We start from the raw sequence: 72,089 nt of genomic DNA on the forward strand, positions 1-72,089 counted from the left end.
TCTGAAAAACAGGAATATTATAAATCAGAAATACGTTTAACAAAAGTTACAAAAACTATAATTATTTTCAGTTCATTCAGTACCATAATCAATTTTTGTTTCTCCTGATTTTTCTTGCCAGTGCTTCTATAAATCCAGATATTTATAGAATAGAGTTCCAATAATTTTTATCCAGTTCGAAGGGGATGATTTGAAAATTTATTTTCGGAGTCAGAGTCCTTTCCATGGATCCCTCAGAAGATGTAACATTTTTGCAAATGCAATACAACAAAACAGTGACTGTCTCTATATAACAAGAAGAAATTTAAAATGACATGGTTATAGATTATATTATAATGTAACTGACAAGGAATCCTGTCCTTTCTGCAAAACACAATATTCCAGAAAAACAATTAGAGTTTTGTAAATGAAAGTATATCAGAATTTATAGACTCCTGGAGATTTTACATCTATTTTAATAATATGTATATATAAATAGAATATAGTTATTACTCCTTTACTTGACAAAGCTTCCCATGTTCCTTAAGTATAAGCTTTTCCCTCATAAGGACAGAAGCCAAAATCCTTGACCTAAAGCTAATTCTAGGTCAAGAAAAAGTTTCTTAAAATTCAAACCCTGGGAAGGTTGTCAAACTTATATGACCAAAAGATCATATATCATCATCATCATCATCATGAAGAAATAGAATTAGAGTGTTTATTTTTTCAAAGTGACAACAAGAGATATTAAACACAAACATAGGCTAACAAAACTTCAGTTCACATGATTAAGAAGATGGCTTTTTTTTTTTTAGTAATCAAGTACCTGATTAATATAACATAATGTATAACCATTTCAACAATTTATAAAACGTTGGCATCCTAGGCAAACGCAGGAAAGACTTTTTCCCTTTTAACAGACTGGAAAAGACTAAACAAATCCTGTACTAGCTCACTTTAGATTCACTAGTCTAATAAAATTTGTTATTCAGATCACCTAGAATTTCCTTTTAAGATTTCTCTTCAAATTCCCTCTTTAACTTTCACAAGCCTTTCTACAACTTCCACAAATTTTCTTCCCATTCAGAAATAACTAGCTTTAGAGCAACTCACTTTTTTCCTTCAAAATGCATCTGCATGCCTCATGCCATCTTTTACCAAAACCATACAATTTCTTTCCAGTTAGTTAGAATTCTTAACTCTTAGAAACCTTAGATTTTAGGTGGCAAGTAAGTAATTAACATTCCACAGGTTAGCAGTACATTCACATTTTTTAAGATATATTTAAAATAAAATGCAAGATATATTCATTAACAGATTCAAATCCATCCTCTAGATTCTCTGTAATAAGAAGCCAAAAGTAGGCAACTCAGATTTCAGTATCCTGTTATTTCAAAATACCTAGATATTTAATAATTTTTACTATTTAACCCAGCAAAACTCCAGTCTTAAGTTACCAAAGATTTTGGAAAAACTATTTAGATATATGTAATTTTACTGAAAGGCCTTACAAAAACCCTCCATTTTAGGTATATCTATTCATTATGTCTTAACAACTTTATAAGATTTTAAAGCTAATTATTATCTGCAAGGCATTTTCTTGGCAAATTTTTCTTTACAGAGTGGGTGTGGCTCCTCTCTGCCTGAGGGCATTTCTGCAGCTCCATTCCTTCTGGGAGAAAAACTTGAGGGGGGGGGTTAAAAGAGTTATTTCCCATATTTTTCTTTCTGAATAGAATGTAACAACATGAAATTTTACATATAAAAGATCTTATCCTATTTTAAAACAGAAACTGAAACAACCCCTAAAGTGATGAGTACTCTCAAAAGGAGGGATTGGGACATTAGTCTTATAATCTTTTCTCACTCTATCCACTACCACAACACAGCAAATGACCTTAGGTCTGAGCAGGGCAAAGTCCAAGCTGCAAAGAGCAGAGACAGGATTCCCTGTGTTCATTAAATGGTGAAAAGCTAAGTCTCCAAAAGAGAAAAAAATGAAGCAAAGAACATCTGTATTTAAACAAATTAAACTAACCAACAAAGAGACACAAAACAATCAACAGAGATACTCATATACAATATTTACAAGTGTGCACAACAGACAGACAACTGTTTGTGGCTTACTGTGCACAGCCAGACAGAATACCAGTGTCCTGTCCCACACAGGGCCATGTCTCAATCCTAAACTAATCAGGCTTGGGTGTGGAGACAAGGCAAGGACTGTGAGAGGCCACTTGGGTAACCAGGCTGGTGTGGCTCAGCAGTTGAGCACTGACCTATGATGCAGGAGACTGAGGGTCAATTCCTGGTCAGGGCACATGCCCTGACTGCAGGCTCAATCCCCAGCAGGGGGCATGCACGAGGTAGCTGGTTAATGACTCATCATTGATGTTTCTATTTCTCTCTCTCCCTTCCTCTCTCTGAAATCAATAAAAAAATTTTTTTTAAAGGCATAGGGTAGATGAATGGATAAGAAAACATGATCCATATATATGCTGTCTACAAGAGATCCACCTCAGAACAAAAGAATCATGCAGGATGAAAGTGAAGGGATGGGGAAAAATTTTCCATGAAAATGGAAATGAAACAAAAGCTGGGGTAGTCTGACAAAATAGACTTCAAAATGAAGGCCATAACAAGAGATGATGTAGGACACTTCATAATACTAAAGGGATGGATACAAAAAGAGAATATAGCCCTGGTAAACATATATACACCCAAAATAGGAGCACCCTGATATATAAAAATACCTCTGGTGGACTTTAAGGAACAGATGGACAGCAATACCATCATAGTAGGGGACTTGAATATCCCACTGACATCAATGGATAGAACTTCTAGACAAAATCCACAAGGGAAGAATAACCCTAAATGACACACTAAATCAAATGGCTTTAATTGATATTTACAGAACATTTTATCTCAAAGCTTCAGAGTATACATTCTTCTCAAGTACACACGGGATGGTCTCAAACATAAACCACATGTTAGGACACAAATTAACTCTCTACAAATTCAAGTTGATTGAAATCATATTAAGCATCTTCTTAGATCACAATGGCATGAAACCAGAGATCAAACACAGTAAAAACACTCAAAAACATCCAAACACACGGAGGCTAAATAGCATGTTATCAAACAATTAATGGGTTACAAAGAGATCAAGGAAGAAATATCTTCCTCGAAACAAATGAAAATGATTACACAAAAAACAAAATCTATGGGACACAATGAAAGCAACTGAGAGGGAAGTTCTTAACACTAGAGGACTAACTCAAGAAAAAAGCCTGGCCAGTGTAGCTCAGTGGTTGAGTGTTGACACATGAACTAGGAGATCACAGTTCAATTCCAGGTCAGGGCACATGCCTGGATTGTGGAATTGATCCCCAACAAGGGGAGTGCAAGAGGCAGCCAATTGATGATTCTCTCTCATCATTGATGTTTTTATCTCTCCCCTTCCCCCTTCCTCTCTGAAATCAATTTTTAAAAAACATATTTTGAAAAAAGAAAAACAAGAAAAATTTCTAATTATCTAACTCTACAACTTAAAGTATTAGAAAGAGAACAATAAGAAAAGTCCAGAGTAAGTAGAAGGAAGGGAATAATAAATATCACAGCAGAAGTAAATGATACAGAAACTAAAAAAACAATACAAAAGATCAATGAAACCAAGAGCTGGTTCTCTGAAAAGATTGATGAGCCATTAGCCATTTTTATCAAGAAACAAAGAGAGAAGACACAAGTAAATAAAATCAGAAGTGAAAGAGGTGAAGCAACAACTGACATTACAGAAATATGAAGGATTGAAAGAAAATATTATGAACAACTATACACCAACAAGCTGAAAACCTTGACAGAATGGACAAATTCCTAAAAAAATACAACCTTCCTAAACTGAATCAGGAAGAATCAGAAAACCTGAATAGGCTGAAAACAACTGATGAGTTTAAAATAGTAATTTTAAAAAATTCCAGTAAACAAAACCGTGGTCTGGGCAGCTTCACAGGGGAGTTTTACCAAACATTCAAAGAAGAACTAATATCTATCCTCCTCAAACTATTCCAAAAAATCCAAGAGGAACCCTTCCAAGTTCTTTTCATGAGGCCAGCATTAGCCTAATCCCAAAACCAGATAAAGGCACTGCAAAGAAAGAGAATTATGGGCCAATATCCCTGATAAACATGGAAGATAAAATCCTCAACAAAACAGCAAATCAGATTCAGGAATACATTTAAAAGATGTTACATCATGACTAAGTAGGATTTATTTCAGGGATGCAAGGCTGGTACAATTTTCACAAATCAATAAATGTGATATGTCACATAAATAAACTGAAAGACAAAAATCACATGATCATATCAATAGATGCAGAAAAGCACTGGACAAAATTCAACATCCATTTTTGATAAAAAATCCCAGCAAAGTGGGACTAGAGGGATCATATCTCACATAATAAAGGCCATACATGACAACATACAGCCAACATCATACCAAATGGGCCAAAACTAAAACTATTTCCCCTAAGAACAGGAACAAGTCAGGGTTTTCCACTCTCACCACTTTTATTCAACAGTACTAGAAGTCTGAGCCACAGTGATCTGACAAGAAGAAAACATAAAAGGCATCCAAATTGGAAAGGAGGAGGTAAAACGGTCATTATTCAGATGGCATGATATTGTTCATAGAAAACCCTAAAGACTCCACAAAGTACTACTAGATTTAATAAATGAATTTGACAATGTAGCAGGATACAAAATTAACACCCAAATATCAATGGCATTTTGATACACCAATAATGAACTCTCAGAAAGGGAAAATTTTTTAAAAATCTCATTTACCATTGCCACAAAAAAATTAAGATACTTAGAAATAAGTTTAACCAAGGAGGTAAAAGACCTGTACTCAGAAAACTACAAAACATTGAAAAAGAGAGAAAATATAAACAAGTGGAAGATTATACCATGCTTATGGACTGGTAGAATTAACATCATTAAAATGTCCATAATACACAAAGCAATCAATACCTATTAAAATACCAATGGTATGTTACACAGATCTAGAACAAACACAACAAAATTTTACATAGAACTAAAAAAGACCCCGAATAGCCACAGCAATCTTAAGAAGAACAAAGTTGGAGGGATCACAATACCAGATATCAAGCTATACTACAAAGCCACTGTAATCAAAATAGCCTGGTACTGACACAAGATACAGGTCAATGGAACAGAACAGAGAGCCCAGAAATCAATCCATACCATTATGCTCAATTAATATTTGACAATGGAGGCAAGAGCATGCAATGGAGTAAAGACAGTCTCTTCAATAAATTGTGTTGGGAGAATTAGACTGGTACATGCAAAAAAATGAAACTAGACCACCAACTTACTCCATACATAAGAATAAACTCAAAATGGGCAAAAGACTTAAATGTAAGTCGTCACACCATAAATATCCTGGAAGAAAATGGCAGAAAAATATCAGACATCTTATGTGGCAGAATTTTCACTGATACAACACCTAGGGCAAGAGAAACAAAGGAAAAAAATAAACAAATGGGACTACATCAAAATAAAAAGCTTCTGCACAGAAAAAGAAACCATCAACAAAATGAAAAGGGAATCCACTGTATGAGAGAACATATTTGCCAATGACACATCTGATAAAGGGTTAATTCCCCAAAAATGTAAAGTAGTCAAACAACTCAACAAACAGAAGACAAACAATCCAGTTAAAAAAATGGGCAGAAGACCTGAATAGACACTTCTCCAAAGAGGACATAAAGATGGCCAAGGAGCACAAGAAAATGCTCAAGGTTGCTAATCATCAGAGAGGTGCAAATTAAAACCACAATGAGTTACCAGCTCACACCTGCCACAATGGCTACCATCAATAAATCAAGAAACAAGAAGTCCTCGTGAGGACGTGGAGAAAAGGGAACCCTGGTAAACTGCTGGTGGGAATGTAGACTGGTGCAGCCACTATGGAAAACAGTGTGGAGTGTTCTCAAAAAATTAGAAATGCAGCTGCCATTTGACCCAGTGATCCCACTTCTAGGTATCTATTCTAAGAAGCCTAAAACACCAACCAGGAAGAATATATGCATTCCTATGTTCATACCAGCATTATTTACAATAGTTAAATCTAGAAACAGCCAAGTGCCCATTAGTAGATGAGTAGATAAAAATAGTTGTCATACATTTACACAATGGAGTACTATACACCTGTAAAAAAAAGAAGGATCTCTTACCCTTTGAGACAGCATGGAGGAACCTGGAGAGTATTATGCTAAATGAAATAAGCCAGTCAGAGAAAGACAAATATCACATGATCTCACTTATATATGGAACTGAATGAACAAAATAAACCAATGAACAAAATAGACCCGGAAACATAGAAGCATGCAACAGACTGACTTATAGCAGAGAGAAAGGGAGGGGTGAGGGAGAGATTAACCAAAGAACTCATATTCATATATGCATAACCCATGGACACAGTGAATAGTGTGGTAAAAGCCTGGGAAGGGGGTGGGAGGAGGACGGAGGAGTTCAATGGGGGGGGGGGGTTACTTGTAAAACTTTCAACAATAAATTTAAATAAATAAATAAAAATAACAAATAAATAAAACTCACTTAAAATTGTTCAGGAGTTGCCCTGGCCAGTGTGACTTATTTGGAGCATCATCTTGTACACTGAAAGGTCACAGGTTCAATCTGTTTGGTGTGCACGCAGGAGGCGACCTATTGATATTTCTCTGTCTCTCTCCCTCTCCCTCTCCCTTTCTCTTTCTCTTTCTCTTTCTCTTTCTCTTTCTCTTTCTCTTTCTCTTTTTCTCTTTCTCTTTCTCTTTCTCTTTCTCTTTCTCTAAAATCAATAAAGTCATATCCTTGGGTTAGGATTTAAAAAATTTTTTTTAATTGTATAGGTGTTTTCTCATTATGGATGCTTAATTTTAATCTAATTATTGTGTTGTGCTTATATTTACAATGTTGTCATTATGTTTTATCCATGATTTTTTGTGGGAATCTTTTCTAGTCAAGTTCATTTGGAAATCATAAATTCCACTTAATTAGTGTAAATTGCCTAAGTCACCACTGTTAAGCTTTTTACATTATGACATTTCCACTCTTTTGTAAGAATATTCAAGTTCAGTATGTCAAAGGTGAAGTGAGGGTATCAGTGGTGCCAGTGTTTACTAGTATGTTAATTATTATAAAGCTTAATTTGTTTCTTTTGTTAGCTAAAAATATTAATGTAAATACAAGTTTAATGTTTTCTTACCACCTTCCATTAGGTTTGGAGGCCACTGATCTGGAGCAAAATTCTCATCCATGAATGGTAATAGCAGAAAATCATCCCTCAATGGAGACATATCAGTATTTTATGAAAAAGGAACATATATTTGTAGAATAAGAAAGCATATTTAAAATTGTATATTAATTACATATTTGGAAAACAACAGAAGTAACTGTTTCTTTTATGGTACAAACTACACAAAAGATGAACACCACAGCTTGAGAAAATTTTTAAAGGACGCCATGATTCTTCCAATTTCTAAAGGAGCAAGAGGCTTTCATATTTGTCATAGGATACCTTAGTATTAAAAATATTGGAAAAAACACTGATCTATATTGAAGAATTATTAGAATACATAGCCTTCCCCTTTGCTCTGTAAAAATATTGTCTCCTCACAAACCTGTTAAAAGGTATTATGTGGTAGATATCTGGAGGTCAACTAAGCTCTGCTGCTGAGCAGAAAGAGAACAAACACTTTTACACACACTTGAGCTGAAAGGAAATTCTGTAATATATATTCTCTATATACACCGCCCATTATAACTTCCTTCTCCACTACACTTCCTAAATCATCCACCCTCCATCTTTTTTCCAAGGACACAGTAACTTAGCAAGGACTATGAGGCACCGGTTAAGAAATGGCTTTTATTTTTCAATATCTCATTCTTCAAAATGTGTGTTATGTAAAATAATTTAAATTATTGGGGTTAGTAAATGTTTCTGAGGCATGAAAAAATCCTCTTACATGAAAAACACCATATAGAGATACTTAAGTATATGTGTTAATCTCAAATTCAGTGCCCACCATCTAAAATGATGTTTGAATGATTCATTGCAGAAATTACAGCCTCTGTATTTTAATCACTCCTATCAAGTGTTTCAGAAGAAACATCAATAAATTACTTACCAGTAACCTACATGATAAACCAGTCATTTTAATTATATTTTAAAAGGAACCAGAAGTGAAGACCATTTTTAGAAACATCTATCACTGTTCTTGCTGCACAAGCATAGAAAACAAGAGGTCCTATTTCTACATCTGCTTGTAAAATGGCTAAAAGAAAAGACAGAATATTCCAAGTGTGACCAAGGATATGGAAAAACTGGAAACCTCATACACTGCTATGGGAATGTAAAATGGTGTAGCTCCTTTAGAAAACATTTTAGCAGTTTCTCAAAATGTTAAGTTTACATAGAATTACCACAGGACCCCATAATTCCACTCCTATGTACATAACCAAAAGAATTAAAAACACATGTTCATACAAAAATTCATACACTAATGTTCTTAGAAGCATTATTCATAATAGCCACAAATTGAAAACAACTCAACTTTCCATCCAGTGATCAACAGAAAAATAAAGAATATCCATACAAAGGGATACTATTCAGCAATTAAAATGAATAAAGTACAATGAGACAACAAAATGGTGGCATAGGTAACCTCAGTACCCACCGCCTCCCACAACCACATCAAAATTACAACTAAAACACAGAACCACCATCACTGAGAACCTCCTGAAATCTAGCTAAACAGAAGTCCTACAATGAGGGAAGTGAAGAAGCATTGAGACCAGTAGGAGGGGTGAAGACGGGGGCCGATCAGAGTTGCATCTCAAAGAGGTGACCACGTCCCACACCCGGTGCCGTGGGTTAAAACTGGAGGGGATATCTCAGTGGTGGAGGTTCCTGGAAGAGCAGTCCACACAACTTGGGGCTGTGAAAACCATCAGGGACTGTCACTGAGGGACATGGAGGCTGCAGGAATCCCAGGCAGTTCCTCTTAAAGGGCCCATGCACGGACTCACTCAGACACACTCCCATCGAGCTCCAACTCTGGGAGGCAGCTTGAAAGGAAACTGGAACATTCAGGGAGGAAGTAACTTGCCTGAAACTGGGGTGAGAGCTGAAGGGTCAGCTTTCTCCCAGACAGAAGAGCTGACAGAGGCCATTGCTCCTTTGGCAAGCCCTGCACCCACAGAGCCTGCAGGCAGGTGCCATATTTGAATCTCCAGCAACTGATTCACACCTTTACCCTCAGCCTGGTGGTTACCAGGGACCCCATCACTCCCTACTTGCTGTTCATCCAAGCCATTTTCTGGGGATCTTCTATGCAAGTGGCCTCTCTAGCCTCATGCTTGGTTCATAGGTTGGCCTCTCCTGGACACCTCCAAGCCCAGCACAAGTAGCAGCCAACTACAGTTTGATGTGTAACTCATGCTGGGTGGCCCTCAGCAAGGCAAGGCAGAGGCTGACTTTGCATTTTCCGGGAGGCCCCAGAGAGAGGGCACCTGGTGGTCAGACTCAACCACGCTGGATTACAACCCTACCACAGCCATGAGTGACACTCTAAAGGGGTGTACTCGGTGAACACCAAAACTCCACTAAGTAAACCCTGTTCCATAGGGATGTCTCCAGAACAGCAGCTCTCCGGCTGTAGTTGCAGCTGGTCCTCACAGCCAATTGGCCTGGGAGTCAATTCCTCCCAGTGACAGCAACAGCAACCAAGGCTCAACTACAACAGGACAGTACACACAGCCCACACAAGGGAACACCTAGAACGACCAGCTCAGGTGACTGGGGAGACAGAGCCACTGGGCCCTACGAGACACCTACTACACAAAGCCACTCTACCAATTCCAGGAGACATAGCAGCTCTAATATATACAAACAAGCACCAGGAAGCAGCCAAAATGCAGAAGCAAAGAAACATGTCACAAAGGAGAGAACAGAAGAAATCTCCAGAAAAAAGAACCAAATGAAATGAAGCCAAGCAAGCTCCTAGACGCACAGTTCAAAATAATGGTTATAAGGATGCTCAAGGATCTTAGCAAGACTATTAAGGAAACTAGTGAGATCATCAATGACATAATAAAGAACCAGTCAGAAATGAAGGCTACACAAACTGAAATGAAGAATAATTTACAGGGAATCAACAGTAGAGTAGAGGACACTGAGAATCAAATCAGCAACTTGGAATATGAGGAAACAAAAAACACACAATCAGAAGAGCAAAAAGAAAAAAGAATCCAGAAATATGAAGATAGTGTGATGAGTCTCTGGGACAACTTCAAGCAGCCCAACATTCATATTACTGCGGTACCAGAAGGAGAAGAAAGGGAGCAAGAAATTGAAAACCTATTTGAAAAAATAATGACAGAAAACTTCTCCTACCTGGTGAAAGAAATAGACTTACACATCCAGAAAGCACAGAGAGTGCCAAACAAGAGGAACCCAAAGAGGCCCACAGCAAGACACATCATAATTAAAATGCCAAAGGTTAAAGACAAAGAAAGAATCTTAAAAGCAGCAAGAGAAAAGCAATTAGTTACATACAAAGGAGCACCCATATGACTGTCAGCTGATTTCTCAACAGAAATTTTGCAGGCCAGAAGGGAGGGGCAAGAAATATTAAAAGTGATGAAAAGGAAGGACCTAAACCAAGATTACTCTATCCAGCAAAGCTATCATTTAGAATTGAAGGTCAGATAAAGACCTTCACAAGCAAGAAAAAGCTAAAGGAGTTCATTACAGCCAAACCAGTACTACATGAAATGTTGAAGTGTCTTCTTTAAGAAGAAGCTAATGAACAAAAGAATCTGACAAACAAAATGGACCTAGAGACACTGAAGCATGCAACAGACTGTTGTATTCTCAGAGAGAAGAGGGAAGGGGGATGGGGGGGGGGGGAGATTAACTAAAGAAGCTATATGCATATATGCATGAGTCATGGACACAGAGAATAATGGGGTAAAGGCCTGGTGAGGGGGTGGGAGGGAGGTGGAGGGGGAAAAATGGGATACCTGTAATACTTTCAACAATAAAGATAAATAAATAAAAATAAATTTTAAAAAATGAATAAATTACTTACACATGCTACCACACTGACGGCCCTTGAAAACATCACCAGTCACAAAAGACTACATATTATATAATGCCTTTCATGTGAAATGTCCAAAATAGGCAAATCTATAGAGAAAATAGTGGAGTACTGGTTGGCTAAGCGGAGGGAAAACAGGTAATGGGTATGAGATTTCATTTTGAAGTGATAAAATGTTTTAAAATTGATTGTGGTGATGACTGCAAAACTCTATGGATATAATAAAAACTACTGAATTGTATGCTTTAAATAGCTGAATTGTATTTTTTGCAAATCTCAGTATAGCATAACAGAGCTACATTTCATAAAGCAACAATTGATGAACCTTGGCAGAAGGTGTAAGAAACTACTATCTTTTCAACTTTCCTATAAATTGAAATTTTCTAAAATAAAAACGTACATTTATAAAGGTTACAGGATTCCAAGATGGCAGTGGATTAAGTGTAAGCTGCAATGATACTCTCCCCAAACCAAACTGGAATTACAACTAAAATATAGAAAAAACACCCTGAATAATCAACTGAAGACTAGCTGGAGAGCACCCTCATAACCAAGGACATAAAGGGGAGACTGCACAGAGACTTGTAGGAAGTGCGGAGGTGCAAGAGGGCTGCCTAGGCTCTCACAGGCAGCAGCTGAAGTTCTGGAGGGATATCTCAGCTGTGGGGGTTCCCATTGAGAACTCTGGGGTCTACACCGCAAGCTGGGCTCCCCAGCTCAGAGGATCAGAACTGAAAAAGGTGCCCACATAACATCTAGCCATGAAAAGCAGTGGGGACTTTGTCTGCCAGGGTGAGGTGGCTGGAAATGCAGGCACCCTCTTAAAGGGCCAAAGCACAAAGTTTTGTGTGCAGCCAATCACCTTGGGCTCCAGCAGAGAGAGGGCAGAGTGTACTACAGCTATGTGAGGAGGATACACAGTTGTAAGCTCTGGAGATAGAGCTTAGAGGGTACCCATCTGATTCCTGTGCTGTCATTCCCCCATACTGTAGAGGACATCTATCTTAGGCAGACATTTGACATCCAGGCAGCTTTTGCCTCAGGGGGGAAGCAATTGCCCTACCCTGTTTAAAAACCTCTCACCCCACCCTGTGTAGTTTACACCTTGCTGTGGTCTATAACCTGAGGCTCATTAAGAGACTGAAAATAACAATCAGCCTACAGGCAGAGGCTGATCTCTGGATACTTTGAGTCTGCCTGATCTGCTTTCTGGACACTGGGGTAGGAAAAGAAGACCTTGGTGCATATCTTGGTCCTTTCAAATGAACCCAGCCACAGGAGAGGGAGCCACAAGCTGTGGATTGCTAACAGCTCCAAACAGGGTACTCAGCGCCAGTCACAAACAGCATCTGAGACTGTCCTACACCAGAGACCCTCCAAAAAGACTGACAATCATAGCAGATCTACCTAATACATAGAAACAAACCCAAATAGGCAGCCAAAATGGGGAGACAATGAAACAAGCCCCAAATGAAAGAACAATACAATTCTCCAGAAGAAGAGCTAAATGAAATGAAGATAAGAAATTTAGCAGATACGAAGTTCAGAAAAATTACAAGGATGGTCAACAGCATGAGAAAGAGAAATTATGAAAAACGACCAGTCAGAAATGAAGAATGACATAGTAGAAATAAAAAATACATTGGAAGGGATAAACAGCAGATAAGGGGAAGCTGAGGCTTGAATCAGCAAATTAGAAGACACAGTAGAAAAAAAATCACTCAGAGAACCAAAAAACAAAAACAATTTAAAAACAGGAGGACATTTTAAGGGATCTATGGAACAACATGAAACAATAATGTTCACATCACAGAAGTACCAGGACATCTAGAAAGTAAGCAAGGGTTAGAGAACCTGTTTGAAAAAATAATGGCAGATAACTTCCCTAACCTGGTCAAGGAAAAAGTCACAAAAACTTAGGAGGCACAGAGTCACAAGCAAAAGAACACAAAAAGACCCACTCCCAGACACATCATAATTAAAATGCCAAAAATTCAAGACAAAGAAAAAATCTTAAAGGCAGCAAGAGAAAGGCAAGCTGTTACCTACAACAGCTTCCATAAGGAGCTCCCATAAGGCTGTCAGCTGATTTCTCATCCAAAACTCTATAGGCCAGAAGGGAATGGCATGAAGTATTCAAGGTAACCAAAAGCAAGGATCTGAAACCAAAGCTACACTATCCAGCAAGGCTATCATTTAAAATAGAGGGTGAAATAAAGAGCTTCCCAAACAAGAAAAAGGCTAAGGGAGTTTATCACTACCAAACCAGCATTGCGAGAAATGTTAAAGGGACTGCTGTAATATATATATGTGTGTGTGTGTGTGTATGTGTATATATGTACATAGAGAAAGAGAGAGAGAGAGAGAGAGAGAGAGAGAGGGAGGGAGGGAGGGAGGGAGAGAAACATAGGCATAAATAATTAAAAGGCCAATAGATAAGTACCTATCAATAATAACCTTAAATGTAAATGGATTAAATGCTCCAGTAAATAGACATAGGGTAGCTAAATGGATAAGAAAACATGACCCAAATATATGCTGTCTACAAGAGACCCACTTTGGAACAAAAGACTCACACAGGCTGAAAAAGAACTTCTGGAGGACTTTAAGGGAGAGAAGGACAGCAAACAGTCGTAGTAGGGGACTTTACCACCCCATTGACTTTACTGGATAGATCTTCCAGACAAAAAATCAACAAGGAAACAGTGACTCTAAATGAAACACTGGATAAGATGGATTTAACTGACATTTACAGAACATTTCACCCCAAAACTGCAGAACATGCATTCTCCTCAAGGGCACATGGGACATTCTCAAAGATACACCACATGTTAGGACACAAAACAAGTCTCTATAAGTTCAATACGACTGAAATCATATCAAGCATCTTCTTGGACATTTACACCATGGAATACTATGCAGCTGTAAAAACAAAGGGTCTGTTACCCTCTGAGACAGCATGGTGGGACCTGAAGAGTATTATGCTAAGAAAATAAGCCAGTCAGAGAAAGACAAGTATCACATGATTTCAATCATATGTAGAATCAAATGAACAAAACAAACTGATGAACAAATAGATCCACAGATACAGAAGTATGGAACAGACTGATGAATCTGAGAGAAATGGCAGGGCTAGGTAGGTGGGGTGAGACTAACCTAAGAACTTATATGAATATATGCATAACCCATGGACACAGACAATAGTGTTGTGAAGGCCTGTGGGGTGCAGGGTGGAGGTGATCAACAGAAGACAAAGGGGTCATCTTTAATACTTTCAACAATAAAGTTTTAAATTAAAACTTTTTTTAATTCTGTAATAAAAAAAAGATTACAAAAGTAATAAAACTATTTGTACAAACACTAGAAAGTGCAGTAAGAAAACAAAAAGGAAATAATATTCATACCCCACCTTCAGAAAAAAGTCTACTAATATTTTGATGTATTTTCTCTTTGACCTTTTTAAAAAGAATATTATAACACACATGGTTTCTGTTCTGCTCTTCATTTTTACTGAGCACTCTTCATGCTTATGAACATACAACTATAACATCACTTGTAAATGCTACTGAGTATTTTGTTAACATAATTTATTTAAGCAACCCCCTATTATGTATGTTTATATTTTTAATTTTTATTTTAAACCACATGTTTAATGAATATTCTTGTAAACAATTTTCTGTATGTACTCACAGTTATTTTGGGTTAATATCTAGAAAGGGAGATGCAGGGACAACAGTTATGCATATCTGCCCCAAACAAAACTTCCAGTCTCCCGCTTACATAAATAAACAGATCATGCAGACAGAAAATTAATTAGGAAATGATGGCCTTAAGTGTCATATTAGTCCAGACTGGCTTAACTGACATTTATAAAACATATCTTCAAACTGCAGGATACACTTTTTTTTCCCAAGTACAAATGGAACATTCTTCAGGCCATGAAACAAGCCTCAATAAATTCAAGAAGACTGAAATCATATCTAGTATCTTTTCCAACTACAATTGCCTGAAACTAAAAATCAACTACAGAAAGAAAACTGGGGGAAAACTCACAACTATGTGGAGACTAAACAACATGCTATTAAATAATCAATAGATCAAAAGGGAAATCAAACTAGAAATAAAAAACTATCTTAAAACAAATGAAAATTAAAACACAACTATTCAAAATTTATGGGCTGCAGCAAAAGCAGTTTTAACAGGAATGTTCATAGCTATATAGCCTACCTCAAGAAACAAGAAAATAAACAAATAATCTAATTCTATACCTAACTGAACTAGGAAAAAGACAACAAAACAAAACCCTAAGTAAACAGAAGGAATTAAATGAAAATCATCAGAGCAGAAATACATGAGATAGAAATTAAAACAAAACAGTAGAGAAGATCAATAAAACTAAGATCTGGCTCTTCAAGACAATAAACAAAGTCAACAAACCTTTAGCCAAACTGCAACAAACCTTTAGCCAAACTGATCAAGAAAAAGAGAGAGTCCAAATAAATAAAATTATAAAGAATAATTACAGCTGAAACCACAGAAATACAGAGAATCATTAAAAGTACTAAAAATAATTATATCCCAAAAAATTCAACAATCTAGAAGAAATGGATAAATTTCTAGAAATATATGACCCTTCAAGACAGAACCAGGAAGAGATACAAATTCAACAATACATTAAGATGATTACATACCATGATTAAGTGGGATTTATCCCAGAGATGCAAGGATAGTTCAGTATCTGTAAATCAATTAACATAATACACCACATCAACAAAACCAAGAGTGAAAATTATATAATCATCTCAATAAATGCAAAAAAAAAAAAGGCATTTGACAAAATTCAATATTCTTTAATGATAAAAACAGTTATGGATATAGAAGGAACATATCTCAACATAATAAAGGCCATATATGACAAACCCTCACCTAACATCATGCTCAACGGTGAAAAACTAAAAGCTTTTATTTTAAGATCAGAAACAAAAGGATGCCAACTTACACCACTTCTATTCAACAGAATATTGGAAGTTTTAACCACAGAAATTAGACAAGAAAAAAATAAATAAAAGGCATCCAAATCAGAAAGGAGGAGGTAAACCTTTCACTATTTGCAGATGATATGATTCTATATACCGAAAACCCTAAAGACTCCACACACACACACATGAAAAAAACTATTAGAAACTGGTAAAGTTGCAAGATACAGAATCAATATACAGAAACCCATTGTGTTTCTATACACCAATAATAAATGATCATTAGGAGATATTAAGAAAAAAGTTCCATTTATAATTGCATCAAAAATCATAACACCACTAGGAATAAATTTAACCACAGAAGCAAAAGACCTGTACTCTAAAAATATAAGACACTGGAGAAAGAAATGAGAGAGGACACAAATAAGTGGGAGAATGTACCTTGTTCATAGATTGCAAGAATTAATATTGTTTAAATGGCCTTACTACCTAAAGCAATATACAGATTCAATGTAGCCTCCATTAAGATACCAGTGGCATTCTTTTGAGAATTAAAATAAATCCTTATTTTATATGGAACCACAAAATGCTCTAAATAAACAAAGAAATCTTGAGAATTAAGCAAAGTGGGATACATCACACTTAGTAATATCAAACTATAGTGTAAAGATATAATAATTAAAATAGTATGGCCCTGGCAGGGTAACTCAGTTGGTTAGAGTGTCATCCTTTTTTTTTTTAATTTAAAAAATATATATATATCTTTATTGATTTCAGAGAGAGGAAAGGAGAGGGAGAGAAAGAGGTAGAAACATCAATGATGAGTCATTGATCAAGCCCACAACCCGGGCATGTGCCCTGACCGGGAATCGAACCCCAACTGCCTGGATCCCAGGTCGACGCTCAACCACTGAGCCACGCCCGGCTGGGCTAGAGGGTCATCCTGATACTCCAAGTTTTGGGGTTCGATCTCCTGTCAGGGCACATACAAGAATCAACCGGTGATGCATAAATAAGTGGAACAAGAAATCTCCCTCTCTCTGTCTCCCTTCTCTCTCTCTCAAAATCAATTAATAAAAAATTTAAAAAACAGTATGGTACAGACATAAAAACAGAAACATATATCAATGGAACAGAATTGAGAGTCCAGGAGTAAATTCTTACTTAAGTTATCAATTAAAAGGAGGCAAGCATAAAAAAAATAATAAATTTTACTATTCGCAACCACGTGGATGGTCCTAGAGGGTATTGTGCTAAGTGAAATAAGTTAGAGAAAGATAAATACCATATGATTTCCTTTATATGTGGAAGCTAAAAAAACCCAAAATAAATGAACAAACAAAATAGAAATAGACTCATAGATACAGATATTGATGATTGCCAAATGGGAGAAGCTGGGTGAAAAAGGTGAAGAGGTTAAGAAGTACAAATTGGTAGTTACAAAATAGTCATGGGAAGGTAAAGTACAGCACAGGATATACAGTCAGTAATATTGTAATAACTATGTATTGTGCCAGGTGGGTACTTGATATTGCGGGGATCACTTTGTAAAGCATATATTGTCTAACCACTATGCTGTACACCTGAAACTAATACAAAATAATATTAAATGTAAACTGTAATTAAAAAATAAAAATTCTAAAAAGAGAGGCAAGACTATAACAGTGAGGTAAAGACAGTCTTTTAGATAAGTGGCGTTGGGAAAACTGGACAGATTCATGCAAAAAAAGTAAAATTGGATCACTTTCTTAAAAAATATACAAAAATGAACTCAAAGTGGATTAAAGACTTAAAGGTAAGACCATAAAATTGCTAGAAGAAATCATAGGCAGTAAAACCTTTGACATCACTGTCAACAGTATCTTACAAAAGAAAAAATAAACAAGACTATATCAAACTCAAAAGTTTTTGCATAGTAAAGAAAATCATCAACAGAACAAAAAGACAACTTATTGAATGGGAGAAGATATTCACAAATGATGCATCCAATATGGGATTATATACAAAATATATAAGGAACTCATACAACTTAACAACAAAAAACAAACAAAGAAAGCAACAATCCAATTTAAAAAATGGACAGAAGGCAGAGGACCTGAATTGGCATTTCTCCAAAGAGGACCTAGGGATGACAAGATGTTCAACATCACTAATCACCAGGAAAATGCAAATTAAGACCACAGTTAGGTATCACCTCACATCAGTCAGGTGGCTATTATCAATATATCAACAAATAACAAGTTCAGGGGGGAAGTGAAGCAAAGAGAACCCTCATAATTGTTAATGATATTGTAAATTAATTCGGCCACTATGAAAAACAGTATGGAGATTCCTCAACAAATTAAAAATAGAACTAACATACATTCTAGCAATATCAATTCTGGGAATCTGTCTAAAATAAAATAAAAACATCAATTTGAAGAGATATATGCACACCTATGTTCAGCAACATTATAAGCGGTAGCCAAGATACGGAAGCAACGCAGGTGTGCATCAAGATATAAATAGATATAATGGAATATTATTCATACATGAAAAAGGAAATTTTGCCACTTGCAACATGGATGGACCTGGAGGGTGCTGTGTTAAATAATTCAGACGGAGAAAGCCAAGCACTGTGTTATTTCACTTATATGCAGGATCTAAAGAAAACAAAACATGAATAAACAAAACTGAAACAGACGCATAGAGAGAGAAGAAACTCGCGGCTGCCGAAGGAAGAGGCTGTTGGGGGTGGGAATAAAAATTCCGTAAAATGAAATGGCTACTTCCAAAAAACACGCATATTCACCAGCTGTGTGAAAACCACAGACGTTCCCTTTCCAACCCCCGCTAACTTTCCCTCCCGGAGCGCAGGTGCCCGCCGCCGGCTCGGAGGCGCCCGGCCGCCCCGCCCCGGGGAACGCGTCGGGGCCCTCGGCCACCGCGGCACCTCCAGGGACGCTCCCCCGGGCGCGCCTGCTTCCCACGGGCCCGCCGCGGAGCTCGCGCCCGCTAGGAGGCCGGGGACGAGGGGGCGGAGCCGCGCGGCCGGGCGCGGCGGCCACGTGACGGCGCCGGACGCGCGAGGCTCAGTCGCGCCACCCGCCGTCATATCAGCTTATGGCTCTGGCGCCTGATTGGACGGCGCCCCCCGGGGTCCGCCTCCGCCTTGTGGGCGGCACCGTTCGTCGGCCGGGAGGTTCGTGGTCCGGGAGGTTCGTGGTCCGGGAGGTTCGTGGTCCGGGAGGTTCGTGGTCCGGGAACCCGAGAACCTGCGCAGCTGGTCCCGCGCAGACCCTCTCCGGGTAAGGGCGGCGGGCCCGCGAGACGCGAGCGGGGAGGAGGGGGAGGCGGCTGGCCCCCCCTTTCCCGCGCGCCGCGGACGTGTGTGGAACGCCTGCTAGGTGCGCGGCGCGGGCCCGGCCCGGGGAGCGTGGGGTGAAACTGCCCCCGGTGCGCCCTCACCTCCTGGCAGCGGAACCGGCAGGTGGGCGGACATCCCCAAAACCGGTCCTGAGGGCCGCGGCGGCCGGAGTGTGGGCGCGGGGCGGGGCGCGGGGCGGGGCGGGCCCTCTGGCTCCCCGCGGAGGGGTCGCGCGGGGGGGGGGGGCGGCGGCTGCGCGGGGGGGCCGCAGGGGGGGGCCGGCGGCTGCGCGGGGGGGCCGCGCGGGGGGGGGGGCGCCCGGGGGGGGGGGGCCGCGGCGCCGAGACCCTCGGCGGGGCGCTGCCCGGCGGCAGGTGTTCGGGGCGCCAGGCGGCCGGGACGCGGGGAGAGCGCTCGCGGGGGGCGTGGAGGAAGTGGAGCGTGCTTTGTTGGCTGCTGCGGACCTCGCACCCAGGGGACGCCTCCCCGTGGAACACCGATGCTTTACTGTGAACGGGCTTCTCTCTTTCCATCGGGGACGTTTTTTCGTTTGTTTTTTAAGGGGCAAAGGAATTAGACTAAAGAACAAGCCATCGTCTGACCGCTGACTGGCCGGGCAGTGCCAGCGCATTACTGCACGGAAACTGGGGCGGGGCGACAGTCCCGGCTCCGGGACGCTTAGGAGAGAAGGGCCGCGCCGCTCAGCTTAGCGCCCGGGAGGAAAGTCGCGTCTTCCTAGCGCCGTGTCCGAGTGTAAGTCTGGAGGTGGTTCCTAGATAGTTTCCAAAGCGGAAAGTCTGTGGTAGTGGGGTTTTTAGTCAGGACCCGGTGCCTTCCCTGCCTTCACATCACCTTCCTTTTCGCCCCCTAACTTTGCAGTGATAAGTGCCCCCGATACTAGTACGGGGCCGGATCTTCAGAGCGCTTTTCCGTGCGTCCGTGTTGTGAGTGACCTGGGATGCTCGGGGCTGCATTTGCCCGGGTGACACCCTGGTCGCTAAGTGAGCAGCTCTGGAGTACGCATCCTAGCGGTACTTGTTACTGTTGTTGCTGAACAAGTTATTTAATACTCCTGATCTTAGTTTCCCCATCTGTAAAATGGGGGTTACAGAATTAAGAAATGGGTTGCAATAATTAAGCAATGGAGTAGTGAACAGAGCTTTAAGTAACACTGTGGCTATGAGATCTTGGGTTACAAGAATTAAGCAAAGGAATACATAAAAAGTGCTTTAAATAATACTTTGTAAGTGTTAGCTGCTAACTATACTTTTAAGGTAAAGCAAAAAGGTAATTGTAGACTCAGCCATTCTAAGCCTAATTGCGTTTTGTTAATAACTATGTTTTAAGAAATGGTTTCTTTGTTTTTGCAAAGGTAAGTCATATTTACTATAAGCTTCTATTTCTGGCAGGGGTCTTAACTTAAGGTTTGTGGAGCCCCTGAGTTCAGCCCCTTAAAATTATATGCAAAATTATATGAGCCTGTGGAGTCACTGATAATTTAAAAAATTAAAGAGCTAAAAAGTTGAGAGTGAGGAAGAAGCAGTAGAACTTGGTTAAAGGCAGTGAGTTTTGCAACCAAACGTCATGTGTTTTAATCCAAGCTCCAGCATTTATTTACTCGATGGCCCTGGGCAAGTTTTGAATTTTCTGTGCCCAACTTCATCTGTAAAATAAGAATATATTAGTACCTAACTCTTGGGGTTTTTTCAAAGGGTTCAATTAGTTAATATTTACAATACCTAGTATATAACAAATATTGATATTTCTATTACCAGTGTTTAGCTATTATTTTTCAAAGAAAAGTCAAATGGCACCCTTTTTTGCATTAGGTTAAGGTAGTTTTGACTCACCTTGGATCCCATTACAGTAATAATAACAGCTCCTATTAATTGACTACTTTCTATGTATCAGATGATGCCCCAAAACTATGCTCTTAGTCTCTAAAACTCACCAGTTTATAGATGTGGGTTGAATCTAAACTTCAAAATCGAGTGCCAGTTTTCCAATCATACTGCTATTGACTTCAAAAGATTTTATGTTAGATGTCAGAAATTACAGCAGTATATTCATAAATACCTACTTACTACATTCAACAAATAGAATGAATTGAAACCAAAATTCTGAAAACTGCCTGTAGATTGACTGAGGTACATTTCTTCCTCCCTTCCAGGCACTGGTTTACCGTACAGTAAAACCTCAATATAACAAACTAATTCAAGCAAGGGGGTGTCCCTTAAAGTCAGAAGCCCCTTATGTAATAAAGTAGGTTTTCTGAATGCATATGTTAAAAAATGGACAAATTACTTAGTTTACCTGTTTCTACTTACGTAGACACATTTATGTAAATAAAATTAAGTATGTATGAAAAGTTTGATTTCACAGAAAAGTTTTCTATATGTGTTACTGTAATTTTAAGTTTTTACTGAATAGGTCTAGTAAACACGTGCATTCACCAGTCACCGCAAGTAAACAAATGCACAGGCAGGGGCGGAGCTTAACCCACTGGGAACATTGGCCTGCAGTCATTAAAACCGCTGCAGAAAGTCACTCCACAGGACAACGAACCCGTTACCACACACAGTGCGGTGTGATCATGGGCTCATCATTCCTGAACATTGTTTACAAGCAGTGACTTTCGCATTTAAATCTGTAGACTGTAGTTGTAGATATGTAATATTTATTTATATTGATGAAATTACTACAGTGTTTTTTCCAACATATGGTCTATTCACTAAAATTTGTTAAAAATAACAGTGAATTAATAACAAAAAATAACCTGTTAATTATAAGCAAATCTTGGTTAAAAGCATTTCAAAATTAACAGGGTGTTTGTTAATTTTCACATATGGCATACAGACCAGAAATTTTGTCCATTATATGCAAAATCTGTTAAATTGAGGTCTGCAAAATTGAGTTTGCTGTAACAGTAGTTATATGCAGAGAATACACAAATAAATACAATTAGCATGATCTTCAGAAAAAAGCAATATTAAAGAGTTTTTAAAGTTAAAGATTGAGATCTTGTGAAAGTTTTTACTTCTGATATTAAATACTGAATAAAGAAGATTCTTGGTTAGTGTTTGAGTTATTTTGGACTGCATTGTACTATCTCAGGTTCTACATTGAATTGGGGCTCTGTGCCATTGTAGGTAGCATGCAGGTTAGTCCGTCAACTCTTAACCAGCCTTTAGTGGGGTAGCAATATCCTTTTCAATTGTTAGGTTCTTCTTTAATGTTTCTATTTCCTGGTAATTAATTACTTAGTATACTTCCCCTGCTACACTGTCTCCCTTGACAGTCCGTACTCCTTATGGCTTCAACTTCAACTACTGGGATCACTGTTGAACTTCAGATTCATATTTGCATGTCTTCTATTGCTCATGTCTAGTAGCCGAGGTCACCTAAGCTGATCTCCTCATTGCCTCACACACTCCCTATCCCTACTGAACCCAATCTACTAGCTCTCCCAATAGTCCCCGTTTCCATGTGTCGGATGGTGGAGTGAAGGTACAGTGTCCACCCTCACAAAAAGGTGTATCAAGACTGAAGAATGAAGCCAGCAACTCTTAATTATAACAATTTATTGTAGGGTAATTTACTTACAGGAAGATTTGGTTGGCGCAGACAGACAAACTAGCACTCTGTATAGATTATTCTCTGCTGCTAGACAGTTGTTACAGTAAATGTTTTATAGTATAGCTGAACTACTAATGACTGACAAGACAGAGAATGCCGTACAAGCCAGGAGCCCCACCTCCTCCTGGTCTTACAATGGATAATTGCTTACAGTTGATGCCAGCACCTAGTTTGATATTTATCTCATTTGCTATGCCATTCTGGCCTTTACTGACAAGAATCTTTAAGACTACATTGTGTAAGCTTACAGGACACAGGTGGTCATTAACTAGGAGGCTTTGGTGCTGGCTGAGACTAGTTAGGTCAGGGTTCATATTATGTAAACTAGAAAGACATCAGGGCCACACAAGGATGGAGTCAGCTTTGTTTACATCTACACCCATGCAACAGTATAACGGCACCACCACCCACTCAGGCAAGATAAAAATCTCATAGTCATCTTACATTTCTGTCTGACACACATTCCCATGTCTAATCAGTTACCAAATACTATTGGGTTTTTTACCTGTTAAATCTCTGATGAAGAAATCTATTCTCTCATCTTCTCTGGGTTAATCTACCACGGAACAACCAAACTAGGCTCCCTGCTGCTTATCAGTTCTCTATATTCCTAATGGAGTGGCTTTTATGAAATATGGGTCTGATTATACCTCTTCATACTCAAATATGTAGTTTCTCCCCATCGTGTATGGACGTCCAGATTCCTCAGCAGGCATCAGCTCCCTTCACTAACACTAGTTTCCTTTTACCAGCTTCATTCTTGAACACTTTTTCCCTCTGCTCTATTCCATCACCCTGTTTGGCACCCACCAACCACGCCATCGAGCCATGAATGTACCATGACCATTCCATGCCTTTGCACTTGTTGATATTTGAAATGCCTATCCCTAACTTTTTCTTTATGGTAATGTCCTTGAAAGCTCAAATCAAATGTTTTCATTATGAAGCTTTCCACTGTAAGCTGAGATAGTTGTGTTGTCTTTTCTGATTTCACAGTATTTACACATATACCTTTATTAAAGCACTTGTCATATTAATGTAATTATTTCTGTATTTGCCTTTTTTAAAGCCAAATTCTTTTTATATATATATATATATATATATATATATATATATCTTTAATGATTTCAGAGAGAGGAAGGGAGAGGGAGAGAGAAAGAGAGAATTGTCATTGATTGGCTGCCCCCCACACACCCCTGACTAGGAACTGAGCCCGCAACCACTTGCCTTACAAGATGGATTTAGATGATATGTTTTTAATCTTTGTATGCTCATTACCTAGTGTAGTATTTGATACTTAATTGTTATTTGAATGAATTAACAATGTATGGTGAAGGATATATGTCAATATCTGGCACTTGGTTCTTTGTGTGTTTTTTTTTAATATATCTTTATTGATTTCAGGGAGAGGAAAGGAGAGGGAGAGAGATAGAAACATCAATGATGAGTCATTGATTGAGCCCACAACCCCGGCATGTGCCCTGACCAGGAATCGAACCCGATTGCCTGGATCCTAGGTCAATGCTCAACTGCTGAGCCACGCCCAGCCGGGCTGGCACTTGGTATTAATTAAAATTTTCTTTCAGTGACAAAGTGAGAAAAATGTGTGCAACTCATCTCAAACAAAGGGCTATAACCTAATACGTAAAGAGCTTTTAGAATTTGATTTTAAGAGAATAAAAACCCCGTGGGAAAATGGACAATGAACAAAAACAGATAATTGACAGAAAAAATATAAATTACTCTAAATAGATAAAATTATGTTCAACCTCACTTACAATAAGATAAATGAAAAATAAATATACAGCAAGGTATTATTTCTTTGCTATCAGATTGATGAATATCCGAAAGTTTAATGATATTCTCTGTTGTTAAAGTTGTAGGGAAGTAGGCGCTATCCCACCTTACTGTGGACTTGCAAAGTAGTACAATCCCTATGAGGAGCAATTTAACAATAGTTACTAAGGTACCAAGACAGCTACTCTTTGACTTAGCTCTTCTGCTTGTAGAAGTTCACCAATATAGGTTTAGTCATTGTAGCATTACTGGTAATAGCAAAGGGTTAGTTTCTATCCAGATATCTATATGTGGGTTGCATAAACAGCAGTGAGATCACAAAAGGGAACATAGGCCCACAGGCCCTTAGCCACAGTTTCAAAGTCTGGAAAGTCCTGAAAACCAAAAGTTCTTTTTTAAAAAATTTTGTTCTGAGCCCTGACCGGGTGGCTCAGTTGGTTGGAGCATCTTGTATATCAAAACGGTGGCCAGTTCACGTCCAGGCCAGAGCACATGCCTAGGTTACAGGTTTATAGATCCCTGGTTGGGGCACATACAGGAAGGAACTGATCGATGTTTCTCTTTTTCTCCCTTCCCCTCTTTCAAAAAATCAATAAAAACATATCCTCAGGTGAAGATTAAAAAAGAAAAAAATGGTGCTCAAACTCATTTAATGGCAAAGCTTGACTCCAGCTGATGGAGGTACCCATTGTGTCTTGGCGCACCTACCAGATCCTTCCTCTACTTTTTGTTCATACTGTTTTGTTTGGGTTTAATTACATGTGAAAATATAAAATGTAGTTAAAGGTAACCCTGTGAATGACAGAGTGAAAGGAAACACCTGTGATGAGTAATAGCACAGACATGGAGCTATTAAAGAGAGTGTGCTTGGTGTGTCCGTGAAGCATGGCACTAGAGAACATGTGACTGCAGCCTAGGAGGACAGGTTGCTGAGGTCTTACACCAGCAGTGAGAACTGGGAACGGATGATAAATAGGGGGCCATTGCACCAGTTACAAAAGGAAGGTCCTAACTAGGTTTTGATTAAGTGGAATTGACAATAAGGAGGTAAATAAATGCCACTGATTGCTTTGTTGATCATGACATAGGCTAGAATGTATCGTAAAGAACTGCTACTGAAGATGAGTGTTCGTGTTGCTGGTGGAAATGGGTCTTTTCATGGGGTCGCCAGGAAAGCATTCTGGGAGACCACATGGGGAGGGTAAGTGATAAGGTTTATTGAAGTAAAAGCAAAGGGCTGCCCCGGGGTTATTTCCGTCCAGCTGTGAGGAAAGTTGAGCCTGTTCCTCGTCTGGCCCAGAAGCACGCTGGTGCCCCACCTCTGCTCGAGCGGGGGAGCCCGTGTTGCCTTTGCGGTTGGGCTGGCTCTGTTGTCTTGGGCTTGGGAAGGACCAGGCACTTCTTGAAGCTAACCAGTCAACGTCCCCATCTTTCATGGTCCCCGCTAACCAGCCCATTTCCTACGGCCTCCAGGGATCCGAGTCGCTGAGCCAGTCTTCCTTTTCCCCCGCCAGGGTCGCCATCGCAACTCCTGCGCTTGTGCTCGCCTCCCCTTGTGGCTCTGTCGCGCCCGTGACCCATGGGGAGCACACTGGTTCCCTGGGGGTGCAGCTGCAGCTTCCTGGTGAAGCAAGCAGGCAGATTGTCCGAGGCAGCTCCTGGTCTGTGAGGCTTAATTTCTGATTCCCTTCACTCCCTTTCGTTAATAACATCTAGCTACTTCCACTAACAGTATTAAGGAGGAAGAGTCATAAGGAAGCAGTGTGGTGAAAAATACCTGAAAGTCTGGTGACTATTACTCTGCTGGTCATGAAGTAGCTAAACATGACCTTGGTGAATTTGCTAAGATAATTTCTGATGGAAGTCTGAGTGCTGAATAAATTTGCGATGGTGATGAAGTAGTTCTGTATTTGTTTCACAATCCTAAAAAACTTTAGACTGTAGGAGAAACACCAGCACCTCCAACACATAGAAGATAAAGTTGGCAATGACTAGAAAAAGCCACCATTTAAAGTGTCTGAATGAGTCTCAGGAAATACCTAAGCATCTTTATGCAGAAATCTTCAGGCTGATTCAGTAATACGTATGCTGGGGGTTCAAGCTCTTAGCAGGCTGGACTTAGCAAGCTCTTAGCAGGAAGACAAAGATTTTTAATTATTCCTAGACAGCTCTTTAGTGCATTTTCCTCAACTTTTTTGTTAAAATAATGTCTTTTGAATTTACTTTCCATGCACTATGAGTGAAGTATAGCCTTTATACCAAGGTATGTTACACTCTGGGAAACGCAAGTGTTTGTACTACTTGCAGTAGTTAACAGAGACCTACAAATTAGCCAAAAAACATATGTACATAACACATAGACACAGACAACAGTGTGGCGATAAGCAGAGGGAAAGCTGGGTGGGGTAGGCGGAAGTGGACAGAGGTGGGGAAAATGGGGACGGAAAGAGACTTTGCTGGGTCCATGGGCACACGAAGCACTGTGCAGGTGATGTTTTATTAAGTCGTACACTTGAAACCTGTGTGGTTTTCTGAACCAGTGTCGCCCTAATAAATTCAATTTAAAAAAAACAAACTCCCTATGACCCAGCAATTTCACTTCTGGGAATTTATCCAGAGAAATCCGAAACACTAATTTGAAAGAATATATGCATCCCTATGTTCGTTGCAGCATTATTTACAATAGCAAAGATTTGGAAGCAGCGTAAATGCCCATCAGCAGATGAGTGGATTAAAAAAAAAAAAAAGCTGTGGTACATTTACACAATAGAATACTAGTCGGCTGTAAAAAATAAGGAAATTTTACCCTTTGTGACAGCCTGGATGGACCTGGAGAACATTATGCTAAGTGAAATAAGCCAGGCAGAGAAAGTCAAATACCATATGACTTCACTCATATGTGGAATCTAATGGACTAATAAACAAAATAGAGACAGACTCAGAGCAGGCTGACAGCTGGTGGGGTGGGGGTGGACGGGTTGAGCAAAAAAAAAAAAAAAGAGAACTCATGGACATGGGCGACAGTGTGGTGGTTGTAGGGGTGTGGAGGAGGGTATAGAGGGGATAAATGGTAATGGATGAGACTTGACTGGGTGTAGTGAACACAATGGATTGTACAGATGATGTGTTGTGGAATTGTGCACCTGAAACCTGCACAATTTTGTTAACCAGTGTTACCCTAATACATTTAATAAAAAGGAAAATAATTCTAGAAGATGAGAAAAAATTCAGTCATAAAGATCTTGTTTGCAGAAATTGCAAATGTTTGAAATGATGTTGATAAGTCAGCATTAGTAAATGCTCAACATTGTAGCTGACAGTGAGGTTTGTAAATGAACCTGCAGATAAAGATTTTGCAACATTTTATATCACCAATAAGAAGATGATACCTGACTTCATTAAGTATGCCATATATTTTAGCAGCCAATACCATAAATAAGTCAGGAGAATCTCACATTGAAGAAATGCTGGACATTGATCATGGTGCTTCTGTTACTCATTTCTTGGGTGGTTAGGAAGCTACTGAAAGATTGTTCAACACAAGAATGAAGCTAGTCATGACTATGATAATGATGGTGACAGCAATGGCTACATTGTGAATACAAATGGAAAAATTGCTGAAGGCATTATGGTAGGCAAACAGCAATGGTTTAAGCAGAAACATGCTAGTAAGGCAGGTGACATTGGTAGAAATATTTTCAAAACGCCATCTTGGGTAGCATTGCTTTATCACTTGAGATCCTGATCCTGGCCCATCATCAGTGTCTAATTCCAACCTCATGGACCCTTCTCTATAAGATCCTCAAGCAACCAGATTTAATGAAAATGTATTACACATATAACACATACATGTATAGTTATTTAACTTTAGTATGTATTTGAAAGTTTACTGAATATTTTTCTTTAAAAATAGAATAAAGTAGTGTTTTAGTCTATACCAATTCTATTTTTATTAATTACTACATATATAATTACTACATAAATTATTACCATACATATAAACTGTAATATTGTTTACAGTGTATATCCATTTGATGTGACTATTCATACATTTTTCTAAACAAATGTTTGTGTTTACTACTAGGTATATGTTTTGACCTTTGAAAAATCTAGAAATTCTGAATTACAAATACATCTGAAACCAAATGTTTTGTGAAAAAAATGGTAGACCTGTACTATAGAAAAGGAGGAGCTGGTGGTGTCCAGACTAATAGAGTAAAAACCTCTGAAGATCTGTTTATAAAAGCAACAAAATACAAAAATTGTCAAGGTCAACTTTTGTAGAACTCTAGAAATTAGAGATTTACAATAATGCTAGGAAGGCTTATTCCAGAAAAGTGGCTGAAACACAGTAAGAACAGAAGGCTTTGAAGCATTTTAGCTTTCCTTGTTTCCACCCCCTTTCCCCAACTTCCTGATAGCCTTGAAAACAGCCTTGCAGCCTAGCAACCGGGCAAGGAAGAGAACAGGTTTGCAGCTCCCCAAAAAGCCCCATCCCAGAGAATTTTCATCATTTCACCTCTCTGGCAGTTCTCTGAAAACCTTTATTGTCAAGGTTTGTCTTTTTTTGACCTGAATTAGAATTGGCTTGGTGTGAATAATCCTGTCCCCAGGGCTTTTGTCAAGATAAATCAGTGGTGATTGTTTAATATCATAGTTCTAGGAGACAGTTTTGACAGTTGGCACTAACAAGAGCCAGACCAAAAAACTTAAAAGGAAACACTGAGGAATGTCCATAGGAGGCTTTGCAAAACTCTGATATTTTATTGGGAATCTAGAATGATTTCCATGAGAAGGGTTGTGCACGTACCCAAGAAAAATGATAGAAGGCCCTAGTCTCTCACTTCTAGCTGACCTTGCAGGTCTGTCAAGCAGGAAGTGAAGGCTAAGTAAGAGCTGTAAACTGCCCAAGGAAGAATTGAAAGCATGGCCCCAACACACAGCACCTCACAAAGCCTGGGAGACATACTGGTTTTTAAGGCATTTAAGGAAATCTGTCCATTCAGAGACTTCAGTTGCTGCACACAATGAAAAATACAGGTGATATACAAGCAGTCTGGGAAAGTGACTTAAATAAACAACAGCAACACAAAACCCCAAGGGAGGCCCATGGGGAATCTGATTTCCAGAACTGCCATATTATGATATTTTAAAAAGTCCATTTTCCACAAAACATTATGAGACACACAAAGGAGCAGGTAAGTATGGTCTGTACACACACACAGTCGGTTGAAACTATCTCTAAGAAGGCCCAGATTTACGGGAAAAGATTTTATAATTGGCTGCTGTAGCCATTCTGGTAGGTGTGAGGTACTACATCATTGTCATTTTAATTTGCATCCCTTGATGATTAGTAATGTTGAGGATTTTTTCATTTGTCCATCTGTATGTTCTCTTTCGAGAAATGTCTATTCAGGTCCTCTGCCCATTTTTTAATTGGATTGTTTGTCTTCCTGATGTTGAGTTGTATGAGTGCTTTATATATTGTGGAAATTAACCCTTTATCAGATGTATCATTGGCAAATATGTTCTCCCATACAGTGGGTTGCCCTTTCATTTTGATGCTGCCAGAATGGCTCCATCAGTAAATCAACAAACAAGTGCTGGCAGGGATGCAGAGAGAAAGGAACCCTGGTACACTGCTAGTGGGAATTCAGACTGGTGCAGCCACTATGGAAAACTGTGGAGTTTTCTCAAAAAATTAAAAATGGAGCTGCCATTTGGCCCAGTGATCTCACTTCTAGGAATGTATCCTAAGAATCCCAACACACTCATCAGAAAGAATATATGCACACCTATGTTCATAGCAGCATTATTTACAATAGCTAAGACCTAGAAACAGCCCAAGTGCCCATCAGTTGATGAGTGGATAAAAAAGCTATGGTACATTTACACCATGGAACACTATGCAACTGTAAAAAATGAGGATCTCTTACCCTTTGAGACAGCATGGAGGGTCCTGGAGAATATTATGCTAAGAGAAAGACAAACGTCACATGATCTCAGTTATATGTGGAATATAATGAACAAAATAAACTGACAAAATAGATCCAGAGACATAGTAGCATGGAACAGACTGACAAACCTCAGAGGGAAAGGGGGGGTGAGACAGGAGAAGATTAACCAAAGAACTTATGCATATATGCATAACCCATGGACAAAGACAATAGTGCTGTTGGCCTGGGTCAGGGGGGTGGAGAGGGGTGGAGGGGTCAAATGGGGGGGGGAAAGGGGACATATATAATACTTTGAACATTAAAGGTAAATTTTTTAAATTGGCTACTGTACATATGTTTAAAGAACACCATCTAAATAATTCAAAGTATGAGAACAATATCCCACTAAATAGAGACTGTCAATAAAGAGATAGAATTTATTTTTTTAAAGAAAAGAACCAAATAAAAATTTTTGAGTTGAAAATATAACTGAAGTTTAAAATGAACCATCAGACTTAACATCAGATTTGAGCCAAGAGAACAAAGAATCAAATAACTTGAAGGTAGGTCAATTGAGATTTATCCAATGTGAGGAACAGAAATGAAGAATGAAGAAAAAATAACAGAGCCTCAGAGACTTGGAGGATACATCAAGAATATCAACACAAGCATAATGGGAGTCCCAAAAGAGAAGAGAGAGAAAGATAGTAAAATGGTTATTTTAAGAAATGGTGGCCCAAAACTCCCTACATTGAATGGCGAACATTAATTTTCACATCCAAGAAGCTCCACAGTATGGAGAATGAGGTTTCTTGGGGGGGATGAAAGTGTTCTGAAAATGGATAGTGGTGATGATTGCACAACCAGGAATATGCTGAAAACTTTTAATCTTTCTCTAGTACAGTGAATTTTAGAGTATGCAAACTGTATTTCAATAAGCCTGCTTAATTAAAAACAAAAAGGAGGTATTCTTCATATGATGGAGAGAGTTTCAAAATACATTTTTAAGAGAAAAGACTGTGTGACAGTGTATATGTCACTCTTTGTAAAGAAGGAGGGAAATAAAAATTTGTAGTTTGATCTTATATTTAAAAATAAAGATTCATGGGAAACTAATAAATATGGTTACCCAGAGAGCTAGAAGTGAGATGACGATTGTGGTGTACAGAGATATGTATGGAAGCAATGCTTTCTGTATCTCTATAGTGATCATTTTAAACTTCATATATGTATGATTTTTAAAAAGACTTTCTAAATTCTTGTGGGGAACCTAATAGGGAAAATAGTCTTTAAATAAGTACTTAAATATTTTAAAGGATTTTTTTTTGTTTTAATTTTATTTCATAAATTGCTGTTTATATGGCCCAATATATAGCAGATAAAGGCCATTTGAATACCTGAAACCTAATATGTATAGACAATTTCCAGACTGGATTTTTGTTGCTGTTGTTCAAAAGTTTCAATTATAAATGAGAGATGATTTACAATGTTGGACACATTTTCCTCTCTAAACTATGCAGTAAAGAATGAGGGTGTAGCCCTGGCCAGGTGGCTCGGTTGGTTGGAGAGTTGTCCCATCCACCATCCACCAAAAGGTTGAGGGTGGGATCCCTGGTCAGGGCATACGGGAGACACACGATCGATGTTTTTCTCTCTCATTATGCCCCTCTCTCCCTTCCTCTCTCTGAAACCAATAAGAACATATCCTCGGGTGAGGATTTTTAAAAAAAGGAAGTAGCAGATCAAAAATGATCCAGATTCAGTGGTCAGTTCAGAAAAGCTGACCGTAATGTTGCTGAACTGTAACAGGATTATCAGTATAGAATAGACTTAATTATTTGCTTAATTGACTAAAGTTTTTTAAAAGTTTAAGCCTCTGGACCAGGAGTTGACAAACTTTGCCTTTAAAGAGCCTAATAAGAAGTATCTTGCAGTGACTCAGCCCTGTCTCGAGAAACGTCCCCACAATATATAAACATCTGGACATGGCTGTATTCCAATAAACTTTTGTTTTTGTTGCTGCTGCTGCTGTTTTTACAGAACCAGGCTCTGGGTTTGGCCCGTGGGCCCGTTTCCTAGCCCCTGATCCAGAGTACCGTTAGTGGGGAGAGGAATAAATGTATTCTGATCCTTAACATTAAGAATACGTCTCCCTTTGTTGTGTCAATGAGAGAGGCCTTGCGTCATAAGAACAGATAGTCCCTGACTTCTATGCTTGTGGTGGCACATAGACACCTTTTAGGAAATTAATTTTGAGTTTCAGCACTGAAGCAAAAATCCCTGAAATAGTTTTTTTAGTAGAGAGAGGCTGCTAAAACTTGTAACTGAAAGAGTAAACCATTTGCCTGAGGACCTAGTGCTTTGCATTCCCCATCTTGACTACTTGCTGCCTTGCCCTAGGACACAGTAGATGAGAACACTAAGGGAGGAATCAGATCTATACTTATGCCGTGGGTCAGCTAGACCTTAGAGAAAAAAACGTCTGAGTCTCAGTTTCTCTAACAGAGCTTTGGTGCTCCCTTGTATAATATGAAGAGATTGGACTAGAGATTATATTTAAGCTCCCTTCGAATTTTAAGGATGGCATTTAGTGGAGTCTGGTAGGAGCAGACTTACACTACACATGCTTCTTAAAGCAGAAACATCATGTATAGTTTTTCTGGAAAATACTGCTTTGAGAAATGTCAGTGTGGTAAATAACTGTTGCATGTGTTTATCCTTCAGGTGCTAAAATGGATCTTGTACTCAGTGCTGCAGATTATTATGTTTTTACACCGTACATATATCCAGCCACATGGCCAGAGGATGACTTCTTTCGACAAACTATTAGTCTCCTGATTGTAACAAATCTTGGTGCTTATATCCTTTATTTCATCTTTGCAACATTAAGCTATTATTTTATCTTTGATCATTCATTAATGAAACATCCACAATTTTTAAAGGTAAGTGATTTTCTTATCTATTTTTAACTACTGTTTTAGTAAAAATAACAATATGATGAGTTTGTGAGCTATTTGGATGCAAAAAGTTTTTGAAACCAGCCCCAAATGGGCTATATATTTTTGGTAGGGCTAATCCCACCTCTCCTTCCTTAATTTAAATAAATAACGAATCCAGATTTTTTCTTTAACTAAAAGTCTGGTATTTTGCTAGTTACATAGACAAGAATTTCTTTGCTACTAGTGATGAATAAATAAATGCACACATTTGTGTAGTTATTTTAATGTTTGACTTACAACTGAAATAAATTTTTACTATGTATATTTTTCTTTAGCTATAGGATCCAAACTTAGTTTTAGGTTTGTTTACAGTCATTCTTCTATTTCAGTTATTTGTATTTTTCAAATATAAGTCTGCAAGGACTGGGGGAAAAGGGAGGATTAGGGATGGAAGTTAATTATGAAAGAAGTTATTATTTAATAAATAGAAATTTAGAATACAGATTTTGTTGGAAGGAGAATAAGTTTGGGAATTTAAAATATTTATTGTTTTTGCTCAATACAAAAAGAATTTTTTTCTTACATACCTATTCCTGCATATTAGCATTTTAATAGAAACATTTTGGAAGTAAGCTGGTTCATATAAAAGAGATTCTAAAAATCCAACCAAAATAACTTTATGCTAGTTTTGCTTAGTAGACAGTTTGTGGTTTTAAGTATTGGAAATGTCATTTTCAGAATCAAGTCTATCGAGAGATCATGTTTACTGTCTGGGCCCTGCCATGGATAAGCATTCCCACAGTCTCCTTGTTCCTGCTGGAGTTAAGAGGCTACAGCAAGTTATATGATGACATAGGGGGCTTTCCCCACGGTGAGTGAATATCAAGAATGTCAGGCACAGGCTGGTGTTTCTAAAGAAACAAATCTGCCTCTTTTAAAATAATTACAAATTGCTCAGTTTTAATATCCTTTCATATTCTTTTATGCATTTATGTCTTGTCACATAGTATGCACTTATTTAAGTTTATCAATTTTAAAGGCTTTGTTTTAGATAAAATTGTGCCAGAGGGAGATTGGCATGGTCAGACATAAAAGCCTTTGCATTTGCTTCCCGTTACCTGTGTTGAATTCAGCCTTCAAAAAAAATAACTCAAATAGGACATGACACTCACGGAAAATCAGAAAGTACAGATTTCAAAATATCAATTATCTTTCTACTTAGAAACTATAAATCTTTTGACATATGTCCTCTCACTTTTCTATGCCTTGTGTTACAAAAATGAAACTTTCCTATGCATACTGGTTTGAACTCATTTTGTAGATATCCTTAGTTTATTTAAGTGATCTCTAATTTTGGACCTTTAGATTGTTCCTGTCTTGTCTATTATAAACAGTCCTGCAGTAACTAAACTAACTTTCTGTGAAATTTTGAAATTATTCCATCAAGATATATTTCTAGTATCTAGTATTATAAAGTAAGAATAATAGTTAACATTTATTGTGTGTTAATAAATACCAGCTGCAGTTTTAAGCTTTTCACATATATTAGTTCATTTTATTCTACATCAGTTCTGTAAGGTAGGTTCTATTATTATGCTACTTTATAGGTGAGTAAATTAAGTTTACAGAGAATTTCAGTAACTTGCCCAGGTTTCTAAACAAGTAAGTGGTAGAAACCAGCACCCCTGCTTTCTAAGAGGTTAGTTAGTTAAAGGAGGGAACAAAAATCATACACTAAGATGATGACTAGGTTTTGAAAAGTATATGGGATTATGAATAAAAATAAACAGAGGAAGGGCATTCTAGATACATGGAAAGAGAGGTAAGACTTTCAAGATGCTGGGAGGATATTGAGTAACCCAGCCTGGTTAGTACAGGAACAGATGAGGTTGGAAAGATCAGAAGGGGTAGGTTATGGAATAGTTGCTCAGTTTAAGGTATTTAGTGGAAAATAAAATTCAAAGCAGGGAGATAATGTATAAAGATAAGTTTATGAAGGAAAATTATTAAATAGAATTATTCTCAGAGATTTAAATAATACCAGTGCTTCAGGAATATATTTTTTATCTCACAAATAGCTTAATAGTATAATTAAGAAATATTTTAGGTGGGACACTTCCAAATTTTTATATGAGGAAATGAGCAGATTCCAGAGAGTCAAAGGAGATTACTTTATAATGTGTTTAGTTGGCCAAAACAGATAGTTCATAGTATTTGACTCTAGGATCATATTTTGCGTTTAGACGTGTAAAAAATAAAGGCTAATCAAAGAAGCTGAATCTTGATTCTGCTGTATACTATTATGTCTTTTAGGCTGGTTTCAGCTCATTGTTAGTATCCTGTCCTTCCTCTTTTTCACCGACATGCTGATCTACTGGATTCACAGAGGCCTTCATCACAGACTTGTATATAAGGTAGAGTTGTGTTTATGGAAAAGAAAACAATATTATATATGAATCTATCTAAAACTGAAACTCATAGACACAGACAACAGTCTGGTGGTTCCCGGGGGGAAGGGGAATGGAGGTAATAAAGGATGAACAGAAGAAGACTTGACCATGGGCGATGGACACACAGTGCATTGTACAGATCACGTATCATAGAAACGTACATTTGAAACCTATATGACCCTGTTAACCAATGTCACCCCAATAAGTTTAATTTTTAAAAATCTTGTCAAAGGGTAGAATAACCACATAGAAATATACCTGAGTTCAGTAATTTGATGTGGCTTGTGAAAAACATTCTACACCTGACCGGATTTACTGTTTTACTCAGTGACTCCTACCACTCAGGATCCTTGTGTAAAACTTCAGGAATAATTTGAGTTTCTCCCCTGGGTCAGTCCCACCGATGCTTTTAGCCCAGCCTGGCTTGGCCCTTCAGGCTTGGCCCGGCCCAGCGGGTCGGCTGGTGGGGGGACAGAGCGGCGGGCTCCCCGCCGGCACTTCCACTCAGCTGTGCTGCATGGTGCCCGGAGCTGTACACCAGCTGATACACAGTGAGGAGCGTGGAATTTTATTGACTCCATTGTGATTTCCACATACCTCATTCTAACTAAAATCCTGCAGCAAGTGTTGCAAAGAGTTTACCCTTAATATGACAGTAATTCAAAGACTGGTCCCTAGACTGCCTGGATCAGAACCGCCTGGGTCCTTATTAAAAACTGATTTCTGGCTCCCACTCCAGACTTAATATATCGTAATCTTGGAGACAGAACGTGGCTAGGGTATCGGGAGAAAAGCCATGGTTAGGGTCGCTGTGGCTTTGGTGGGAAATGCAGTGTGTGGTGCCCTGGAGTGTGATGTAGGGCAAGCTGGGTGGTAAAAGAAAAGAAAATAGTGTACATTTCAGCAGTTTGTGATTCTAAATTCAGCTCTCTATTTCCAAGAATTTCCTCTAAGTATATTAAATACCTAAGTAACCATAATGATGACAAATACCAGGTATATTTTGTTTGTATTATTTTGTTATTAATCCTCCCAAGGATATTTTTTCCATTGCATTTTTAGAGAGAGTGTAAGGGAGGGAGAGGAAGGAGAGAGAATCAACGATGTGAGAGAGACACATTGACTGGCTGCCTCCTGCACACACCCTGACCAGGGCTGGGAGCGAATCCGAAACCCAGGTACATGCCCTTAACTGTAAATTGAATCTGCGACCTTTTGGTGCATAGGCTAAGGCTCTAACCAGTGAACCACACCAGCCAGGGCTGTTTGTATTTTTTATGAGTCTGGAGTGTTTGTGCTAAAATTTTACTGTTTGGGGGTAAAGAAGGAGGGTATTTTATAAAGTGATTTTGCTAATTTCAAAGGGATTTTTAAGTCATTTCCACAACATAAGTATGAAAAGCTAAGTTGAATGTTACACTTGGTAAAGTTTGTGGTGCTAATGGTGTTCTTTTCTTCTATAGCGCATACATAAGCCTCATCATATCTGGAAGATTCCTACTCCATTTGCCAGTCATGCTTTTCACCCTGTGGATGGCTTCCTTCAAAGTCTACCTTACCACATATATCCTTTTATCTTTCCATTACACAAGGTGGTTTATTTAGGTTTGTACATCTTAGTCAATATCTGGACGATTTCCATTCATGATGGTGATTTTCGTGTCCCCCAAATCTTACGGCCATTTATTAATGGCTCAGCTCATCATACAGACCACCACATGTTCTTCGACTATAACTATGGACAGTATTTCACATTGTGGGATAGAATCGGAGGCTCATTCAAAAATCCTTCCTCCTTCGAAGGGAAGGGGCCACTTAGTTATGTGAAGAAGATGACTGAAGAAAAGAGCAACAGCCATGCAGGGAGTGGTTGCAAAAATGAAAAATTATTCATTGGAGAGTTTACAAAGACTGAGTAGATTATTGCCCAATTATTAAATATTTTTAATAAGAAAAATCTATATACAGCCAAGAGACGTAGCGAGTAAATGGTATCATTTGAAAATCAGCATTGTGGTACTGCTCAGGGATGTCATAATGTAAATCAAGGGAAGATGCTGTGAGCACCATGATTTTAACCTCATGCTTAAAATACTAGATGCTAGTCTCGGACAGCTATGTCTTTCTGCCCAGCAGAGCTGTAATTTCTATAGGTAGCCTCAACAATCATTTTTAAGAGGTGGAAAATCAGTTACTGAGGGGACTAGGTTATGTCTTTCTGCCTTTATTATATTCATTAAGAAAAATCCATTGTGCTTGATGACACCAAGATAGCACCATCACAGAGAAACACTGTTATAGAAATGACTGCTTGTGTCAAGAATGGTTACATCTTTGCTTTTGGTATGATTTGTTCAAGTGCAGACATCAGTGTTGAAAAATATACTGATAGAACATATCAGAGGCTTTGTAGATGATCTAATTAATAGCAATGTAATTACATTATCGCTTCCTACACATAGGAAGCTTATTCACTAGAGGTGAATAAATAAATTGGAATTTAAAAAAATAACTGATACTACCATGATTTAATCCAGATCTAGGATTATTTTGATGGTTATTATTCCAAACTATTATTTAATAAGTATAAAAGTATGTGAATCTGAATATGCAGTATTCCCCCCTTATTCATAGGGATACATTCCAAGGCCCCCAGTGGGTGCATAACATGGCAGATATTTCCAAACCATGTATGTGTATATATACTATATTTTTTTCTATACACACATAGCTATGGTAAAGTTTAATTGATAAATTAGGCGCAGCATAACAACAGCTAATAAACTACTGTAGTTAGAAGCCCAAATAATGTATTTGAACTACTGATTTTTAAATTGAGTTGGTGCCCTGCACTTCTTTATTGTTCAATGTGTTTTGAAGAAAATGTAAAGTAGTCCTTTTATGAAAATTGCACCACAGTGGCTATTCAACATTTAAAGAAAATAACCATCAGTAATAAAATAGGGCATTTTTCATATGATCTTCAGTCAGAATATTTAAATTTCTAACACAACCCAGAAACTATATGTCAAAAACCACAAAGACAAATTGGTTCAGTTTTGAAATATGAATGGCATTGGTCATGCTGAATTAATTTTACAAAATCAAATATCCAGTGGAACTATTCATTTTGGCTGGATTCACTGCACTGCTAATGTTTCAACATTACAAACCTATAATGTTCTATAATCAGGAATAATTGTCAAACATTTAGGCCTAATACAAAGATTAGTTTTGAAATAACTATTCTCCCTCTCCTCCCCTCACTTTTTCCCACTTCCTCTGCAAAGATTTAACTAATACTTTCATAAATGTTGTGTATTGTAATAAATATATGGAGAAACATGGTTTGCAAAGGCGTTCTAGAAGCTATTTAAAATTGATAGTTTATTGTAATTATCATTAAGCTGTATCACAAATATTGTAACAGCATAGAGTATTCTTTGTATAAGTTTTATATTAATTTGAAACCACAGAAATGATGTGGATTGTCAAAACTGTTTTACAATGTCCCCAAGTTCTCATTGTCAAGGGGAGAAAGAATCTCGTCTTTTTATGTTTCACATTTTTATTAGATTTGAGTGTTTTAGCACTCAATTTTATGAGACTAGTCATAACATTTAATGCTTGAGATCCAGATGAATTTTTTTTCTCCTTGAGTTGCTCTCACAATGTTTAGATTAAATATGCCCCTGTATGGATCATTGTTTTAACTGGTAAATGCATCTGAGTGCTCTTCCCTAGCTATCCCACCCCACAGTACTCCACTTTGCCCAAGAAAAAGAAGGAAAGTAAGAGTAAATTTTGTTTCCTAATAATAATGGGAGCTAATATCTATTGAGCTTTTACTTTTGATCAGGCACTGTTATAAATACTTGACATGAGGAAACTGGGACCAAGCTGTGTAACTTTTCCAAGGTCATTTCTTTCTCGTATAGTTGGGTGTGGATGTTGCTGGTCAGTGGGCAGCCTTTCACAGTTATTCCGAGTCCCAGTCTCCTTCCATCTTGCAAAGCCGCCTTTCTCCAGTCTGCATGCAGTCTTTGTTGAAGGAGCGCACAAGGGAAGAGGGAACGGCGTGCATGGAAAAAGTTTGTCAGGCCTGGAAATCATGCATATCCCCTGTATATTTCCCTTTGGACAAAACTCAGTCATGTGGCCCATCTAATGGAGAGATTCAGAGAACGTTAGCCAGTTTGCCATACCCCTATAATTTATGCCCTGTGTTTAGAGGGTTCCACTAAAAGTATTGAAGCGATAACTGCTCAAAAGTATGTCGTTATTCTCGCACTAGTGTCTTCACATCCTTAATTCCATAACTTAAATTATGAGTGTTCAAGTTTCCTCAGGTTCTTATTACTGTGTAGCTAATAGAATAGAAAGGGCATAATTTATGGAGAGAGGGAAGCTTCCTCGAAGGCAATCAGACTAGCCTGTGCCCTCCCACCCTTTTTCTTTTCTTTTAATCCTCAAAGGTATGCTTTTACTGATAGAGAGAGAGAGAGAGAGACTTTGATGTGAGAGAAAGCTGCCTTCTGCATGCGCCCCAAATGGGGATCGAACCTGGAACCTATATGTGCCCTGACTAGGAATCGAGCCCACCACCTTTTCTGATGTATGGGATGGCGTTCCGCCTGCCATGGCCCACCCTTTTCCTTCAAGTTTGGTCTTACAAAGTATTGTTACATTCAATCCTAACATTTTTTTTTGTGCACTACCATCACATTCTCCTATTCTCCATTAAAGGAAGTCACAGAATAGTCAATGCAGGGAGGATCTAAATTCCCTTCTGCAGGACTATCAAGGGAAAGACTTTTTCCCTTGGCTTTGAAACTTTTTATACTTATAGGACAGGAACGGAAGATTATATTTTGCACGTTTATGTTAGAAATTGGAAAATGGATGGAGGTATTACAAAACCCAGAAGTCTTTACTGGCTCCTCATCTCTCTCCTGTGTCCGTCTCTCCCTGTCCATGTGTCCCGAGGCTGTGACTGACTCCTCCTCAGAGCCCAGCATCATGCTGCTTTTCCTCCCATTTCAGGAAGTCACAGTGAGACTGGGAGAGAGTTACAAGTTCCATGTTTGATACATGGAGATTACAGTGCAGGCTGATTATATAGAGATGATGTCTGAGAGGGAGATGGAAACGAGGGAGACAAATCAGAACAAATATTTGGGATTAACTCATGGAAGAAAAGTTTGAGACCTTGAGGTCAATTGCCAGGGAATGCGTGAAAAAGGGTGTGCAAAGAAACAACCCAACTTACGGTGTAAAGAACTTCCTTTCTTTATTTTTCTAACTTCAAATTCAAAACACTTGATAGGCAGTCTTATGTCAGTATTTCCTGCTTTCTGTCATCTATCATTGTTATGTGTATTATTTATTCTAGACCCTAAATTCCTTCAAAGTAGAGACCATGTGTGACTCATGGCTGTGTCAAACCATATGTCCTTCCCGAATGCCCAAGACCTGGATGAGGGTCGATAAATAGTTTGCCAAATGAATTAATAAAGTGGCGGAAATGCCATTCTCTTCAGTAAATATTTAGTAATCCCTTTGTCAAACACTGAACTAGATGCAAATATTTAATCCCAGCCTCTTAAGTGCTGTCCTTTTAGCCAACAATTTGTTTCTCATTTATTCACTAGCTGGCATTTGCTGTGTGGGGAGTCACAAGGAGAGCTAAAGGGAACTCAAAAAGATGGTTCCTGCATCAGGAATAGGCCACCTTTTATTTCCTTACTCAAAAGGCATACATTCCTCTGGAAACAAAACCCATCAAGTACCTGGATTCAGACCATGTATGAATCAGCAGTATGACTACTAGAGAGGTGGATGAATCTGCGGAGTTGTTACATAAAATAGTGCTCTGGACACAAAAAAGATAAAATTATTGATTGCTTACATGAAGAAATTATGAACCTAGGAGGATAATCTATAACTTAAGCTGGAATGTAATTCATATCAGAGGAATTGTAGAAGCTAAAAGCTCTGGACTTAAAATAGTTTTGAATCCTGGCTCTGCCACTAGCAGAATGCATGACCTTGGTTTCTCCACCTGTAAACTGATGACAATACTACCCACCTAATAAGAGTAAATAAATTTAAAACAAATTTGATTTGAGGTTCTTATTCATGTAAATGTGCTTAATGTCTCTAGGTTTAATGATTATTTTTAAGCCTAGGGTATGCCCTGAGTAGAAATCAGTTGCAGGGAGGAGAAAGCCTAGAGAGGCTCCAAGATGGCTGCGGAGCAGGTGGAAGCCACATACACCTTCTCCCAGCGCTAAACTGGATTTACAACTAAATTTTAGTTGACATGAATGACCAACTGAAGGACAGCCAAACAGTAGTATACCCAAGGATTCATAGAAGAAGCTACACAGAGACTGGTAAGAAGGGAGGAGATGTGGAGAGGGCTGGCCCCTGCGTCCTGGTGTGGTGGCTGAGAAACTGGAGGGATATCGTGGCTGCAAAAGTCCCCCCTGAGGAGTGTGGGGTCTCAACCCTGGAACCCCCAAACCAGAGCACCAGGGCTGGTAAGAAGAGCCTGCATAGTGTCTGGCAGTGAAAATCAGTGGGGACTCGTCCACTGGAAAGACGGGGGAGTCTGCTAGAATCCCAGGTTTCTCCTAAAGGGCCAACTTGGGAGCTCTTGGGCACTCACCTGGAGCTCTGGTAGAGGGAAGGCAACTTAGGGTATATGGAAGCCATGAAGAGAAGATCTGGATGGAGTGGCTCTGGAGAGGGATCTGGAGGGTCGGCTACTAGGTCCTGGACATCCCACACTGCCCTCCGGTGCCATCTTCCAGGGTCGGGCACTCCTGTTCTTACAGCATCAGCGTAGGGAGTACACCAGCCAGGTCCTCCAAATAATGGTGGCACCACCCTGCCAAGCTCGAGTCTGGCAGAAAGGACTGTTGGCCGCACCCAACAGGGACCTGAGGTGTGCTCTTTTCCTGGAGGAACTATAGGCAGACTCTCGGATGGTCATTGAACTGTATGGCTTTGGAATGGGGTCAAGTATCCCCCCCCCCATGGGTTTAGCAGGCACCACTCCCAGTGGAAGACTCCCTTGTCAGGGTCTCTGGCAGTGTGGCTGCGGAGCTAAAGGGAGGCCTGCAACTTGCTTCCCTCCGCTAACCTGCACCACCCCCAATGGAAGACTGCCTTGATCTGTTTTTATAATTGTGCTCACCCTGTCCTGATGGGCTCAGTTCAGCAGGGGGGAAAGGTGGCTCCACTTAGAGGCGGGACATTCATTCAGAGTACATCTCCCTCAGAGGCTCCAGTTAAGGGCTCGAGCAGGCGTGGCTACAGAGCTGAGGGGAGGAGTGCAACTTGCACCTGCCCCATGGCCCACCCGGTACCACCCCCAATGAAGGGCTTTCTTGGTCTGTTTGTCCAAGTCCCAGTGACCTCATCCTGCCAATCTTGCTTCTGCAGTTGGGACAGCTGACTGCACCCAACCTGAACCTGTGGTGTGCTCCTCCTGGGGGGGCTAGAGTTGGACACTAGGAGAGAGTGAGTTTGAATGGCTCTGGAATAGGGGCCACAATCTCCCCGTTGAGTGCCTGACCACACTGCCCCCAAGTTGGGGACCCACTAATCCTGTATTCCCAACCCAGCTGTCCCGCCCTACAGAGCTTGAACTGTGTGGGAGGGTCAGTGGGGCACTACCAGCCTGGGCCCACTCTATAGCCTTCGTAAGACTCTGGAGGAAGTCTGGGCAGCCTTGGGCATGGAGTAGCTGACAGGAGTTTGCCGACCTTAGGGAGCCTTCGACTTTTAATAATCTGCCCCCAACTCAGAGCTTCAGGAAGCTGATCACTGTACACTGCCTGTAGACAGCCACAAACAATGAATAGTGTGGTAGCTCCAGATGGGGAGCCCAAGGCTGGTTACACACAACATCTGACATCGACCTGCACTGGAGCCCTGGCCAAGGGGTCCAAAACCAACACAGCTGGTGCTGGGCTTCAAACCACACCAGAGATAAACACAACTAGCCACACAAATGGCATAGACAAGTGTGGGATGCTGGCAGACACTAGACCCTGCCAGGAACAGTGACTCCTCAGGGACCAGCCCTTGAACAGTGACTCCTACATGGTGAACGAGGTCTGTCCATATAGTCAGCCAGCCTGAGGTTAACTACCCACCAAGGAGCTAACAGCACTCAAGACTACAAGAGGGCACATAACCCACACGAGTCCTTTCTGGAGCACCTAGCTCACGTGATTTAGGAGATTGCACCCCTGAGACCCACAAGGAACCTACATCAGAAAGCCCTCATAACAAGCTTGGGGGTCATAGCAGATCTATCTAATACACAGAGACAAACACAAAAAGCAGCCAAAATGGGGAGACAAAGAAATAGTCTTCAAATGAGAGAACAATAGAAATCCCAAGAAAAAAAATTAAATGAAATTGAAGCAACCGAAATACCAGCTGCAGAGTTTGAAGCAATGTTTATAAGGATGCTCAGGGACCTTAAGGGAAAAACGGGTAATCTCACTGAGAACTTAAACAGAGAGTAAGCATTAAAAAGGGCAGAAACCATGTAACAGAACCAGTCAGAAATGAAGAGTACAATATCTGAAATGAAGAATATGAGAGAAGGAGTCGACAGCAGGTTAGAAAAAGCAGGACTGAATCAGCAATTGAGGACAAGGTAAGAGTAAGAGCTGGCCCCTGCGCCCAGGTGTGGTGACTGAGAAGCTGGAGGGATACTGGTTGCAAAACTGAACGATCAAATGCTCCTAAACATTTAACATAATTTATATATTTGATTAATTACATTTACTTAAAATTTGATAGATTTAATGTATTTGTTTCGTCCCCCACAAAGGCAGACTTGTATACTCAACAGATTTTTTCCGCCTCCTTGACAACTCATACATTAATATACCCATACTTAAATACACTTAAACACAAAGTAGCATAATGATATCAAAACTTAGTCACTCAACGTTCAAGTATCTATACGATAGACTTTTATTGACTTCTCGTCATTTTGGTATGCCTTCCTCCAAGATTATAATTTTACTAATCATGCCATTTACTCAGTGAAAACTTGGCCCCTTGACATGTGCTACCAAACAGGAATCTAGAAAGTGCACATTTCATTACTTAACAGCAATTGTTGTAGTGACTTTTGTCTGTGCCTTCATTGGATTTTTTCTTTTAATCAACTTAATGGGGGGGAGTATAATTTACATAAAATGTACCCATTTTAACTGTACAATGAATTTTTACATATTTGTGCACCATGTAACCACCACCCCAATCAAGATAGAGGACATTGTCTTCACCAGAAAAAGATTTTTATCTTCCTTTGCAGTGTCTCCCCAGCCTTAGGTAACCACTGATCTACATTTTGTCACTGGAGATTAATTTTGCCTATTCTAGAATTTCAGATGAATCAGATGATACGTACTCTTGCATTTAGTTTCTGTAGCTTACCATGTTTTAAGATGCATTTGTGATGCTGCAAATATCTATACTTTGTTCCTCTTTATTTCTGAGTAGCAGTCCATTGTAGTATGTCAGTTTCCTTATCTGTGTATCTGTTGATGGATATTTGAGTTATTTTTAGTGTGAGGTTATGAATAAAGCTGCTACAAACGTGTACAAGTCTTTATATGGATATATATTTTAATTTCTCTTTGGTAAATACCTATTCGTAGAATTGGTAGGTCCTGGATAGATACATGTTTAATTTTATAAGAAACTAAAACTTCCAAAGTTATACCGTTTTAAATTCCCACTACCAGTGGTGAGAATTTCCATTTCCTCTACATTCTCATGAACGCATAGTATTGTCAGTCTTTATTTTTAACCACTCTAGTAGCTTTGAAGTATGGCTTAAGTTGTTTTTTTTTTTTGTTTGTTTGTTTTTTATGACTAATGATGTTAAAATAAACCTTATCTCTTGATTTTGGCTGTTTTGTGTTTCTTCCATGAAATATCTGTTCTAGTCTTTACGCCATTTTTTCAAATTGTGTTATTTTTCTTTGTATTATTTTTAAGAGTTCTTTGTATATTGACAAGGAATACTTTGTCAAATATATGAACATTTAATCCAATCTGTGGTTGCCTTTTCAAATCCTTAATTGTGTTTTTGATATTTTTTAATTATTTAATTTTGATTAAGACTAATTAATCACTTTTTGTCTTTCATAATTATTGCATTTGATGTCCCATCTGAGAAATCTTTGCCTATCGCAAAGCAAGTCTGAAACTTTGGTGAGGTTTTTTGTTTGTTTGTTTGTTTGTTTGTTTTTAAATATATTTTTATTGATTTCAGAGAGAGGAAAGGAGAGGGAGAGAGAGAGATAGAAACATCAATGATGAGAGAGTCATTGACCGAGCCCACAACCCGGGCATGTGCCCTGACCGGGAATCGAACCCCCATCGCCTGGATCCCAGGTCGACGCTCAACCGCTGAGCCACACCTGGCTGGGCGTTTGGTGAGGTTTTTGATAATTCAAATTTTAATAGATATAAGGCTTTTTATATTTTTATTTCTTCCTTTGTGTGTTCTGATACACTACTTGAAAGAAATTTGTTGATTTCATTTAAGTTGTCAAATTTGTTGCCATAAAATTGTTTGTAACATTCCCTTGTTCTTACAATGTCTGTAGGATCTGTAGTGGTTTCTTTTCTAATTCCTGATATTAATAATTTGTGTTTTCTTCTTTTTCTTGGTCAACCTAGCTGAGAGAATATTAATTTTATTGATAGTTTTAAAATAACTTGTTTTTGGCTTTTTAAGTTTTTCTGTATCATTTGTCTCCAATTTAATTAATTTTTACTTCTATCATTTTATTTCCTCCTATTTATTTTGGGTTTAAATTGCTCTTCCTCCTCCCCCAACTTCTTAAGGTAGAAGCTCAGATCATTGATTTAATTTTTTTCCTTTATAAATATAAACATTTAAAGCCACAAAATTCCCTTTAAGACCTGCTATGACTCTATTCCACAAATTTTGACATGTTGTGTTTTGATTATTATTCAGTTCATAGTATTTTTTATATATGCTTTTGTTGGTTTTAGGGAGAAAGGAAAGCAGAGGGAGAGACAAACATCTGTTGGCTGCCTCCTGCAGTCCCCCTACTGGGGATCAAGCCTGCAACCTAGGCATGTGCCCTGACGGGGAATCAAACCGGTGACCGTTCCGTGCATGGGACAACACTCAACTGACTGAGCCACACTGGCCAGGGCAGTTCATAGTATTTTCTATTTTCAATGAGATTTCTTTGACCAGTGGTATGGAGGGCTTGTATTTTGTCAAGTTAGCTAAGCCTGAACTATGTTTCCTAGAATGACTTTCCTGTGTAGTTCTAGGTTAGCATGGATACACAGGTCATTTTGTGTAAGATTTAGGTGGAAGCACAGCAGCAGACACCCTGCTTGTTATGCTTGGGAATATGAAACACTTGCTACTCACTCATGCGGTCTCTTACCTGCTGGCTCACCTGGTTGACCTTCGGCAGCATCTGGCCCTATGGAAGCTGCAGTTCCTCTCTGCTACACTTCAGCTTCCCCAGATTCTGGGTCTGATGTGTGATTAACTCCATGATGAAGAGCTCCAGCCTCTGATGTCCTTCATCTAAGAGCTGTAAGAGATGACAGGGGTGCCATTCTGCTGTCGTGGGTTCCAGCTCGATGTCCAAGGTCTCGGTTGTCCTTGCGACCCTTCATACCCATACCACATTAAATCTCTTCTTCCTAGCCTCCTACCCTGCAGACTTCAGATTCCAACACTAGACACAGAAGCAATCATGTATATAGGTTGTGTGACCTCCTTTCACAGTTGTTTGTGGTCAAATCCTTACATCTCTGATTGAACACTAATAAAGAATTTGGTACTGAAAATAGTTCCAGAGGTCAGAACCTTAAGAAAGTTCTCTGAATTGATCCTGTGCTATCTGCAATTGGTTTGCCGATTTGATTAGGTTTCAAGTCATTAGTGACCTTGTTTCCAATATTAAAGAGGATATTGGGAGTCCATGGACTTTTGCAATAGCAAAAGTTATTTAAATAATCCCTTACAGATACCTGTAATCAAAGGCCTATACAAGGCAAGGCTTTTTGGACCAAGTATTTGCTGCATAGAACATTTTAGTGGAAATTAAGGAGTATAATGCAGTCAATTGATTGCTTCTAAGTGTGCTGAGGAACTTGGGCAAAGAAAATGATTAGTTCATCACTAAATTCTCAGTTCAGAGTTCAACTAAGGAACCCAAAATTTTCTATGATTGCCCTAAAATAACCCCTTTTTCCTATAGTTGTAGGGCCAAATCCAGTGTGGGCTGGGGTGGGGTGTACTTCCCCACACCAACGAGCAATTCAGCCAGCTGGGTGTCCTAGATTTCCACTCAATTCTGGCATTACTCAGCGATACCAGATTCCACAGGTTAAGAGCTCAGTCCCATAAGACTGCCCTTCCCTTCTGATGCCCTTCACTTCACTTGCAGGTTAATGCTGGTGCTTCTGACTGACAGACTATAAATCAGAGGTTCCCACAATCACCACCTAGATTATCAGTTTATTACAAAAAAATATTAAAAATACAAATCAACAGCCAGATGAAGAGGTACATAAAGCAAGGTACTGAATGGAGGAGCTGATGTCCTCATGGAGTTTAGGGCCTGGCACAGTGTCATGTGGTAGCATTCTGGTCCCACAACCTGAAAGCTCTCTAAACCCTGTCCTTTAGTTTTTATGGAGGCTTTCTTACATAGGCATGCTTAATTAAAACACTGGCTATTGGTGATTGATTCAACCTCCAGGTCCTCTCCCATCCCCAGAAATCCAGGAGGGAACTGAAAATGTCAACCCTTGAATCACAGAGTAGGTCCTTCTGACAACCAGGGCCCATCTTTAGGATTGGTCCAAAAGTCACGAACATAACAAGAGACACCTTTATTTCTCTCTACATTAGAGAATTGTTTTTTACTTTACATATTTTTTCTATTTTTCAGTTACAATTGACATACACCATTGTAGTAGTTTCAGGTGTACAATTCAATGGTTAGACATATCATTTGTTAAGTTTTTCCCCCCCAAAACCTAGTACCCATCTGACACCATACATAGTTATTACAATATTATTGACTATATTCCTTATGCTGTACTTTACATCCTTGTGACAATTATGTAACTACCAATACGTACCTCTTAATCATTTCACTTTTTTTCACTAATCATCCTTAGAATCCCTCCAATCTTAAATAAGACCATTTAACATTTCTTGTAATGCTCGTTTGGTGGAGATGAACTCCTTTAGATTTTTATTGGAAACTTACGTGCCTTTAAGTCTAGATGATAGCTTTGCTGGGTAGAGTAATCATTTTTTCTGTTTTGTTTTTTTTTTAATTATTGTTGAGTTCAGAGAGCGGAAGGGAGAGGGAGAGATAGAAATATCAATGATGAGACAGAAACATCTACTGGTTGCATCCTGCACACCCCCTACTGGGTAGAGTCATCTTGGCTGTGGGTCCTTGCTTTTCATCACTTTGAATATTTCTTGACAATCCCTTCTGGCCTGCAAGGTTTCTGTTGAGAAATCAGCTGACAGTCTTATGGAAACTAAATGCTTTTCTCTAGCTGTCTTTAAGATTCTCTGTCTTTAACCTTTGGCATTTTAATTATTATGTGTCTTGGTGTGGGCCTCTTTAGATTCATCTTGTTTGGGACTCTGTGCATGCTGGCCTTGTATGTCTGTTTTCTTCATCAGGTTAGGGAAGTTTCCTGTCATTTTTTCACATAGATTTTAAATTTCCTGCTCTCTTTTGTCCTTCTGGCACCTCCATGATGCAAAAGTTGGTATGCTTGAAGTTGTCCCAGAGATTCCTTATACTATCCTCACTTAATTTGGAATATATATATGGAATATACATATACACATATAGAGAGAGAGAGACAGAGAGAGTAATATATATATTACAGATGTGCCCCATTTACCCTCTTACCCTCCACCAGCCCCCACTCCACCCCAGGTCTTCAGCACACTATTGTCTGTAGCCATGCCTATGGATATATGTATATAAGTTCTTTGGTTGATCTCCTCCCATCCCACCAACACCCCTCCCCTCTGAGCTCTGTAAATCTGTTCCATGCATCCATACCTCTGGACCTGTTTTGTCCATCACTTTATTTTGTTCATATATAACTGAGGTCATGTGATATTTGTCTTTCCCTCACTGGCTTTTTTCACTTAGCATAATACCCTCCAGGTCCATCCATGCTGTCCGAAAGGGTAGAGATCCTCCTTCTTTACAGCTGCATAGTATTCCATGGTGTGAATGTCCCACAGCTTTTTTATCCATTGATCTACTGATGGGCACTTGGGCTGTTCCCAAATATTAGCTATTGTAAATAATGCTGCTATAAACATAGGGGTGCATATATTCTTTCTGACTGGTGTTCCAGGATTCTTAGGGTATATTCCTAAAAGTGGGATCACTGGGTCAAAAGGCAGCTCTATTTTTAATTTTTTGAGGAACATCCTTACTGTTTTCTATAGTGGCTGCACCAGTCTACATTCCCACCAGCAGTGTACTAGGTTCCCCTTTCTCCACATCCTTGCCAGCAGGAGTCCTTTGTTGATTTGTTGATGGAGCCATTCTGACAGGTGTGAAGTGATACCTCATTGTGGTTTTAATGATGCTTTCTTTTTCTGTACAGCAGGTTTTTGGTTGGATGTAATGCCATTTGTTCGTTTTTTCCTTTGTTTCTCTTGCTCTAGGAGATATATCAGTGAAAATTATGCTATGTAAAATGTCTGAGATTTTGCAGCCTATGTTTTCTTCTAGGACTTTTTTTATGGTTAAATGACTTAAATTTAAGTCTTTTATCATTTTGAGTTTATTCTTGTGTATGGTGTAAGTTGGTAGTCTCGTTTTAATTTTTTGCATGTGCCTGTCCAATTTTTCTAACACCATTTATTGAACAGACCGTCTTTACTCCATTGTATGCTTTTGCCTCCTTTGTCAAATATTAATTGACCATAATGTCATAGGTCGATTTCTGGGGTCCCTGTACTGTTCCACTGATCTAATGCCTGTTCTTGGGCCTGTACCAGACTGCTTTGGTTACAGTGGCTTTGTAGTACAGTTTTATATGTGGTATTGTGATCCCTCCAACTTTGTTTTTCTTTCTCAAGATGGCCGGAGCTATTTGAGGTCTTTTTCAGTACCATATAAATTTTTGGAATATTCTAGATCTGTGAAATATGCCATTAGTATTTTAATTGGGACTGCACTGAATCAGTAGATTGCTTTGGGTATGGACATTTTCATCATGTTAATTCTCCCAATCCATGAACATAGTATGTGCATCCACTGGTTTGTATCTTCCTCAAATTCTTTCTTCAATGTCCTATAGTTTTCCGAATACAGGGTTTTACTTCCTTGGTTAAGTTTAAGCCTAGCTATCTTATTTTTGTTGTTGTTGCAGTGTTAAATGGGATTTTTAAAATTTTCTCTTTCTGAGAATTCATTATTGGTATATAAAAATGCCATTGATTCTTGGATGTTAATTTTGTATCCTGCTGCTTTGCTCAATTCATTTATTAAATCTAGTAGGTTTTTGGTGGAGTCTTTAGGGTTTTCTATGTATAATATTGTGTCATCTGCATTTAATGACTTTTACTTCCTCCTTTCCAATTTGGATGCCTTTTATTTTTTCTTCTTGTCTGATCACTGTGGCTAGGACTTCTAGTACTATGTTGAATAAAAATGGTAAAAGCAGACATTCCTGTCTTGTTCCTGTTTTTTAAGGGAAATGCTTTTAGTTTTGCACATTGAGGATGATGTTGGCTATAGGTCTGTCATATATGGCCTTTATTATGTTGAGGTATTATCTTTCTATTCCCACTTTGCTGAAAGTTCTTGTCAAAAATTGGTGCTGGATTTTGTCGAATGCTTTTTCTGCAACTATTGATACGTGATTTTTATCCTTCATTTTGGTTAGGTGATGCATCACACTTACTGATTTGCAAATATTTTACCAGCCTTCCATCCCTAGATTATATCCCACTTGGTCATGGTGTATTATCTTTTTAATGTATTGCGGGGTCCAATTTGATAATATTTTGTTGAAGATTTTAGCATGTATGTTCATTAGGGATATTGGCCTATAATTTTCTTTCTTTGTAGTGTCTCTATCTGGTTTTAGAATTAGGACAATGCTGGCCTCGTAAAAAGAGCTTAGAACTCTTCCTTTTTCTTGAATTTTTTGTAATAGTTTAAGGAGGATAGGTGTTAGTTCTTCTTTGGATGTTTGGTAAAACTCATCTCTAAAGCCATCTAGTCCATGACTTTTGCTTGCTGGGATTTTTTGATTACTGCTTCTATTTCATTAGTTGTTATTGGTCTATTCAGATTTTCTGATTCTTCCTGATTGAGTTTTTGAAGATTGTATATTCCTAGGAATTTGTCTTATCTTGCCCAGCTTGTCCAGTTTGGTGGCATATAGTTATGTATTTTCTTACAATCCTTTGTATTTCTTTGATAGTTGTTGCTTCACCTTTTTCATATTTGATTTTATTTATTTGGGTCCTCTTTCTCTTTCTTGATGAGTGTGGCTAAAGAGTCATCAATCTTGTTTATCTTTTCAAAGAACCAGCTCTTGGTTTCATTGATCTTTTGTATTATTTTTTTTAGTCTGTGTCATTTATTTCCACTCTAATCTTTATTATTTCATTCCTTCTACTTACTCTGGACTTTGCTTGTGTTCTCTTTCTAGTTCTTTTAGTTGTAGGGTTAGATAGTTGATTTGAGGTTTTTCTTGTTTCTTGAGGTATGCTTGCAATGATATAAATTTCCCTTTCAGGACTGCTTTCCTCATGTCCCATAGATTTTGGGTTGTTATGTGTTCATTTGTTTCCAGGCAGTTTTTTATTTCTTCCTTGATCTCATTGTTAATCCATTCATTTTTTTAACAACATGGTATTTAACCTCCATGTGTTTGAATGCTTTTGACTGTTTTCCTTGTAGTTTATTTCTAGTTTCATGTTATTGTGATTTGAGAGGATGCTTGACATGATTTCAATCTTCTTGAACTTGTAGAGACTTATTTTGTGTCCTAAAATGTGGCCTGTCTTTGAGAATGTCCCATGTACACTTGAGAAGAACATATATTCTGCAGCTTTGAGATAAAGTGTTCTGTAAATGTCAATTAAATCTCTCTTATCTCATGTGTCATTTAAGGTTGCTGTTACCTTGTTGATTTTTTGTCTGTAAGATCTATCCAATGATGTCAGTGGGGTGTTAAAGTCCCCTACTATGACTGTATTGCTGTTGACCTCTCCCTTAAAGTCCTCCATGAGTTACTTTATTACATATTCAGTGCTCTATATTGGGTGCATTTATGTTTACCAGGGATATATTCTCTTGTTCTCTTGTTTAGTATTATGTGGTGACCTTCTTTGTCTCTTTTATGTCCTTTTGTTTTGAAGTTTGTGTTGTCAGATATAAGTATTGCTACCCCTGCTTTTTTTTGTTTCCTTTTGTGTGGAAAATTTTTTTCCATCCCTTCACTTTCATCTTGTGTGAATCTTTTGTTCTGAGGTGAGTTTCTTGTAGACATCATATACATTGGTCATGTTTTCTTATCCATTAAGCTACCCTATGTGTTTTGATTGGAGTGTGTAATCCATTTAAATTTAAGGTTATTATTGATAGGTACTTATTTATCAGCATTTTTATTCTTTATGCCTATGTTCCTTTTTCTCCATATTTCTTCAACTTACAGCAGTCCCTTTAACATTTCTTATAATGCTGGTTTGGTGGTGATATACTTCTTTACCTTTTTACTGTCTGGGAAGCTCTTTATTTCACCTTCAATTTTGAATAATAGCCTTGATGGATAGAGTGGTCTTGGTTTCAGATCCTTGTTTTTCATTATTTTAAATACTTCATACCATTCCCTTCTGGCCTTTAGTGTTTCTGTTGAGATTTCAGCTGACAACCTTATGGGAGCTCCTTTGTAGTTATGTGTCTTTCTTCTTGCCCTTAAGATCTCTCTTTGTCTTCAACATTTGCCATTTTAATTACAATGTGTCTTCCTGTGGATCTCTTTGGGTTATCTTGATTGGGACTCTCTGTGCTTTCTGGACTTGTGTGACTTTTTCCTTCATCAAGTTAGGGAAATTTTCTGTCATCATTTCTTCAAACAGGTTCCCTGCCCCTTGCTCACTTTCTTCTCCCTCTGGTATCCCTGTGATATGGATGTTGTTCCCTTTCATGTTGTCTCAAAGTTCCCTTAAACTGCTCTCATGTTTTTTAACTATTTTTTTTCTTTCTGTTGCTCTGATTGATTTTTTTTTCTACAGTGTCTTCTAATTCTCTGATTCAAACCTCTGCTTCTTCTAACCTCTGGATTCTTTTCTCTTTTTGCTATTTTGATTGTGTGTTTTCTGCTTCCTTATCTCCCAAACCTCTGATTTGACCTTCTGCTTCATCTACTCCACTCTTGTGTCCCTATAATGTATTCTTCATTTCAGTTAATGTATTCTTAAATTCTGACTGATTTTTTTAATGTTTTCTAGGTCCCTTTTTATTTTTATTTTATTTTTTTATTTTTATTTTTATTTTTTTTAAATATATCTTTATTGATTTCAGAGAGAGGAAAGGAGAGAGAGAGAGACAAACAGAAACATCAATGATGAGAGAATCATTGGGGATTGAGCCCGCAACCCGGGCATGTGCCCCGACCGGGAATCAAACCCCGATCACCTGGATCCTAGGTCAACGCTCAACCGCTGAGCCACTCCCGGCCGGGCTAGGTCCATTTTTAGGTTCTCACTAAGATAACTTAGCATTCTTATAGCCAGTTCATTGCACTCTGCACCTGATAAATTGCTTGTCTCCATTTTGTTTAGTTCTTTTTCTCGAGTTTTTTATGTTCTTTCATTTGGGACATGTTTCTTTGTCTCCTCATTTTGGCTGCCTCCCTGTATTCACTGTAATGTATTAGGTAGAGCTGCTACATCTCCCTGACTTGGTAGAGTGGCCCTAGGTGGTATGTGTTCTGTGGGGTCCACTCTCCCTGATCACCCAAGCTGGGTGCTCCAGTTTTCCTGGCCCCCTGTGTAAGCTGTGTACATGTTCCTATTGTAGCTGAGCCTTGATTGTTTTTGGTATGTCAGTGGGTGGGGTTTACCCCCAAGCCTATTGACTGTGAGGACTGGCTGTAACCACAATGGAGGATCAGCTGTGCAGAAGTCAACTCCATGGAGCAGGACTTACTTATAGGGGCTCTGGTTCCCACTGAGTCTGCCTCTTGTGTGTGTATTGCTTATGGAGGTAACTCTGGGGTCTCCTGAGAGGTGCAGGCCATGGTCAACCACCTCCTCTGTCCTGCCCAGGGCTACCCAGCTTGAGTTACAAAGTGATCTGCAGATGGCTACTACTTCTGCTGAGCTTGGAGATGCCCAGGAGAGGCCAAGCTGAGAACCAAGGCCAGCTGCCACTAATACTGGGCCTGGAGCCCCTTAGTGAGAGGTACAGGCCATGCAGAGGTCAAATGCTGCTTGTTTGAGAGATTTTAGGAAAGCCTGAAGCATGAACCAAGACAGGCCATTTGTATGGAAAAGCCACTGGAAACAGCTTGTGTGGGCCTTATTATAAGTTGGGTGTGGTGAGGTCTCAGGGAATCACCAGGGCAGAGCTAACAGTGTGAGCCAGGTTGATGGAGACTCAGGTATGGTGCTCACCTGCTGGCTCTGTGAGGGGAGGGCAGAGAAAAGGAACAGCGGCCTCTTCCAGTACTTCTAAGAGAAAGCTTCCCCTCCAGCCTTCACCCTGAAGTCAGACAATTCAGTTCCTCCCTTTATGCCCCTGGCACCTTCTGAGCTGCTGCCCCATCTCTGGAGCTCAGAGCAAGTGAGTCCAAGTAAGTCTGTACACAGACCCTTTAAGAGGAACGCCTGAGACTCCAGAGCCCTCTGTCTCACTCAGCCACAATCCCCACTGATTTTTACAGCCAGAAGTTATCGAGACATGTCTTCCCAACACCAAAACCCTGGGCTGGGGGTTCTGATGTTGGGCTGGGTCCTGTTGCTCCTTAGGGGGAATCCCTGTATCCGAGATATCCCTCCCTATTTTTAACTGCCACAAGTGGGTTTGGGACCAGTCCATTCCATGTCTCTTCCCTGCCTACTAGCCTTGGTAGGCTTCTTCTGTAAGTCCTTATTTATAGAACTTCTGTTCAGTTAAATTTCAGGTGGTTCTGAATGATGGTTGTTCTATAGTTTAGTTGTAATTTTGCTGTGGTTGTGGGAGGCTCTGAGTACTGTGTTTACCTATGCCACCATCTCGACCAGACCTCTTCCTCCACAATTTTATGAGTCTAATTGTTTCATTGAACAGTTTGTTGGCTTGGAAGCAGCGGTTCATTAGAAAATGGGAGAACACACAGGACCACCTTCCTGAAGGAATGTGAAAATTCTTAAATATGAATGTTCAGATAATATTATTATTATTTAGAAAAATTTTTCATTCAACTAATAGTTTTAAGCATCTTGCACATATTGAGCATTGGGCTAGGAGGTGGGATGTGACATGAATAATTAAACAGGAGCATCAGTAAACTATGGTGAATATTTGATAGGAAATGTTCAGAAATGCTATGAGATCAGAAGTTAGTAGGACCTAACCTAGCCGTGGGTGAGGAAAGTTCTCTCAAAAGGATGAAACACTTCACTAGAGACCTGAAGGTGACAGGTGTGTGGGCCAATAAAAGAAAGTTCCAAGTAAAAAGAAATGAATGAGAAAGATTCATAGTTGAAACAGCATTGACAATTAAGGACAATGAAGGAGGTCTACCATGGCTGGAATGTAGAATTCTAGATGAAGTCTGGAAAGTGAGGAAGGCTGGAGTGCAAGGTAAGGCCAGATCCTGGAGGGCTTTTTTGCCCAGCAAAGAGGTTTGGTTTTATCCTAAGAGCAATGGGAAGACACAAAAGAGTGTATTCAGTGAAGTGATAGGATATGATCTGTTCATGGGAAATATGCTGGCTGCTATGTGAATATATGGGTGTCATAGGGATTTCGTTTTGGAAGTTAGCAGTATATACATGTTAATAAGAGACATGAGAGGGATGGCGAGAGAATGCCTATTGAATGAGAAATGGGCCAAGGACAGAAGAGGAACCAATAAAGAAACTTGGAAGGAGGAAATGAGGTTAAGCAATAGAATACTGCTTTGCAGGAATAAAACAAAAACAAAAGACTACTTCAAAAAGGAAAGAACTGCCAGTGGTGACAAATGTTGCCAAATAGCTAAGCAAACTAAGGGCTAGGGACAATTTAGTGCATTTTACACAGGGAGGTCATAGGTGAGCTTGATACAAGCAGTTCCAGTAGGGTAAATAGGAGTGGGAGCGAGGTGACAGTGGGATATACAATGAATGTTTGGCAAGCACATGGAGATAACTCATCAAGCAGTACAGCTCCACATGTGGGGAAAAGATAGAGCCAGTAGTGGATGGATGGTAGGCGATTGGGTCAAAGTGTCGGGTATTTTATAAATAGGAGAAATTTGGAGGATATTTAGGTACTAAAGAAAATGATAGATTGAATGGAAGGGGTTGAAGGGAGCCTAGATGGAAGTTGTTGAGAAGGATGGCAGGTGAGATCCAGGGTGCAAGTAGAGCGACAGCTTTGGACAGAAACAGATGCACTTCTGCTCCACAGGAGGGCAGGAGGGAAAATGGGTAAACCGGGGCACACTAGTGAAAAGGCAGGGATTTAAGAGTGTTCCCCTCTGATGACTCATTTTCTCTGTGAGGAAAAAAGGAAATAAGGGGTACCTATTTCAATATACTCATTGTGAAAGTTTAAAATCCTGTTGAACAGGAAGTTTTTAAAAAGCATTCATGAGGTTGAGAGAGAAAAGTTTCTAAATATTGTACTTTGAAAAAAAAATTTAGACAAATGTAATTCATGGTCAGGGCAGTGTATAAAAATAAGGGAACCACTGTGAAAATTCTGCTTAAAAAGATGTGAAGGGTGCACTAATGATATTAATTTAAACTAAAATTGTTTATCTTACTGCAATATTTTTTGATCAAGCCTAATGGCTAGATGAATTGAAATAATTCACCTTACACATCCTAATTTAATGTTTTATTTTCTCTGAACAGTTGAATGAATACATAAAATCAGTAGTTTAATTAACTTTATAGAGCTGGGTAATAATTATCACAATAACCTGACCTTAGATACTTATATAAAATGCTGGCAATGAGCAAATGCTTTACTTAATATCCACTTCAAGTGCATACTAAATATCACAGCATGGTCCAATAGGAATATGGACAGTCAGTGAAGCTTGAAGAAATTAGAACAAATGAATTATACTTGATTCACACGGATCTCACCCTGAGAGGAAGAGGGCACAGGGACACAGCACAGATGTGGCACTCCTTGTCCCAGGTTCATTGTGCAGAACTCAGTGCTCTGAGCCATGAAGAGCTAACCCCCAACTGAGCCCTGGGTGGTGTTTGAGAGGAGGGTGACTTCTCCAGAAAGGGCTTATGAAGCATCTGGAAGGCTCCTCAACAGCAGGGACCCAAGTCCCCTTTGTTATAACACAACCTACAATTTTCTCTATTTTCTACCCAGATACATAGGAAAATTCCCCAAGTAATCATTCTCATACTCCAGATCTCAGCTCCTCAGGCATCATCTCTGCAAAAAGTCCTGCGTATTAACTGTCCTCTACAGCAAGGCTGGAGAATCAACTTGAAAGCCAAAGTTGTACAAGGGCACAGATGCTCCCCCACCGTTCTAAATAAATTACAGGGACTTCAGACTTGGTGCAGCCGTCTTGGAAGCCATACTCACATGGGCCCTACTCCAGCAAAAGTGTGCCAGGAACTACTGACATCAGCCCCACGTTCTTTCGTCACATCAGAGTAAATTATTAACAACAGCAGGAGGGAAGCAAAGCTTTACTTTCTTCCTGAAGATCACTGCCCTGTGGTTCAAGAATCTTGCAGCAACTTGTAGATGCCTTAAATCCCATAGGCCAGAATCAGCTACACTAGGGCATGTGTTAGCTTGGCCATTCTTCTAATCCTTCCTGGTTCTATTTCAGGCCAGGACCCAAAGACCATTACAGCTAATGGTGTTGAAGGGGCCAGGAGTGACCACCAAGGAAGCCACTCTCATACGCTTTCTCCGCCCCCGCCCCCCCCCCCCCAAATCTAGTGAGCTACATTTATCTTCTTGAAAGGCTTTCCAATCAGCCCTGCCTGTGCCTGTTCTTTCACTCCCTGTCCTTTATGTATTTATTTCCTCAGAAATATCTGGCTGCCCTTGCCTGGTGCATTTTAGGTAGTTTTGATTGTGCAGTCATTATGTATTACCAAGAAAGATAACTATCTAGGTAGCTCTCTTTTTCTTTACTTGTTTCCTAGGATGCCAGTTCCCGGTTCTGTGTAGTGCAGGTTCAGACAGTGCTGTTCACAATCCAGCTGTTTATTTGTAATAAGGGTTAAGTATTTGAGCTTTGTCATTGGACAGACCTATCTTTGGGTCCTGCCTCTTGCCAATTGCTAAGTTTGGAGACTGGATAAAGTTGTCTAATTTCTATGGACCTCATTTTCATCATTAGTGAAATTAGAATAAGTGTATCAAGTATTACTGTAGCATTACCACAGTACCTGGAAGACAGTGCTTTTTCAATCCTGCTGTTATTAAGAGTCTGAGACTTTACTTTGAGTTGCACAGTTGTGTAAGGGAAGGGACCATGATTTTTTGTCTCCATGCTGTGTAAGATATTGCCTTTGTAGATGCTAAGAGCCCAAAGTGAGGGCATTTGCATTTCTCTTATAAGTAGTAAGAATCTTGTCCCCAACTGCTCAAATGAAGATGAGCCTTAAATCAAACTTTATTAGAATAATACATTCTGACAGTTTTATACTGGGTCTTGAATAACCCAAGTTCAGGTGCCACTTGTCTTGAGATAAATAAGTTGCATGAATTTCCTACATAGATCTTAAGAACACAGCTAAGAAATGACTCATGTTCTGCTATATTTTCCATAAGAATATAATAAATTACAAGGAAATATTAAGCTTTAATTCATCTCATTTAACCAATATTTATTGGGATGCTAAGGCCTCCCAATGAGACAGGCATGGACCCTTTCCAGCTGTCGTGTGGAGCTTAGAGTCCAGTAGGAGATCCCATTGACACAGAACAAACAAATTAAATAAGCTGATGTGTGCCATGAAACAACAGGCACACTGCTAGCAACAGTTGTGGGCAGGGGACCTGCTTTTGGTAGCATGGTCAGTAAAGCCTCTTAAGGAGTGATACTTAACCCTGAACTGAAAGGATAAGAGCCAACAACCAGGGAAAGAGGGAGGGGAAACTTTCAGATAAAGAAGTGGGAGGTTCTGAGGTTAGGACGTCCTGTTCAGCCTAGTCAGGAGCTGAATGGGCCAAAGGGGGCCACTGTGTCGGGGAATGAGTGGGGTAGGCCCTGTCTAAGAAAGGTGATCCTGTTCCACCTGTGGCCTCCTGAGTATTTCAGAAGCCTCTTCAAAGGGGCTCTCAGCCCTGGCCAGTTTGGCTCAGTGGTTAGAGCATCGGCCCACAGACTGACGGGTCTCGGGCTTGATTCTGGCCAAGGGCACAGAACTCAGTGGCCGGCGTGTGGGGGAGGCAACCAATCAGCGTGTCTCACATCCATGTTTCTCTCTCCCCCTTCCACTCTCTCTGAAAAACAATGGAAAAAATATCCTTGGGCGAGGATTTAAAAAAATGCTCAGAAAGCACCAACCTACATATTTCACAATTTAAAAATTGGTATGTTATTAAAGCAAATTGGGAGTTCTGGTAGAACATAACAATTTATGGAAGGGCATTTTAGGCTCAGTAACCTGAATTGGTAACTGGGACTACACTGTTATTTTTAAATGGTCCATCTGCACCTTTTATATAGAAAACTATTACACCTCAGGTCTCTGTGTCAGGAATCACCTGGATATTCAGCAGCTAGAGGTTTTCTCTTTTATAATGAATTTTAATACAGTTGTAGTCTCCAAAATTTTCTCTTGCTTGCTTTTCTTTAATGTTTTTAAAATATATAATAATTGTAATTTTTTAATATAATTTAAAATAACTGCAGGCTAAATGAAATGTTTTTGGAGCACTTTAACAACACTATTAATGCCATTGTTAGACTCAAATCAAGCTTCTCATTTAGTTAGGTCAGCTTGACCTGCTATGGCTTTTTTTGCAGATTGTCACACCCCCCCCCCCCCGCCTCCTCCCCTCTCCCCCCTGAACATCCTGAGAGAGGAGAGATGTGTACCCACAAACCAGAGAAACTGAGCAGCAGTGCCTCGAAAGCTCTGCGCCTCCGCTGTGCCCCTCCCCACCAGGCATCAGCTGCCCTGAGGGCAGCCTGCTCGTGCAGGCCCCACTCGTGAAGGTCGGGTCCACAGAGATGGCCTCCTGCCTGGCAGGGGCCGGCTCCTCTTACTACTCCCACTCACTTCTCTCTGCACCCTTTCTGCCACTTCTCTTTTCAGAGTGAACATCAACCACCCGCCTCACTGACTAAGAGAAAATAACAGATCCTTTGAGAGGAAAAACCTCCATCACCTTCCTTCACAGGTTTTTAAAACATGATCATAGTAAAGATAATGAAAGCAACAACCTTCTCCACCATTTACTACTAAATGAATTAATATATGTAAAGTACATCTTAATGCCTGACGTGCAGTCAATGGATAATATATGAAAGGTTACAGGTTGGTGGTGCAGGCAGCTAAACAGCCATCTCAGACGGGTGAGTAAAGAAAAATTAAATTTATTAAAAGGAGGTGGGGATATCCAGGATCTCCAAAGGGAAGGGCTACACAGCACTGAGCCAAAGGGTATTGAGTCCATGATGGTAGCAAAATACATTTGGGACAGTGAGACAAGAAAGAACACAGAAGAGGCAACAGGAAAGCCTGGCTGGGCTGCTCTGGCTCCCTGAGAAGTAGGAGAGAGAAGGGGCCTTGGGGACAGGTTCAGGGGGCAAGCCTGGGACAAGCTGCCGCTGTCCAGTGCTCCCCTGGTTGCAGGTTTGGAGATGGTGCTGGAGTACTCCCCTGGTGGGGAGCGCACACTAGGTCCTTTGTCTTGAGCATGTTTATCTCTTTCTTGCAGGTGGGAATCTTAGGGGAGCTCTCAGGGGAGGGTCTTAATAGAATATTCATCAGCTTTCCAGGTGCTCTTTCAGGTCCTGGTCTCCACTGATGGGTCGGTGCCAGGGCAGGGGGTCATTAGTCAACGTATCTGGTCCTGAGGCAGCCACGGTGCCACTTGTCTGGTTTCAGGGCTTATCTGGACCTGGCGCTAAAATACAACCGAGGCCTAGATGTTCTCTTTAGGGAGGACACGCTCAGCAGGTCTAAACCACATGACCAGTGTGATATGCTAGGGGAGGAAAGGTTACCCTGGGGACAAGGTTCTTGTTTTCCCAGTTTCACCACTTACTAGACATCCTGGGCTTCCTGCCCTGGTGAGTTTATGTACCCTAGTTTCTGTACCTGGCCCATCTAACAATATATATTAAATATTAGCTATTATCATTATCATGTATGAAGCAAATACGAAATTCCAGGTCACTATGCTGAATCTTTTCCATATATAATCTCAATAAATCCTTGCAAAAAACCAAGGAAGTAGCATATCTTTTACACCCATCTCACAGATGAGAAAATGAGGACTATAAGTCAAGTGCCCGAATTCAACACCTGATATATGTGGGATCAGGAATTCAAATCTAATCTCCATAGCCTGCGTGTTTATCCTCTAAGTCAATAGGATTTATGTTCAGGTGGGAATGATTTAGGGGCAATCCTTGTAAAAGGTTGGGAGATCATCAAACTGGAAGATTCTCTTGGGCTTGAAAATTCTATAATGAAGACTTAAATGGTTTATTGTACATGAAATGCATCTGAGTGAGGTGGGAGGAACAGAAGAAAGAAAAAACATTTCTGAAGTATATATTTGTACATTTATATTTATTTAGTATATAAATTTATTTATACACACATACAAATTCCTTAGAACTTTATAAGTATTGTCTCTTTTTTAGAGGCTAATTTGCACAAGCCCACCCAATTAATTAGCAGTCACTTCAAAATTCAAACCCAGGTTGGCCTGACCTTGGAGCCCAGCCTCCTGCCTGGAACTCCAGGGTTGCACATTTGTGCTCCAATTCCATAACTCTACAGCATGACAAGTGCTTTAGTAATAACTCCACATTTTCCACTGAGACACTAAAATGTCTTTTCAAAGGAGGTCAGAGAAGCAGCTTCCTTAGAGAATAGTCAGCAAAAAAGCTAGATAGTTGTATTTGGGGAATGGGTGAAGATGGACGAGCTGACCTCTCAGCTCCTTTCCCGTCCCAGAACCACAGAATTTATTTGCCGAGAAAGTGTCAGACTTTTTCTTCCATAAAATTATGTATGATATTCTGAGTATATTCCCCACTCCCACCCCCATTGCCTTATATCTGATTAAAGAGCAATGATTAAATCAGCAGAAGCAGTGGAAAGGAAAATTTTCTCCAAGAGTGATGAGGTTTCCTGAGATAAGGCCACAGGAGTAGAGGGGACACAGAGTGGACTGGGAGGGACAAGCTGGCCTAGGCATAAAGTGGGCGGATGGGACAATGGACAGATACAATTGAGCTATATGGACCATCATTTTGCATTAACCAACAGGCGTAAAGTGTATACCAGGTCTCTACTTTTGAAAAGAATATCCTCTAATTAGACAAACTAAATTAATGCATTTGAAACAATTGGAGAAACATCTGTTTCTAACCAGAACATATTTGTTCAATAAATATTCACTGAGTGCCTACTCTGCTGGGCACTGTTTTGGGTGAGGGAACAATACAGAAATGAACCAAACAGTTCTAAATAGCTGCCCTACTTGGGGAGACAGGGAAACAAAAATGGTACAACTAGTATTCCAATCAGCACTGACTGCTAAGTAGAAAAATAAAGCAGAGAGATGAGTGGGAAATACCAGTGGCAGGAGGAGGCAGGTGTAATATTTGGAAGGGTGGCCAGGGTGCCTCACTGAGGCCATGCCTGAGTAAAGGAGTTGAGGGAAGAAACAAGAGAGCAATAATGAAATCTGAGAGAATCCCATGCAAGGAACATTGATGCAAGGTCCTAGGTTGGGAGTGGGCCTGGTGCTTTAACAATGAGGATGCTGCGGTAGCTAAATAGATGTGAAGTCAAAAGTAACAGGGGCCAGGTCACATAAAACACTGGAAGGATTTGAAAGGATTTTGTCTTTCACAGTGAGTGAGATGGGAGCCATGGAAGGCTAAGGAGCAGAGGTGGGACCTCTTTGACCCACACTGTAAGAGGCTGGCTCCATGCTGTGTTGGGGAAAGCTGGAGGCGGGAAACCAGTTAAGTAAGAGGTTGCTGCAGTAATCCAGGCAAGAGATGTTAGCTCGGACAGGTGGTGGTAGTGGAGGTGGGGGAAAGTAGTCAATGTCTGGATATTTTAAAATTCTAGATCTTTAAAGGTGAAAAGAAAGAAAAGTCTCAGGGCAAGGAAGGAAAGGCTTTGCTAATGATCTGCCCCTGGACGCTTCTGCCACACCTTGTCACCTCTGCAAAAGAATCGCGAGGTTGTGTTAAGACTGAGAGTGTGATGGACTAATTCATGCTCTTAGCTGGTTTCCACTGAGAGTTGTGTTAAAGGATCAGGTCACCAACTCTGCGCTGGGCACTTTGTTTGAAGATAAAAAGTTCCTGCCCCCAAAGAGCTTGTTCTAATGAAGGAGATGGGTATTATCAGCAACAGTATCAACGTGAGGGAATAAAGGAAGAGGCCAGGGTACCTGTAGGAGCACAAAATAGGGTATTTTGTTCAGCCTGCAGTAAGAAAGGTGCTTGGGGAGTTTTGAAAGATTGAAGAGTTAGCCAAGAGAAACCACAGAAAGAATATTCTAGGAGAAGGGCAGCAGGTACAGAAGCATTGAGATGTGAACCAGCATGGGGTGTGCAGGGACCCATGTGAGCTGCGTGGGCCAATTAGCCAGGTGCAGCCAGGACACACCTTGATAATAAATAGCATGCCAGTCAGCCAATCAGCTGAGCTGTGGTTATGGTCACAAGGTAGAAATGAAAAGATCCATCTTTACTCCTAGAAAAATTAACCCAAAGTGTGTATTTTTATGTTTGACTTGTCTCATCACTGTCTTTTAATATCAGATCCTATCTGTGAGAAGCCTGGAGACCGGATGTCTAGTTCCAAGTCCTGCCTTTGCTACTTGCCTGACCTTTAGAAAGTCACTATTTCTTAGTCGTACCTTGTCTATCTGCAGAATAGGAAAATAATAACATAGGTCTCATAATGCTACTATGAAAACTAAATAGAATACATTTGCAAAAACTTTTCCTAAAATGTAGAGAGTTGTTCAAATGTTGTGTTGTTTCAGAACTAAACAAAAAACAAACAAACAAGAACCTCTCTGCTGCTGATCTCTTCTTTCCACTGCTCTCATGCCCTTGTTACCACTGCTAGCATGTCATGGGCCACCAAGTTCCCTGCTCGTTCCATTTCACCTCTGCAAGGTCCTCCATCTTCTCTCTTTTCTTTGACCGGCCAACTCCCCTGTAGATCACCATTTCCTTGTTTAGAATCCCCTCACCCTTAGGCCTGGTGTTGATGCCAAACCTTCACTCTCTTCTCAAGTCTCAGCACTCTTGGCAAATGACATTACCTCCTATTCCCTCAAGAAAACTGAGGACATTGGCATGAAGTTCTGCTTTCTCACCTTCCTCCAGCCACCACCAAAAACAACATCAACAACAAAACAATGCCCGTCTCATTTATAAACACCCTTCCTCCTTTTTTAGGGTCTCAAGAAAGAAGCCAGCTCCTCTCCTGCTCAAGATAACTCCCACCCCTTTGCCACACACACTCCTCCTCACCTCCACCTCAGCTTTTCATTCGTTATCTCCCTTTCCCTTTGGGACCTTGCTCCATCCATAATCCCCTTTCTTCTATAAATGCACTTTCTTGCTTTCTATCAGCTCATTGCCCTCGTCCTATAAATACATCACGTTTAACCTTTTGAAGAGAAAATTTCTTTTGACCTTCCCTTGACTCAGCCAAGGATCTCGAAAATAGCTCGTCTACACACTTCACATTTCCACGGCTGCCCCCTGGCCTCTTACCAGACTGCTTCATTTCCACGCCACGGGACACGACCAGCCTTCATCTAACTGCCCGTTTCCGTTGCATTTGGTACTTCTTACCATTCAGCTCTTCCTGAGACTCTCTATTTCCTTGTCATCTCTTATGACTCTTTTCCTATACCTCTGATCATTGCTTTTTGTCCTATTTAAAAGGATCTTTCTCCTCTGCCAACTTCTTAAATGTTTGCGTTCCCCAGATGGTTTCCTTCTGGCCGGCTCTCTTATTTTCCAATACTGACCAGCAGTTGTGAATTTAATGCTCCCCTTCCTATGTTGATGGCTTCCAGATTTAAATCTCCAGCACTGACACCACAGCTGGACTTAAGACTCCAAACCAACAGTAGTATGATAAACATCTCACCTAAAAAGCCCACACATGAATCAATGTGGCCCAAGCTAATTGCATCATTGCCTCCCTTTCCCCAAATAGGCCATTCCTCTCTTGGCAGGACAATATAACCCACTCAGTTACTGAAGTCAGAAAACTGGGACTCTTTCCAAATCATTCTAATACATCCCACCACAGTGGGCCAGTCCTTGCACGTTATTTCTGTGGTCTCCTAGCCATTCATGGGTCAGCTTCCTCTACACTTCCTCCCCTGAGCTAGCTCAGGCCTCCCCTTCCCTCACAACTTCAGTCACTTCTAGACTGGTCACCGTCCCCAACATTCATGCTCTACAGTGTTGCCAGAGACTAATGTAGAATGAATTCTGAGTGGGTTACTCCCCAGCATAAAACCAAATTCACAAGATCCCACACATGGTCTTGAAGATAAAGGCATTCCATTACCTGGCTCTTCCAGACCTGTCCAATCTCGTCTCCTGCCCTTGGCACCTCAAGCCTACGTTTCCTATGTGGCTCTAGAGTGCCCACTGCCTCGTACCCTTCCCTGCTCAAGTTCTGAACCAATCAAGTAACAGGAAAAGGAGGCCACACGAGAAAGACCAGTACCCCTATTACCACAGACACAGCTTTTGTTTTTAAATATGTCTGTATTGATTTCAGAGAGAGGAAAGGAGAGGGAGAGAGAGAGAAACATCCATGATGACAGAGTCATTGATCGGCTGCCTCCTGCACGCCCCCGACTGGGGATCGAGCCCACAACCCTGCATGAGCCCTGACCGGGGATTGAACCTCGATCGCCTGGATTCCAGGCCGACGCTTAGCCACACCGGCTGGGCCCTACCTGACTTTTCAAAGTGGATCCTGGCAAAAGATTCTTCTGTCTGCAGACAAGGGCTTTCCTCATTGTGAACCCAGGAAGAGACAAACATGTGCTCCCTCTCTAGCTCGCTCCATGGGGAGAAGAGAGCTGAACCACACTTGTTATTCTTCTCAGGCTTGCTAATCAGAATTTACTCCAACCCCCATGAGAACAAAAGCGGGGGGGGGGGGGGGGGGCGGGGGGGGGGGTTGAGCTCCCTTTATATGAAGATGAGCCACAGGAATGGGGAAGGTGCATTCACTCACACTGCCTCACATCTGTGTGGCCTGTCACCTGCTGTTTTAACTGCCTAGAATATCATCCCCTCATTTCTCACCTAACTTCCACTTGTCCTCCAACACACAGGTTTCCTTCAGAAACCTTCCATGAACTCCCAGGACGTGCCCCTCCTCTGTGCTCAGGTATCAGCGCCATCCCCTTAGTGCCTTTAATGTGTACTAATCTGCCTGTTTTCCTTAAGGGAAACATCAGGCCACTCGCTGTGTGATACCATGAACTGCCCCTCTAACTCCGTATTATTCAGGCCTGTGCTGTTCCCATGGCCTTCAAGCTAATAGCTCCCGTGGGTCTTGCATCCAGACACGCTCATCATTAGAGGACTTCTGCTTGTAGCCCCAGGTTTACAAAACAGGCCCCTCCCATTTCCCCTTTTCTGATGTACAAGAAACCTGAACTCTGTACTTTAAGATGGATTTGAGAAAAAGGGCCATCTGTAATATTTTAAACAAAAATAAAATTTAAAAAAAAAAGATGGATTTGAGGAATCATGAGGGTCCTCACCCTCTCAGTTTGTGCCTTCTCTATCAACACGGCATTGCTGTAATAACCGGACTATAATTTAACCGGGAGGTGTAAAGGGAAGACTAGGTAATACAGGCATGCCCTTTACACAGCTTTGCTAACCCAACACCCTCCAAGTCTGCTCCCTGCAGGTCGCTGGGGGAAGGGACTGGAAAAGGGCAGTTTAGTCTGAGTGACACGGGGAGGTGCTTACCTGTCGGTCAGTCACACCTGAGAACAGGTAACTGGCCAGAACAGGCAAGGCCACTGCAAGGGTGTGGAACCTTAATATGTAAACTTCCGAACAAAAGGAGATGTGCTCGCTCGGTTCTTGGGTCCGGATCCCTTACACTGGCCCACGTGGCCGGCAGCCCTGCAGACGCCACACAGGGGACTGACGGGCTGTAGCCGGCTGACGCCGAACTGGACCCGCCCAGCGCGGACGCAAGCTGCGGACAGCGCCCCGCCTCGGCCTGTGCTGGACGCCGGCGCACCTTTCTCAGGGCTGCGTCCAGGGCCCGGACCTCGGCGACCGAGGAGTGCGACTCGGCGCCGGCGAAGGCCGTCCGTTCTCCCGCCGACGCAGACCCCGGGGCTGTACAGCTACGGCACGAGCCGCCCCGGGAGCGAGCGCACGAGCCGCGGGCCGCCGGGCGGGGGGCGGGCGGCCGGGGAGCGCAGCCCGGCGGGCGCGGAGCGGGGGGGGGCCCCCATTCCGCGTCCGCGTTCCGGGAACCCCGGCGCTCAGCGCCCGCGTCCTGACCCCGCGCAATCGCTCTCCTGCTTTCCGCCGCCCCGGACGCCGCAGCTTTAGACCCGGGACTGCTCCGCGGGCGGGGCGGCCGGGGCCGCGGGGCTCGGGCCGCAGTGAAAGGCGCCCCCGCGGAGCCGTGGGCCCGGAGACCCGCGGAGCGAAAGGGAGGTGCCCCGCCCAGCGCCCCTGCTTAGGCTCGGCAGGCGGGGCCTCGCCGCAGCCCCGCGTCTCCGCGCCCAGGGCCCGTTCCCGCGTCTCCGGAGCCTCGGCCCGCGCGGGGGAGCGCTACGGGCCACCTGCCCAGCAGACGCCCGGCTTCTCCAGCCCGGCGCCCGCAGCCCCGCCCCGCCGCGCGGACTGGGAAGCCCTGGGCACGCCCCCCCCACGCCCACGGGCTTGGGGAGCTCGCGGGGGGAGGGGCGCCGATGGGACACCTTCCGGAAAACCGACGGAACCGACTGCGGGCCACGACGGCCCCGCCCCTCCTGCTAAACTGCGGGGCGCGGGCGTCGCCCCTGGCAACCGCCTCGCTCTTCCGCGGTTTTGCTTAGGGGCGGACTGGTCCCTGAGGCCCCGCGGCTGGCGGGCGGAGGGCGGAGGGCGGAGGCTGGAGGCTGGCGGGCGGAGGGCGGAGGCTGGAGGGCGGAGGCTGGCGGGCGGAGGGCGGAGGCTGGCGGGCGGAGGGCGGAGGCTGGCGGGCGGAGGCTGGAGGGCGGAGGGCGGAGGCTGGCGGGCGGAGGCTGGCGGGCGGAGGCTGGAGGGCGGAGGGCGGAGGCTGGCGGGCGGAGGCTGGAGGGCGGAGGGCGGAGGCTGGCGGGCGGAGGGCGGAGGCTGGCGGGCGGAGGGCGGAGGGCGGAGGCTGGCGGGCGGAGGCTGGCGGGCGGAGGCTGGCGGGCGGAGGGCGGAGGCTGGAGGCTGGAGGGCGGAGGCTGGCGGGCGGAGGGCGGAGGCTGGCGGGCGGAGGGCGGAGGCTGGAGGGCGGAGGGCGGAGGCTGGCGGGCGGAGGGCGGAGGCTGGCGGGCGGAGGGCGGAGGCTGGCGGGCGGAGGGCGGAGGGCGGAGGCTGGCGGGCGGAGGGCGGAGGGCGGAGGCTGGCGGGCGGAGGCTGGCGGGCGGAGGCTGGCGGGCGGAGGGCGGAGGCTGGAGGCTGGAGGCTGGAGGGCGGAGGCTGGCGGGCGGAGGGCGGAGGCTGGAGGGCGGAGGCTGGAGGGCGGAGGGCGGAGGCTGGCGGGCGGAGGGCGGAGGCTGGAGGGCGGAGGCTGGAGGGCGGAGGGCGGAGGCTGGCGGGCGGAGGGCGGAGGCTGGCGGGCGGAGGGCGGAGGCTGGAGGGCGGAGGCTGGAGGGCGGAGGGCGGAGGCTGGCGGGCGGAGGCTGGAGGGCGGAGGGCGGAGGGCGGAGGCTGGCGGGCGGAGGCTGGCGGGCAGAGGCTGGAGGGCGGAGGCTGGAGGGCGGAGGGCGGAGGCTGGCGGGCGGAGGGCGGAGGGCGGAGGCTGGCGGGCGGAGGCTGGCGGGCGGAGGGCGGAGGCTGGAGGGCGGAGGCTGGAGGGCGGAGGGCGGAGGCTGGCGGGCGGAGGGCGGAGGCTGGAGGGCGGAGGGCGGAGGGCGGAGGCTGGAGGGCAGAGGGCGGAGTGCAGTCGCATTGCTGGTCAGTAACGCTGCGCTTCCCTGGTATTTCAGAGAGAAGGCTCAGGTGTACCAACACTAAGGGAAGGGAAAGGTTTTTATTACTTGATCTTAAAAACTGACTGAAAAAAATTTAAACCCAGGGCACAGAGTTTTAAATTTTATGTAGTCGAATTGAATACTAGTTCCTTTCAGTCTCATGATATCAAGCCTCAAGTTTCTGAGACTTAGGAATATATAAGACAGTGACAAATTACTGGCTCAACTATGAAAAGCTAGTTAAAAGAGCCAGCTCGTTTCTATGAAAGCCTTCAATAAGAGCAGAGGCCATCAAAACCACCCGCGTGGAAGGAAGGAAGCCCGGCACACGGCGCCTGCTCGGCACCGGCCCGGGTAACCCTCCACGCGGGCGGAATCATCGCCGCTTGGGGCGGGCCTCTGCTCCAGCGCCGGGGAGGCGCGGCAGGCGGGTCTGTGGGCGCGGAGACGGTGCTGCGCAGGCCCTAGGCCCTGGCACAGGACGGGAAAGTGAGAGAAAATTAAGGACACCTAAGCATTTCCTCCACTTTCCAATCTCTCTCCACTCCGGATATTTCTTTGTCTCATAAAGTAAACAATACAGTTTTCATTCCTCAAACTGGAATGCAGATTCTGAGTTAAAAGAGATCTTACCTGAGCCTAAGGTTATCTGAGCCAATTGATTTAATTCACTTCACCTCTGATTACTAAGTCAGTGAATTAAAATAGATCTTATCTGAGCCTAAGCCAGCTAAGCCAATCAGTTTGACTCAGTTCACCTGTGGTTTGCTAAATCAGTGAGTTTTGCCGTATACCTGTCTCCATTAAAGATGTCACTTAAAGTGTCAGTATGTTTACTAAAAGATCATGATGTGTTTGCTAATGTAGGAAATGATAATTGCTCACTTTTCGCTTTTCTTCCTCCCAACCTGATCCCTCCAGAACTTGGCAGTTCTTAGGAAGTGAGTCATGACAATGCATTTCTCCATAAGTCCAGTTCAATAAGTCCAGTTCCAAACTGTGTGGTCTTATTAAGACTTTGAAATGCCATGTCTGAGACAGACATGCCTGGATTCTGGATGCCACCAGAAAGCCTTTTAAAGAATTGAGATTGACTCTCAAACTAATGGAAACCAATCAAAAACCACTTGCAAAACAGGCCAGCTACATTGCTTGGTCATGTGGTTCATCACTGT

The 72,089-nt window shown here is 41.1% G+C and overlaps 1 protein-coding gene across 1 annotated transcript; it reads left to right on the plus strand.

Annotated features, from left to right (window-relative positions):
* The first annotated feature begins 20,040 nt into the window (after positions 1-20,040).
* On the plus strand, positions 20,041-42,360 carry SC5D (sterol-C5-desaturase). Its single transcript, XM_016209095.2, has 5 exons — positions 20,041-20,233; positions 33,574-33,791; positions 34,527-34,659; positions 36,102-36,202; positions 37,702-42,360. Exons 2-5 carry the CDS (start codon positions 33,582-33,584, stop codon positions 38,155-38,157), a joined length of 900 nt encoding a protein of 299 aa, XP_016064581.1. The 5' UTR covers positions 20,041-20,233; positions 33,574-33,581; the 3' UTR covers positions 38,158-42,360.
* Positions 42,361-72,089: the final 29,729 nt, after the last annotated feature.

This window comes from Miniopterus natalensis, chromosome 20 (genome assembly GCF_054644295.1).
Source record: "Miniopterus natalensis isolate mMinNat1 chromosome 20, mMinNat1.hap1, whole genome shotgun sequence".
NCBI lineage: Eukaryota > Metazoa > Chordata > Mammalia > Chiroptera > Miniopteridae > Miniopterus > Miniopterus natalensis.

Bases quoted from the DNA above. Each gene is read 5' to 3' on its own strand.
- SC5D (XM_016209095.2), top strand. From the start codon at position 33,582: ATGGATCTTGTACTCAGTGCTGCAGATTATTATGTTTTTACACCGTAC. The intron at 33,792-34,526 runs GTAAGTGATTTT...TGTCATTTTCAG, and splicing joins AACATCCACAATTTTTAAAG to AATCAAGTCTATCGAGAGAT. The intron at 36,203-37,701 runs GTAGAGTTGTGT...TTTCTTCTATAG, and splicing joins ATCACAGACTTGTATATAAG to CGCATACATAAGCCTCATCA.